Raw genomic sequence first — 72,089 nt, forward strand, 5'->3', positions numbered from 1 at the left:
GGATTGATGTGTGGAATGATGTGTGGAATGTTGTGGAATGAGGTGTGGAATGAGGTGTGGAATGATGTGTGGAATGATGTGTGGAATGAAGTGTGGAATGATGTGTGGATTGATGTGTGGAATGATGTGTGAATGAGTTGTGCAATGAGGTGTGGAATGACGTGTGGAATGAGGTGTGGAATGATGTTTGGAATGATGTATGTAATGATGTTTGGAATTATGTGTGGAATGAGGTGCGGAATGTGGTATGGAATGATGTGTGGAATGAGGTGTGGAATGAAGTGTAGAATGATGTGTGCAATGATGTGTGGAATGATGTATGTAATGATGTTTGGAATTATGTGTGGAATGAGGTGTGGAATGTGGTGTGGAATGAGGTGTGGAATGATGTGTGGAATGAGTTGTGCAATGATGTGTGGAGTGAGTTTTGGAATGACTTGTGGAATGATGTATGAAATGATGTGTGGAATGATGTGTGAAATGATGTTTGTAACGATGTGTGGAATGATGTGTGGAATGAGGTGTGGAATGACATGTGGAATAAAGTGTAGAATGATGTGTGGAATGATGTGTTGAATGATGTGTGGAATGATGTGTGGGATGAGTTGTGGAATGAGGTTTGAAATGATGTGTGGAATGAGTTGTTGAATGATGTGTGGAATGATGTTTGGAATGATGTGTGGAATGATGTATGCAATGATGTTTGGAATTATGTGTGGAATGAGGTGTGGAATGATGTGTGGAATGACGTACGGAATGAGGTGTGGAATGGTGTGTGGAATGAGTTGTGGAATGATGTGTGGAATGAGGTTTGGAATGACTTGTGGAATGATGTATCAAATGATGTGTGGAATGATGTGTGGAATGATATGTGGAATGATGTGTTGAATGATATGTGGAATGATGTGTGAAATGATGTGGGGAATGATGCGTGGAATGATATGTGGAATGAGGTGTGGAATGATGTTTTAAATGATGTGTAGAATTGTGTGTGGAATGATGCGTGCAATGATATGTGGAATGAGGTGTGGAATCGTGTGTGGAATGATGTGTGGAATGATGTTTGGAATTATGTGTGGAATGATGTGTGGAGTGATGTGTGGAATATGATGTGGAATGTTGTGTGGAATGATGTTTGGAATGATGTGTCGAATGATTTATGGAATGAGTTGTGGAATGATGTGTGAAATGCGGTTTGTAATGATGTGTGGAATGATGTGTGGAATGAGGTGTGGAATGACATGTGGAATGGAGTGTAGAATGATGTGTGGAATGATGTGTTGAATAATGTGTGGAATTATGTGTGGGATGAGTTATGGAATGAGGTTTAGAATGATGTGTGGAATGAGTTGTGGAATGATGTGTGGAATGATGTTTGGAATGATGTGTGGAATGATGTATGCAATGATGTTTGGAATTATGTGTGGAATGAGTTGTGGAATGTGGTGTGGAATGATCTGTGGAATGATGTGTGGAATGAGTAGTGGAATGAGGTGTGGAATGATGTGTGGAATGATGTATGGAATGAGGTGTGGAATGATGTTTAGAATGAGTTGTGGAATGATTTGTGGAATGAGGTTTGGAATGATTTGTGGAATGATGTATGAAATGATGTGTGGAATGGTATGTGGAATGATGTGTGGAATGATGTGTGGAATAATATGTTGAATAATGTGTGAAATGATGTGGGGAATGATGCGTGGAATGATATGTGGAATGTGATGTGAAATGATGTTTGGAATGATGTGTAGAATTATGTGTGGGATGATACGTGGAATGATATGTGGAATCAGGTTTGGAATGATATGTGGAATGAGTTGTGGAATGATGTGTGGAATGATGTGTCAAAAGCTTTTTTAGAATGTTGTGTGGAATGATGGGTGGAGTGATGTGTTGAATGATGTTTGGAATGATGTGTAGAATTAAGTGTGGAATGATGTGTTAATGATGTGTGGAATGATATTTGGAATGATTTGTGGAAATCGGTGTGGAATGATGTGTGGAATGAGGTGTGGAATGATGTGTGGAATGATGTGTGGAATTAAATGTCGAATGAAGTGTGGAATGATGTTTGGAATGATGTGTAGAATTAAGTGTGGAATGATGTGTTATTGATGTGTGGAATGATATTTGGAATGAGTTGTGGAATGCGGTGTGGAATGATGTGTGGAATGAGGTGTGGAATGATGTGTGGAATGATGTGTGGAATTAAATGTGGAATGAGGTGTGGAATTAGGTATGGACTGATGTGTGGAATGATGTGTGGAATGATGTGTGGAAAGTTGTGGAATGATGTGTGGAATGATGCATGTAATGATGTGTGGAATGTTATGCGGAATGAGATGCAAAATGTTGTTTGGAATGATGAGTGGAATCATGTGTGGAATGATGTGTGGAATGATTTGTGCAATGACGTGTGGAATGCGGAATGGACTGATGTGTGGAATGATGTGTGGAATAATGTGTGGAATGATGTGCGGAATGATGTGTGCAATGATGTGTGGAATGATGTGTGGAATGATGTGTTGAATAATGTGTGGAATGAGTTGTGGAATGAGGTGCGGAATGTTGTGTGGAATGAGATGTGGAATGATGTGTGGAATAATGTGTGGAATGATGTCTGGAATGATGTATGTGATGATGTTTGGAATTATGTGTGAAATGAGCTGTGGAATATGGTGTGGAATTATGTGTGGAATGATGTGTGGAATGATGTGTGGAATGATGTGTTGAATGAGTTGTGGAATAATGTGTGGAATGATGTGCATAATGACGTGTGGAATGATGTGTGGAATGAGTTGTGGAATGATGTGTGGAATGAGGTTTGGAATGATGTGTGGAATGATGTATGGAATGAGGTGTGGAATGACATGTGGAATGAAGTGTAGAATGATGTGTGGAAAGATGTGTTGAATGATGTGTGGAATGATATCTGGAATGAGTTGTGGAAAGAGGAATGGAATGATGTGTGGAATGAGGTGTGGAAGGATGTGTGGAATGCTGTGTGGGATGATATGTGGAATGATTTATGCAATGATGTTTGGAATTAATTGTGGAATGAGGTTTGGAATGTGGTGTGGAATGATGTGTGGAATGATGTGTGGAATGATGTGTGGAATGACGTGTGGAATGATGTCTGGAATGATGTGTGGAATGTTGTGTGGAATGATGTGTGGAATGCTGTGTGGAATGATATGTGGAATGATGTGTGGAATGATGCCTGGAATGATGCGTGGAATGATACGTGGAATGAGGTTTGGAATGATGTTTGGAATGATGTGTGGAATGATGTGTGGAATGATGCGTGGAATGATATGCGGAATGAGGTGTGGAATGAGGTGTGGAATGAGGTGTGGAATGGAGTGTGGAATTAAGTGTGAAATGCTGTGTGGAATGATGTGTTGAATGAGGTGTGGAATGATATGTCAGATGATGTGCAGAATGATGTGTGGAATGAGGAGTGGATGATATTTGGAATGTTGTGTGGAATGATGTGTGGAATGATGAGTGGAATGATGTGAAGAATGAGGTGTGGAATGAGGTGTGGAATGATGTGTGCAATGAAGTGTGGATTGTTGAGTGGAATGATGTGTGGAATGATGTGTGGCATCATGTTTTGAATGATGTGTGGAATGATGCGTGGAATGTTATGTGGTATGTGGTGTGAATTGATGTTTGGAATGATGTGTGGAATGATGTGTGGAATCTTGTGGAATTATGTTTGGAATGATGCGTAGAATGATGTGTGGAATGTTCTGAGGAATGAGGTGTGGAATGATGTTTGGAATGATGTGGTGAATCATGTGTGGAATGATGTGTGGAATGATGTGTGGTATGCGGTATGGACTGTTGTGTGGAATGAAGTGTGGAATGATGTGTGGAATGATGTGTGGAATGAGATGTGGAATGAGATGTGGTATGACATGTGGAATGAAGTGTAGAATGATGTGTGGAAAGATGTTTTGAATGATGTGTGGAATGATATGTGGAATGAGTTGTGGAATGAGTTGCGGAATGATGTGTGGAATGAGGTGTGGAATGATGTGTGGAATGATGTGTGGAATGATGTCTGGAATGATGTATGTAATGATGTTTGGAATTATGTGTAGAATGTGGTGTGGAATATGGTGTGGAATGATGTGTGGAATGATGTGTGGAATGATGTGTGGAATGATGTGTTGAATGAGTTGTGGAATAATGTGTGGAATGATGTGCATAATGAGTTGTGGAATGATGTGTGGAATGAGGTTTGGAATGATGTGTGGAATGTTGTGTGGAATGATGTGTGGAATGACATGTGGAATGAAGTGTAGAATGATGTGCGGAAAGATGTGTTGAATGATGTGTGGAATGATATGTGGAATGAGTTGTGGAATGAGGTTTGGAATGATGTGTGGAATGAGGTGTGGAATGATGTGTGGAATGATGTGTGGGATGATGTGTGGAATGATGTATGCAATGATGTTTGGAATTATGTGTGGACTGAGGTTTGGAATGTGTTGTGGAATGAAGAGTGGAATGATGTGTGGAGTGATGCGTGGAATGATGCCTGGAATAATGCGCGGAATGATACGTGGAATGAGGTGTGGAATGATGTTTGGAATGATGTGTGGAATGATGGTGGAATGATGCGTGGAATGATATGAGGAATGAGGTGTGGAATGAGGAGTGGATGATATTTGGAATGTTGTGTGGAATGATGTGTGGAATGATGTGTGGAATGATGTGTAGAATGAGGTGTGGAATGAGGTGTGGAATGATGTGTGCAATGATGTGTGGAATCATGTTTGGAATGATTTGTGGTATGATGCGTGGAATGTTATGTGGTATGTGGTGTGAATTGATGTTTGGAATGATGTGTGGAATGATGTGTGGAATGTTGTGGAATTATGTTTGGAATGCTGAGTGCAATGATATGTGGAATGATGTGTGGAATGATGCCTGGAATGATGCGTTAAATGATACGTGGAATGAGGTGTGGAATGATGTTTGGAATGATGTGTGGAATGATGGTGGAATGATGCGTGGAATGATATGAGGAATGAGGTGTGGAATCAGGTGTGGAATGAGATGTGGAATGGTGTGTGGAATGATGTGTGAAATGCTGTATGGAATGATGTGTGGAATGAGGAGTGGAATGATATGTCAGAAGATGTGTAGAATGTTGTGTGGAATGAGGAGTGGATGATATTTGGAATGTTGTGTGGAATGATGTGTGGAGTGATGTGTGGAATGATGTGTAGAATGAGGTGTGGAATGAGGTGTGGAATGATGTGTGCAATGATGTGTGGAATCATGTTTGGAATGATGTGTGGTATGATGCGTGGAATGTTACGTGGTATGTGGTGTGAATTGATGTTTGGAATGATGTGTGGAATGATGTGTGGAATGTTGTGGAATTATGTTTGGAATGATGCGTAGAATGATGTGTGGAATGTTCTGTGGAATGGTGTGTGGAATGATGTGTGGAATGAGGTGTGGAATGCGGTATGGACTGTTTTGTGGAATGATGTGTGGAATGATGTGTGGAATGATGTGTAGAATGAAATGTGGAATGAGGTGTGGAATGACATGTGGAATGAAGTGTAGAATGATGTGTGGAAAGATGTGTTGAATGATGTGTGGAATGATGTGTGGAATGAGTTGTGGAATGAGGTTTGGAATGATGTGGGGAATCAGGTGTGGAATGATGTGTGGAATAATGTGTAGGATGATGTGTGGAATGATGTATGCAATGATGTTTTGAATTATGTGTGGAATGAGGTTTGGAATGTGGTGTGGAATGATGAGTGGAATAATGTGTGGAATGATGTGTGGAATGATGTGTGGAATGACGTGTGGAATGATGTATGGAATGATGTGTGGAATGTTGTGTGGAATGATGTGTGGAATGCTGTGTGGAATGATATGTGGAATGATGTGTGGAATGATGCCTGGAATGATGCGTGGAATGATACGTGGAATGAGGTGTGGAATGGTGTTTGGAATGATGTGTGGAATGATGTGTGGAATGATGCGTGGAATGATATGCGGAATGAGGTGTGGAAAGAGGTGTGGAATGCGGTGTGGAATGGTGTGTGGATTGATGTTTGAAATGCTGTGTGGAATGATGTGTGGAATGAGGTGTGGAATGATATGTCAGATGATGTGTAGAATGATGTGTGGAATGAGGAGTGGATGATATTTGGAATGTTGTGTGGAATGATGTGTGGAATGATGTGTGGAATGATGTGTAGAATGAGGTTTGGAATGAGGTGTGGAATGACGTGTGCAATGATGTAAGGATTGTTGAGTGGAATGATGTGTGGAATGATGTGCAGAAAGATGTTTGGAATGATGTGTGTTCTGATGCGTGGAATGATATGTGGTATGAAGTGTGAATTGATGTTTGGAATGATGTGTGGAATGATGTGTGGAATGTGGTGGAATTATCTTTGGAATGATGCGTAGAATGATGTGTGGAATGTTCTGTGGAATGAGGTGTGGAATGATGTTTGGAATGATGTGGTGATTCATGTGTGGAATGATGTGTGGAATGATGTGTGGAATCAGGTGTGGAATGCGGTATGGACTGATGTGTGGAATGATGTGTGGAATGATGTGTGGAATGATGTGTGGAATGATTTTTTGAATTATGTGTGGAAAGATGTGTGGAATGAGCTGTGGAATGTGGTGTGGAATGATGTGTGGAATGAGGTATGGAATGATGTGTGGAATGATATGTGGAATGATGTTTGGAATGATGTGTGGAATGATGTATGTAATGTTGTTTGGAAGGATGTGTGGAATGAAGTGTGGAATGTTGTGTGGAATGATGTGTGGAATGATGTGTGGAATGATGTGAGCAATGATATGTGGAATGAGGTGTGGAATGAGGTATGGAATGATGAGTGGAATGATGTGTGGAATGATGCGTGGAATGTTGTGGAATGATGTGTGGAATGATGCGTGGAATGATGTGTGGAATGTTATGTGGAATGAGGTGTGGAATGATGTTTGGAATGATGTGTGGAATCATGTGTGGAATGATGTGTGCAATGATGTGTGCAATGAGGTGTGGAATGCGGTATGGACTGATGAGTGGAATGATGTGTGGAATGACGTGCGGAATGAAGTGTAGAATGATGTGTGGAATTTATGTGTGGAATGAGGTATGGAATGATGTGTGGAATGATGTGTGGAATGATGTTTGGAATGATGTGTGGAATGATGTATGTAATGATGTGTCGAAAGATGTGTGGAATGAGGTGTGGAATATGGTGTGGAATGATGTGTGGAATGATGTGTGGAATGATGTGTGGAATGATGTGTGGAATGAGTTGTGGAATCATGTTTGGAATGATGTGTGGAATGATTTGTGGAATGATATGTCGAATGATATCTGGGTTTATGTTTGGAATGAAATGTGGAATGATGTGTGGAATGAGGTGTGGAATGCGGTATGGAATGATGTGTGGAATTGCTGTGTGGAGTGATGTGTGGAATGATGTGGAATGATGTTTGGAATAATGTGTAGAATGATGTGTGGAATTAAGTATGTAATGATGTGTGGAATGATGTGTTGAATAATGTGTGGAATGAGTTGTGGAATGAGGTACGGAATAATGTGTGGAATGAGGTGTGGAATGATGTGTGGAATGATGTGTGGAATGATGTGTGGAATGATGTATGTAATGATGTTTGGAATTATGTATGGAATGAGGTGTGGAATATGGTGTGGAATGATGTGTGGAATGATGTGCGGAATGATGTGTGGAATGATGTGTGGATTGAGTTGTGGAATAATGTGTGGAATGATGTGCAGAATGACGTGTAGAATGATTTTTGGATTGATGTGTTGAATGATGTGTGGAATCATGTGTGGATTGAGTTGTGGAATGAGGTTTGAAATGATGTGTGGAATGAGGCGTGGAATGATGTGTGGAATGATGTGTGGGATGATTTGTGGAATGATTTATGCAATGATGTTTAGAATTATGTGTGGAATGAGGTTTGGAATGTGGTGTGGAATAATGTGTGGAATGATGTGTGGAATGACGTGTGGAATGATGTATGGAATGATACGTGGAATGAGGTGTGGAATAATGTTTGGAATGATGTGTGGAATGACGTGTGGAATGATGCGTGTAATGATACGTGGAATGACGTGTGGAATGAGGTGTGGAATGAGGTGTGGAATGGTGAGTGGAATGACGTGTGAAATGCTGTGTGGAATGATGTGTGGAATGAGGTGTGGAATGAAATGTCAGATGATGTGTCGAATGATGTGTGGAATGAGGAGTGGATGATATTTGGAATGATGTGTGGAATGATGTGTCGAATGACGTGTGGAATGAGGTATGGACATTTGTGTGGAATAATGCGTGGAATGATGTGTGGAATTGTTGTGTGAAATATTGTGTGAATTGATGTGTGGAATTATGTGTGGAATGATGTGTGGAATGATGTGTAGAATGAGGTGTGGAATGATGTGTGGAATGATGTGTGGAATGACGTGTGCAATGATGTGTGGATTGATGTGTGGAATGATGTGTGTAATGAGATGTGGAATGAGGTGTGGAATGATGTGGGCAATGATGTGTGGAATGCTGTGTGGAATGATATGTGGAATGATGTATTGAATACTGTGTGGAATGATGAGTGGAATGAGGTGAGGAATGATGTGTGGAATGAAGTTTGGAATGATGTGTGGAATGATGTGTGGAATGATATGTGGAATTATGTGTGGAATGATGTGTGGAATGAGATATGGACTGATGTGTGGAATGATGTGTGGAATGATGTGTGGAATGATATCTGGAGTGATGATTGGAATGTGTGTGGAATGTTACGTGGAATGATGTGTGGAATGATGTGGGCAATGATGTGTGGAATGCTGTGTGGAATGATATGTGGAATGATGTATTGAATACTGTGTGGAATGATGAGTGGAATGAGGTGAGGAATGATGTGTGGAATGAAGTTTGGAATGATGTGTGGAATGATGTGTGGAATGATATGTGGAATTATGTGTGGAATGATGTGTGGAATGAGATATGGACTGATGTGTGGAATGATGTGAGGAATTATGTGTGAAGTATTGTGGAATGATGTGTGGAATGATGTGTGGAATGATGTGTGGAATGATGTGTTGAATGATATCTGGAATGATGTGTGGAATGATGTGTGGAATGATGTGTGGAATGATGTGTCGAATGATATCTGGAGTGATGTGTGGAATGTGTGAGGAATGTTACGTGGAATGGGGTGTGGAATGAAATGCAGAGTGATGTGGGGAAAGATGTGTTGAATGATGTGTGGAATGATATGTGGAATGGGTTGTGGAATGAGGTATGGAATGATGTGTGGAATAAGGTGTGGAATGCTGTGTGGAATGATGCGTGGAATGATGTGTGGAATGATGTATGTAATGATGTTTGGAATTATGTGTGGAATGAGGTATGCAATCTGGTGTGGAATAATGTGTGGAATGAGGTATGCAATCTGGTGTGGAATAATGTGTGGAATGATGTGTGCAAAGATGTGTGGAATGATGTGTGGAATGATGTGTGGAATGAGTTGTCGAATGATATGTGGAATGAGGTGTGGAATGAGGTGTGGAATGAGGTGTGGTATCTTGTGTGGAATGATGTGTGCAATGATGTGTGGAATGACATGTGGAATGAGGTGTGGAATGATGTGTGGGATGATGTGTGAAATGATGCGTGGAATGAGGTGTGCAATGAGGTGTGGAATGAGGTGTGGAATGATGTGTGCAATAATGTGTGGAATGCTGTGTGGAATTATGTGTGGAATGATGAGTGGAATGATGTGTGTAATGATATGTGGAATGATGTAAGGAATGATGTGTGGAATGATGTGTTGAATGATGTGTCGAATGATATGTGGAATGAGTTGTGGAATGATGTGTCAAATGATGTGTAGAATAATGTGTGGAATGATGTGTGTAATGCTGTGTGGAATTATGTGTGGAATGTTGTTAGGAATGATGTGGGAATGAGTTGTGGAAAGAGGAGTGGAATGATGTGTGGAATGATGTGTGGAATGAGGTGTGGAATGATGTGTGGAATGAGGTGTGGTATCTTGTGTGGAATGATGTCTGGAATGATGTATGGAATGATGCGTGGAATGATATGTGGAATGAGGTGTGGAATGATGTGTGGAATGTTGTGTGGAATGATGTGTGGAATGATGTGTGGGATGATGTGTGAAATGATGCGTGGAATGAGGTGTGGAATGAGTTGTAGAATGAGGTGTGGAATAATGTGTGCAATAATGTGTGGAATGCTGTGTGGAATTATGTGTGGAAAGATGAGTGGAATGTTGTGTGTAATGATATGTGGAATGATGTATTGAATGATGTGTGGAATGATGAGTGGAATGAGGTGAGGAATGATATGTGGAATGATGTGTGGAATGAGGTATTGCCTGATGTGTGGAATTATGTGTGGAATGAGTTCATAAATGATGTGTGGAATGAAGTGTGGAATGATGTGTGGAATGTTTGTGGAATGTTACGTGGAATAAGGTGTGGAATGAAATGCAGAATGATGAGTGGAATGATGTGTTGAATGATGTGTGGAATGATATGTGGAATTGGTTGTGGAATGAGGTGTGGACTGATGTGTGGAATGATATGTGGAATGAGGTGTGGAATGATGTGTGGAATGATGTGTGGAATGATATGTGGAATGATGTGTGGAATGATGTGTGGAATGATATGTGGAATGATGTGTGGAATGAGGTATTGCCTGATGTGTGGAATTATGTGTGGAATGAGTTCATAAATGATGTGTGGAATGAAGTGTGGAATGATGTGTGGAATGTTTGTGGAATGTTACGTGGAATAAGGTGTGGAATGAAATGCAGAATGATGAGTGGAATGATGTGTTGAATGATGTGTGGAATGATATGTGGAATGGGTTGTGGAATGAGGTGTGGACTGATGTGTGAAATAAGAAGTGTGGAATGCTGTGTGGAATGATGGGTGGAATGATGTGTGGAATGATGTATGTAATGATGTTTGGAATTATGTGTGGAATGCGGTATGGAATATGGTGTGGAATAATGTGTGGAATGATGTGTGTAAAGATGTGTGGAATGATGTGTGGAATGAGTTGTGGAATGATGTGTCAAATGATGAGTAGAATAATGTGTGGAATGATGTGTGTAATGTGTGTGGAATGATGTGTGGAATGAGGAGTGGATGATATTTGGAAATTTGTGTGGAATGATGTGTGGAATGTTGTGTGAAATTATGTGTGGAATGAGGTGTGGAATGAGGTGTGGAATGAAGTGTGCAATGATGTGTGGAATGCTGTGTAGAATTATGAGCGGAATGATGAGTGGAATGATGTGTGGAATGATGTGTGGAATGATGTGTGGAATGAAGTGTGGAATGTGGTGTGAAATGAGGTATTGACAGATGTGTGAAATTATGTGTGGAATGCGGTGATAAATGATGTGTGGAATGAAGTGTGGAATGATGTGTGGAATGAGGTATGGGATGATGTGTGGAATGATGTGTGGAATATGGTGTGGAATAATGTGTGGAATGATGTGTGTAAAGATGTGTGGAATGATGTGTGAAATGATGTGTGGAATGAGTTGTGGAATGATGTGTCAAATGATGTGTAGAATAATGTGTGGAATGATTTGTGGAATGAGTTGTGGAATGATGTATGGAATGAGGTTTGGATTGATGTGTCGAATGATGTGTGAAATGAGGTGTGGAATGATGTGTGGAATAATGTGTAGAATGATGTGTCGAATCATGTGTTGAATGTTGTGTGGAATGACGTGTGGAATGTTGTGAGGAATGATGTGGGAATGAGGTTTGGAATGATGTGGGCAATGATGTGTGGAATGCTGTGTGGAATGAGGTGTGGAACGATGTATTGAATGCTGTGTGGAATGATATGAGGAATGATGTCTGGAATGATGTGTGGAATGATGCGTGGAATAATATGTGGAATGAGGTGTGGAATGATGTGTGGAATGTTGTGTGGAATGATGTGTGGAATGATGTGTGGAATTATATGTGGAATGATGTTTGGAATGATATTTGAATAATGTGTGGAATGATGTGTGGAATGATATGTGGAATGATGTGCTGAATGATGTGTGGAATGATGTGTGGAATGAGTTGTGGAATGAGGTGAGGAAAGAGGTGTTTAAATGAGGTGTGGAATGTTTTGTGGAATGATGTGTGGAATGATGTTTGGAATGATGTGTGCAATGATGTGTGGAATGATGTGTGGAATGAGGTGTGGAATGATTTTTGGAATGAGGTGTGAATTGATGTGTGAAATATTGTGTGAATTGATGTGTGGAATTATGTGTGGAATGATGTGTGGAATGATGTGTAGAATGAGGTGTGGAAAGATGTGTTGAATGATGTTTGGAATGATATGTGGAATGGGTTGTGGAATGAGGTGTGGAATGATGTGTGTAATGATGTGTGGAATGATGTGAGGAATGATGTGTGGAATGAGATGTGGAATGATGCGTGGATGATATCTGGATTGAGTAGTGGATGATATTTGGAATGTGTGGAATGATGTGTGGAATGTTGTGTGAAATGATGTGTGGAATGAGGTTTGGACTGATGTGTGGAATTATGTGTTGAGTGAGGTGAGAAATGAAGTGTGGAATGAAGTGTGGAATGATGTGTGGAATGATGTGTGGAATGATGTGTGGAATGATGCGTGGAATGATATGTGGAATGAGGTGTGGAATGATGTTTGGAATAATGTGTGGAATGATGTGTGGAATGCTGTGTGAAATGATGTGTGGAATGAGGTGTGGAATGAGCTGTGGAATGATGTGTGCAATGATATGTGGAATGCTGTGTGGAATTATGTGTGGAATGATGTGTGGAATAATGTGTGGAAAGATATGTGGAATGATGTATTGATTGATGTGTGTAATGATGAGTGGAATGAGGTGAGGAATGATGTGTGGAATGAAGAGAGAATGATGTGTGGAATGATGTTCGGAATGATATGTGGAATTATGTATTGAATCATGTGTGGAATGATGAGTGAAATGAGGTGAGGAATGTTGTGTGGAATGACGTGTGGAATGGTGAGTGAAATGAGGTGAGGAATGTTGTGTGGAATGGAGTGTGGAATGATGTGAGGAATGATGTGTCGAATAATGTGTGGAATGATATGTGGAATTATGTGTGGAATGATGTGTGGAATGATGCGTGGAATGATATGTGGAATGAGGTGTGGAATGATGTTTGGAATAATGTGTGGAATGATGTATGGAATGATGTGTGGAATGATGTGTGGAATGATGTGTGGAATGATGTGTGGAATGAGTTGTGGAATGCGGTGTGGAAGGATGCGTGGAATGATGTATGGAATTAGGTGTTTAAATGAGGTGTGGATTGCTTTGTGGAATGATGTGTGGTATGATGTTTGGAATGATGTGTGCAATGCTCTGTGGAATGATGTGTTGAATGAGATGAGGAATGAGGTTTGGAATGAGATGTGAATTGATGTGTGGAATGATGTGTGTAATGCTGTGTGGAATGACATGTGGAATGATATGTGGAATGATATGTGGAATGATGTATGGAAGGACGTTTGAAATTACGTGTGGAATGATGTGTGGAATGAGGTGTGGAATAACGTGTGGAATGATGTGTGGAATGAAGTGTGGAATGAAGTGTGGAATGGTGTGTGGAATGAGGTTTGGAATGAGGTGTGGAATGATGTGTGGAATGATGTGTGGAATGAGATGTGGAATGATGCGTGGATGATATCTGGATTGAGTAGTGGATGATATTTGGAATGTGTGGAATGATGTGTGGAATGCTGTGTGAAATGATGTGTGGAATGAGGTTTGGACTGATGTGTGGAATTATGTGTTGAGTGAGGTGAGAAATGAAGTGTGGAATGAAGTGTGGAATGATGTGTGGAATTATGTGTGGAATGACGTGTGGAATGATGTGTGGAATGATATGTTGAATGATGTATTGAATGATGTTTGGAATGATGAGTGAATGAGGTGAGGAAAGATGTGTGGTATGAAGTTTGCAATGATGTGTGGAATGATGTGTGGAATGAGGTTTGGACTGATGTGTGGAATGATGTGTGCAATGATATGTGGAATGCTGTGTGGAATTATGTGTGGAATGATGTGTGGAATAATGTGTGGAAAGATATGTGGAACGATGTATTGATTGATGTGTGTAATGATGAGTGGAATGAGGTGAGGAATGATGTGTGGAATGAAGAGAGAATGATGTGTGGAATGATGTTTGGAATGATATGTGGAATTATGTATTGAATGATGTGTGGAATGATGAGTGAAATGAGGTGAGGAATGTTGTGTGGAATGAAGTGTGGAATAATGAGTGAAATGAGGTGAGGAATGTTGTGTGGAATGAGTGTGGAATGATGTGAGGAAAGATGTGTCGAATAATGTGTGGAATGATATGTGGAATTATGTGTGGAATGATGTGTGGAATGATGCGTGGAATGATATGTGGAATGAGGTGTGGAATGATGTTTGGAATAATGTGTGGAATGATGTATGGAATGATGTGTGGAATGATGTGTATAATGATGTGTGGAATGATGTGTGGAATGAGTTGTGGAATGCGGTGTGGAAGGATGCGTGGAATGATGTATGGAATTAGGTGTTTAAATGAGGTGTGGATTGCTTTGTGGAATGATGTGTGGTATGATGTTTGGAATGATGTGTGCAATGCTCTGTGGAATGATGTGTTGAATGAGATGAGGAATGAGGTGTGGAATGAGATGTGAATTGATGTGTGGAATGATGTGTGTAATGCTGTGTGGAATGACGTGTTGAATGATGTGTGGAATGATATGTGGAATGATGTATGGAAGGACGTGTGAAATTACGTGTGGATTGATGTGTGGAATGAGGTGTGGAATAATGTGTGGAATGATGTGTGGAATGAAGTGTGGAATGAAGTGTGGAATGGTGTATGGAATGAGGTTTGGAATGAGGTGAGGAATGATGTGTGGAATGATGTGTGGAATGAGATGTGGAATGATGCGTGGATGATATCTGGATTGAGTAGTGGATGATATTTGGAATGTGTGGAATGATGTGTGGAATGCTGTGTGAAATGATGTGTGGAATGAGGTTTGGACTGATGTGTGGAATTATGTGTTGAGTGAGGTGAGAAATGAAGTGTGGAATGAAGTGTGGAATGATGTGTGGAATTATGTGTGGAATGACGTGTGGAATGTTGTGTGGAATGATATGTTGAATGATGTATTGAATGATGTTTGGAATGATGAGTGAATGAGGTGAGGAATAATGTGTGGAATGAAGTGTGGAATGAAGTGTGGAATGGTGTGTGGAATGAGGTTTGGAATGAGGTGTGGAATGATGTGTGGAATGATGTGTGGAATGAGATGTGGAATGATGCGTGGATGATATCTGGATTGAGTAGTGGATGATATTTGGAATGTGTGGAATGATGTGTGGAATGTTGTGTGAAATGATGTGTGGAATGAGGTTTGGACTGATGTGTGGAATTATGTGTTGAGTGAGGTGAGAAATGAAGTGTGGAATGAAGTGTGGAATGATGTGTGGAATGATGTGTGGAATGTTATGTGGAATGAGATGTGGAATGCTGTGTGTAATGAGGTGTGGAATGAGGTATGGACTGATGTGTTGAATGATGTGTGGAATGATGTGTGAAATGTTGTGGACTGATGTGTGGAATGATGTGTCGAATGATATCTGAAATGATGTGTGCAATGATGTGTGGTATGATGTGTCGAATGATATCTGGAATGATGTGTGTAATGTTGTGTGGAATGTTGTGTGGAATGATGTGTGCAATGAGGTATGGACTGAAGTGTGGAATGATGTGTGGAATGATGTGTGGAATGAAGGGTAGAATAATGTGTGGAATGAAGGTTAGAATGATGTGTGGAATGATGTGTTGAATGATGTGTGGAATGATATGTGGAATGGGTTGTGGAATGAGGTGTGGAATGATGTGTGTAATGAGGTGTGTAATGCTGTGTGGAATGATGTGTGCAATGACGTTTGGAATGATGTGTGGAATGATGTGTGGAATGATGTATGGAAGGACGTGTGGAAATACGTGTGGAATAATGTGTGAAATGAGGTGTGCAATGATGTGTGGAATAATGTGTGGAATGATGCGTGGAATGATATGTGAATGAGGTGTTGAATGATGTTTGGAATAATGTGTGGAATGATGTATGGAATGATGTGTGGAATGACGTGTGGAATGATTTGTGGAATGCGATGTGGAAGGATGCGTGGAATGATGTGTGGAATGTAGTGTTTAACTGAGGTGTGGAATGATTTGTGGAATAACGTGTGGAATGTTGTTTGGAATGATGTGGGTCATGCTGTGTGGAATGATGTGCGGAATGATGTGTGGAATGATGTGTGGAATGATGTTTGGAATGATGTATGGAAGGACGTGTGGAATTATGTGTGGAATGATGTGTGGAATGAGATGAGGAATGATGCGTGGATGATATGTGGAATGAGGAGTGGATGATATTTGGAATGTGTGGAATGCTGTAGGAATGCTGTGTGAAATGAGGTGTGGAATGAGGTGTGGAATGAGCTGCGGAATGATGTGTGCAATGATGTGTGGAATGCTGTGTGGAATTATGTGTGGAATGATGTGTGGAATGATGTGTGGAAAGATATGTGGAATGATGTATTGAATGATGTGTATAATGATGAGTGGAATGAGGTGAGGAATGATGTGTGGAATGAAGTGTGGAATGATGTGTGGAATGATGTGTGGAATGATATGTGGAATTATGTATTGAATGATGGGTTGAATGATGATTGAAATGAGATGAGGAATGTTGTGTGCAATGAAGTGTGGAATGACTTGAGGAATGATGTGTCGAATAATGTGTGGTATGATCTGTGGAATTATGTGTGGAATGATGTGTGGAATGATGCGTGGAATGATATGTGGAATGAGGTGTGGAATGATGTTTGGAATAATGTGTGGAATGATGTATGGAATGATGTGTGGAATGATGTGTGGAATGATGTGTGGAATGATGTGAGGAATGAGGTGTGGAATGCGGTGTGGAAGGATGCGTGTTTAAATCAGTTGTGGATTGATTTGTGGAAGGATGTGTAGAATGATGTTAGGAATGATGTGTGCAATGCTCTGTGGAATGATGTGTTGAATGAGATGAGCTATGAGGTGTGGAATGAGTTGTGAATTGAATTGTGGAATGATGTGTATAATGGTGTGTGGAATGATGTGTGGAATGATGTGTGGAATGATGTGTGGAATGATATGTGGAATGATGTATGGAAGTACGTGTGAAATTACGTGTGGAATAATGTGTGGAATGAGGTGTGGAATAATGTGTGGAATGATGTGTGGAATGAAGTGTGGAATGAAGTGTGGAAAGATGTGTGGAATGAGGTTTGGAATGAGGTGTGGAATGATGCGTGAAATGATGTGTGGAATGAGGTGTGGAATGGTGTGGGGATAGATGTGTGGAATGATGTGTGGAATGAGGTGTCGAATGATTTTTGGAATCATGTGTGGAATGATGTGTGGAATGATACGTGGAATGATTTGTGGAATGAGGTTTGGAAAGAGGTGTGGAATAATGTGTGGAAATATGTTTGAAATGCTGTGTGGAATGAGTGTGGAATGAGGTGTGGAATGATGTGTGGAATCATGTGTCGAATGATGTGAGAAAGGGATGTGGAATGATGCTTGGAATGATATGTGGAATGAGGAGTGGACGATATTTGGAATGAAGTGTGGAAAGATGTGCGGAATGGTGTGTGGAATGATATGTGGAATTATGTGTGGAATGATGTGTGGAATGATGCGTGGAATGTTATGTGGAATGAGGTGTGGAATTGTGTTTGGAATAGTGAGTGGAATGATATGTGGAATGATGTGTGGAATGATGTGTGGAATGATGTGTGGAATTATGATTGGAATGATGTGTGCAATGGCTGTGTGGAATGAAGTGTGGAGTGAGATGTGGAATGAGGTATGGAATGAGGTGTGAATTGATGTGTGGAATGATGAGTGGAATGACGTGTAGAATGATTTGTGGAATGATGTATTGAATGATGTGTGGAATGATGAGTGGAATGAGGTGAGGAATGATGAGTGGAATGAGGTGAGGAATGATGTGTGGAATGACGTGTGGAATGATGTGTGAAATGACGTGTGGAATGTGGTGTGAAATGAGGTATTGACTGATGTGTGGAATTATGTGTGGAATGAGGTGATAAATGACGTGTGGAATGAAGTTTGGAATGATGTGTGGAATGATATGTGGAATGAGGTGTGGAATGATGTGTGGAATGATGTGTGGAATGAGGTGTGGAATGGTGTGTGGAATGAGGTGGGAATGAGATATGGACTGATGTGTGGAATGATGTGTGGAATGATGTGTGAAATGTTATGGAATGATGTGTGGAATGATGTGTGGAATTATGTGTGTAATGATGTGTCTAATGATATCTGGAATGATGGGTGGAATGACGTGTGGAATGATGTGTCGAATTATATATGGAGTGATGTGTGGAATGTTATGTGGAATGAGGTGTGGAATGAAGGGTAGAATGATGTGTGGATTGATGTATGGAATGATGTGTGGAACGATATGTGGAATGGGTTGTGGAATGAGGTGTGGAATGATATGTTGTATGAGGTGTGGAATGCTGTGTGGAATTATGTGTGGAATGAGGTATGGAATATTGTGTGGAATAATGTGTGGAATGATGTGTGTAAAGATGTATGGAATGATGTGTGGAATGACTTGTAGAATGAGTTGTGGAATGATGTGTCAAATGATGTGTAGAATAATGTTTGGAATGGTGTGTGGAATGAGTTGTGGAATGATGTGTGGAATGAGGTTTGGATTGATGTGTGGAATGATGTGTGAAATGAGGTGTGGAATGATGTGTGGAATGATGTGTAGCTTGATGTGTGGAATCATGTGTTGAATGTTGTTTGGAATGATGTGTGGAATGATGTGTGGAATGATATGTGGAATGAGGTGTGGAAGAATGTGTGGAATGATGTGTGGAATGATGTGTGGAATGAGGTGTGTAATGTTGTGTCGAATGATGTGTGGGATGATGTGTGGAATCATATGACGAATGACGTGTGGAATGTTGTTAGGAATGATGTGGGAATGAGTTGTGGAATTAGGTGTGGAATGATGTGTGGAATGAGGTGTGGTATCTTGTGTGGAATGATGTGTGGAATGATGTGTGGAATGATATGTGGAATGATGTCTGGAATGATGTGTGGAATGATGCGTGGAATGATATGTGGAATGAGGTGTGGAAGAATGTGTGGAATGTTGTGTGGTATGATTTGTGGAATGATGTGTGGGATGATGTGTGAAATGATGCGTGGAATGAGGTGTGGAATGAGGTGTGGAATCAGCTGTGGAATGATGTGTGTAATGATATGTGGAATGATGTATTGAACGATGTGAGGAATGAGGAGCAGATTGAGGTGAGGAATGATGTTTGGAATGATGTGTGGAATGATGTGTGGAATGATGTGGGGAATGATGTGTGGAATGATGTGTCGAATGGTATGTGGAATGATGTATTGAACGATGTGAGGAATGAGGAGCAGAATGAGGTGAGGAATGATGTTTGGAATGATGTGTGGAATGATGTGTGGAATGATGTGGGGAATGATGTGTGGAATGATGTGTGGAATGGTATGTGGAATGAGGTGTGGAATGATGTGTGGAATGATGTGTGGAATGATATGTGGAATTCGGTGTGGAATGATGTGTGGAATGATGTGTGGAATGAGGTATTGACTGATGTGTGGAATTATGTGTGGAATGCGGTATGGAATATGGTGTGGAATAATGTGTGGAATGATGTGTGTAAAGATGTGTGGAATGATGTGTGGAATGATGTGTGGAATGAGTTGTGGAATGATGTGTCAAATGATGTGTAGAATAATGTGTGGAATGATGTGTGTAATGCTGTGTGGAATGATGTGTGGAATGACGGTTGGAATGATGTGTGGAATGATGTGTGGGATGATGTATGGAAGGACGCCTGAAATAATGATTGGAATGATGTGTGCAATGGCTGTGTGGAAAGAAGTGTGGAGTGAGATGTGGAATGAGGTTGGAATGAGGTGTGAATTGATGTGGGGTATGATGTGTCTAATGCTGTGTGGAATGATGTGTGGAATGAAGTGTGGAATGATGTGTGGAATGATTGTGGAATAAGGTGTGGAATAAGGTGTGAAATCATGTGTGGAATGATGTGTGGAATGAGATGTGGAATGATGCGTGAATGACATGTGGAATGAGGAGTGGATGATATTTGGAAAGTTGTGTGGAATGATGTGTGGAATGAGGTGTGGAATGAGGTGTGGAATGAAGTGTGCAATGATGTGTGGAATGCTGTGTGGAATTATGTGTGGAATGATGAGTGGAATGATGTGTGCAATGATTTGTGGAATGATGTATTGAATGACGTGTGGAATGATGATTGGAATGAGGTGTGGCATGATGTGTGGAATGATGTGTGGAATGAAGTCTGGAATGTGGTGTGAAATGAGGTATTGACTGATGTGTGAATTTATGTGTGGAATGCGGTGATAAATGATGTGTGGAATGCAGTGTGGAATGATGTATGGAATGATGTGTGGAATGATGTGTGGAATGAGGTGGGAATGAGATATGGACTGATGTGTGGAATGCTGTGTGGAATGATGTGTGAAATGTTGTGGAATGATGTAAGGAATGATGTGTGGAATGTTGTGTGGAATGATGTGTCGAATGATATCTGGAATGATGTGTGGAATGATGTGTGGAATGATATATGTAATGATGTATGGAATTATGTGTGGAATGAGGTATGGAATATGGTGTGGAATAATGTGTGGAATGATGTGTGTAAAGATGTGTGGAATGATGTGTGTAATGATGTGTGGAATGAGTTGTGGAATGATGTGTCAAATGATGTGTAGAATAATGTGTGGAATGATGTGTGGAATGACTTGTGGAATGATGTTTGGAATGAGGTTTGGATTGATGAGTGGAATGATGTGTGAAATGAGGTGTGGAATGATGTGTGGAATAATGTGTAGAATGATGTGTGGAATCATGTGTTGAATATTGTGTGGCATGACGTGTGGAATGTTGTTAGGAATGATGTGGGAATGAGGTGTGGAATGATGTGGGCAATGATGTCTGGAATGCTGTGTGGAATGAGGTGTGGAATGATGTATTGAATGCTGTGTGGAATGATATGTGGAATGATGTGTTTGATTATGTGTCGAATGAGGTATGGAATTATGTGTGGAATGAAATGTGGAATGATGTCTGGAATGATGTGGGGAATGATGCGTGGAATAATATGTGGAAGGAGGTGCGGAATGATGTGTGGAATGTTGAGTGGTATGATGTGTGGAATGATGTGTAGAATGATGTGTGGTATCTTGTGTGGAATGATGTGTGGAATGATGTGTGGATGATCTGTGGAATGACGTGTTTAATGATGTGTGGAATGATGCGTGGAATTATATGTGGAATGAGGTTTGGAATGATGTTTGGTATAATGTGTAGAATGATGTGTGGAATGATGTGTGGAATGATGTGCGGAATGATGTGTGGAATGATGTGTGGAATGACTTGTGGAATGAGGTGAGGAAAGAGGTGCTTAAATGAGGTGTGGAATGTTTTGTGGAATGATGTGTGGAATGATGTTTGTAATGATGTGTGAAATGATGTGTGGAATGATGTGTGGAATGAGGTGTGGTATGGTTTTTGGAATGAGGTGTGAATTGATGTGTGAAATATTGTGTGAATTGATGTGTGGAATTATGTGTGGAATGATGTGTGGAATGATGTGTAGAATGAGGTGTGGAATGAAGTGTGGAATGATGTGTGGAATGACGTGTGCAATGATGTGTGGATTGATGTGTGGAATGATGTGTGGAATGAGATGTGGAATGATGCGTGGAATGATATGTGGAATGAGGAGTGGAATGAGGTGTGGAATGATGTGGGCAATGGTGTGTGGAATGCTGTGTGGAATGATATGTGGAATGAGGTATTGAATGCTGTGTGGAATGATGAGTGGAATGAGGTGAGGAATGATGTGTGGAATGAAGTGTGGAATGGTGTGTGGAATGCTGTGTGGAATGATATGTGGAATGATGTATTGAATACTGTGTGGAATGATGAGTGAAATGAGGTGAGGAATGTTGTGTGGAATGACGTATCGAATGATGAGTGAAATGAGGTGAGGAATTTTGTGCGGAATGATGTTTGGAATGATGTGTGGAAGGATGTGTGGAATGATATGTGGAATTATATGTGGAATGATGTGTGGAATGATGCGTGGAATGATATGTGGAATGAGGTATGGAATGATGTTTGGAATAATGTGTGGAATGATGTGTGGAATGATGTGTGGAATGATGTGTGGAATGCGGTGTGTAAGGATGCGTGGAATGATGTGTGCAATAAGGTGTTTAAATGATGTGTGGAATGATGTGTGGAATGCGGTGTGTAAGAATGCGTGGAATGATGTGTGGAATAAGGTGTTTAAATGAGTTGTGGAATGATTTGCGGAATGATGTGTGGAATGATGTTTGGAATGATGCCTGGAATGAGATGTGGAATGAGGGGTGGAATGTGTGTTGAACTGATGTGTGGAATGATGTGTGTAATGATGTGTGGAATGATGTGCGGAATGATGTGTGGAATGATGTGTGGAATGTTGAATGGAAGGACGTGTGTAATTACGTGTGGAATGATGTGTGGAATGATGTGTGGAATGATGTGTGGAATGAAGTGCGGAATGATGTGTGGAATGATGTGTGGAATGATGTGTGGAATAAGATGTGGAATGATGCGTGGATGATATGTGGAATGAGGAGTGGATAAAATTGGAATGTGTGGAATGCTGTGTGTAATGCTGTGTTGAATGATGTGCGTAATGATGTGTGGAATGGTGTGTGGAATGATGTGTGGAATGTTGAATGGAAGGACGTGTGGAATTACCTGTGGAATGATGTGTGGAATGATGTGTGGAATGATGTGTGGAATGAGCTGTGGAATGATGTGTGCAATGATGTGTGGAATGCTGTGTGGAATTATGCGTGGAATGATGTGTGGAATGATGTGTGGAAAGATATGTGGAATGATGTATTGAATGATGTGTGTAATGATGAGTGGAATGAGGTGAGGAATGATGTGTGGAATGAAGAGTGGAATGATGTGTGGAATGATGTTTGGAATGATATGTGGAATTATGTATTGAATGATGTGTGGAATGACGAGTGAAATGAGGTGAGGAATGTTGTGTGGAATGATGAGTTGAAATGAGTGAGGAATGTTGTGTGGAATGAAGTGTGGACTGATGTGAGGAATGATGTTTCGAATAATGTGTGGAATGATATGTGGAATTATGTGTGGAATGATGTGTGGAATGATGCGTGGAATGATATGTGGAATGAGGTGTGGAATGATGTTTGGAATAGTTTGTGGAATGATGTATGGAATGATGTGTGGAATGACGTGTGGAATGATTTGTGGAGTGATGTGTGGAATGAGTTGTGGAATGCGGTGTGGAAGGATGCGTGGAATGATGTATGGAATTAGGTGTTTAAATGAGGTGTGGATTGATTTGTGGAATGATGTGTGGAATGATGTTTGGAATGATGTGTGCAATGCTCTGTGGAATGATGTGTAGAATGAGGTGTGGAATGTTGTGTCGAATGATGTGTGGGATGATGTGTGGAAACATATGAGGAATGACGTGTGGAATGTTGTTAGGAATGATGTGGGAATGTGTTGTGGAATGAGGTGTGGAATGATGTGTGGAATGATGTGTGGAATGAGTTGTGGAATGATGTGTGGAATGAGGTGTGGTGTCTTGCGTGGAATGATGTGTGGAATTATGTGTGGAATGATATGTGGAATGATGACTGGAATGATGTGTGGAATGATGCGTGGAATGATATGTGGAATGAGGTGTGGAATGATGTGTGGAATGTTGTGTCGTATGATGTGTGGAATGATGTGTGGGATGATGTGTGAAATGATGCGTGGAATGAGGTGTGGAATGAGGTGTGGAATGAGGTGTGGAATGATGTGTGCAATAATGTGTGGAATGCTTTCTGGAATTATGTGTGGAAAGATAAGTGGAATGATGTGTGTAATGATATGTGGAATGATGTATTGAATGATGTGTGGAATGATGAGTAGAATGAGGTGAGGAATGATGTTTGGAATGATGTGTGGAATGATGTGTGGAATGATGTGGGGAATGATGTGTGGAATGTTGTATGGAATGATATGTGGAATGAGGTGTGGAATGACGTGTGGAATGATGTGTGGAATGATATTTGGAATGAGGTGTGGAATGATGTGTGGAATGATGTGTGGAATGATCAGTGGAATGATGTATGGAAGGACGTGTGGAATTATGCGTGGAATGATGTGTGGAATGAGATGAGGAATGATGCGTGGATGATATGTGGAATGAGGAGTGGATGATATTTGGAATGTGTGGAATGCTGTAGGAATGCTGTGTGAAATGATGTGTGGAATGAGGTGTGGAATGAGCTGCGGAATGATGTGTGTAATGTTGTGTGGAATTATGTGTGGAATTATGTGTGGAATGATGTGTGGAATTATGTGTGGAAAGATATGTGGAATGATGTATTGAATGATGTGTGGAATGATGAGTGGAATGAGGTGAGGAATGATGTGCGGAATGAAGTGTGGAATGATGTGTGGAATGATGTGTGGAATGATATGTGGAATTATGTATTGAATGATGTGTGGAATGTTGAGTGAAATGAGGTGAGAAATGTTGTGTGGATTGAAGTGAGGAATGATGAGTGAAATGAGATGAGGAATGTTGTGTGGAATGAAGTGTGGAATGACGTGAGGAATGATGTGTCGAATAATGTGTGGAATGATATGTGGAATTATGTGTGGAATGATGTGTGGAATGATGCGTGGAATGATATGTGGAATGAGGTGTGGAATGATGTTTGGAATAATGTGTGGAATCATGTATGGAATGATGTGTGGAATGATGTGTGGAATGATGAGTGGAATGATGTGTGGAATGAGGTGTGGAATGCGGTGTGGAAGGATGCGTGGAATGATGTGTGGAATGAGGTGTTTAAATGAGGTGTGGATTGATTTGTGGAATGATGTGTGGGATGATGTTTGGAATGATGTGTGCAATGCTCTGTGGAATGATGTGTTGAATGAGATGAGCTATGAGGTATGGAATGAGTTGTGAATTGAATTGTAGAATGATGTGTATAATGCTGTGTGGAATGATGTGTGGAATGATGTGTGGAATGACATGTGGAATGATGCGTGGAATGATATGTGGAATGAGGTTTGGAATGATGTGTGGAATGATGTGTGGAATGATGCGTGGAAAGATGTGTGGAATGAGATTTGGAATGAGGTGTGGAATGATGCGTGAAATGATGTGTGGAATGAGGTGTGGAATGGTGTGTGGATAGATGTGTGGAATGATATGTGGAATGAGGTGTGGAATGATGTGTGGAATGATGTGTGGAATGATGCGTGGAATGATATGTGGAATGAGGTGTGGAATGGTGTGTGGATAGATGTGTGGAATGATGTTTGGAATGACGTGTGGAATGTGGTGTTAAATGAGTTGATAAATGACGTGTGGAATGAAGTGTAGAATGATGTGTGGAATGATGTGTGGAATGATATGTGGAATGAGGTGTGGAATGATGTGTGGAATGATGTGTGGAATGAGGTGTGGAATGGTGTGTGGAATGAGTTGGGAATGAGATATGGACTGTTGTGTGGAATGATGTGTGGAATGATGTGAGAAATGTTGTGGAATGATGTGTGGAATGATGTGTGGAATTATGTGTGGAATGATGTGTGGAATGATATCTGGAATGATGTGTGGAATGATGCGTGGAATGATGTGTGGAATGATGTGTGGAATGATATATGGAGTGAAGTGTGGAATGTTATGTGGAATGAGGTGTAGAATGAAGGGTAGAATGATGTGTGGAATGATGAATGGAATGATGTGTGGAATGATATGTGGAATGGGTTGTGGAATGACGTGTGGAATGATATGTGGTATGAGGTTTGAAATGCTGTGTGGAATTATGTGTGGAATGAGGTATGGAATATGGTGTGGAATAATATGTGGAATGATGTGTGTAAAGATGTATGGAATGATGTGTGGAATGACGTGTGGAATGAGTTGTGGAATGATGTGTCAAATGATGTGTAGAATAATGTGTGGAATGATGTGTGAAATGAGTTGTGGAATGATGTGTGGAATGAGATGTGGAATGATGTGTGGAATGATGTGTAGAATGATGTGTGGAATCATGTGTTGAATGTTGTTTGGAATGATGAGTGGAAAGATGTGTAGAATGATTTGTGGAATGATGTATTGAATGGTGTGTGGAATGATGAGTGGAATGAGGTGAGGAATGATGAGTGGAATGAGGTGAGGAATGATGTGCGGAATGACGTGTGGAATGATGTGTGGAATGACGTGTGGAATGTCGTGTGAAATGAGGTATTGACTGATGTGTGGAATTATGTGTGGAATGAGGTGATAAATGACGTGTGGAATGAAGTGTGGAATGATGTGTCGATTGATATCTGGAATGATGTGTGGAATGATGTGTAGAATGATGTGTCGAATGATATGTGGAGTGATGTTTGGAATGTTATGTGGAATGAGGTGTGGAATGAAGGGTAGAATGATGTGTGGAATGATGTATGGAATGATGTGTGGAATGATATGAGGAATGGGTTGTGGAATGAGGTGTGGAATGATATGTGGTATGAGGTGTGGAATGCTGTGTGGAATTATGTGTGGAATGAGGTATGGAATATGGTGTGGAATAATGTGTGGAATGATGTTTGTAAAGATGTATGGAATGATGTGTGGAATGACGTGTGGAATGAGTTGTGGAATGATGTGTTAAATGATATGTAGAATAATGTGTGGAATGATGTGTGGAATGAGTTGTGGAATGATGTGTGGAATGAGGTTTGGATTGATGTGTGGAATGATGTGTGAAATGAGGTGTGGAATGATGTGTGGAATGATGTGTAGAATGATGTGTGGAATCATGTATTGAATGTTGTTAGGAATGATGTGTGGAATAATGTGTGGAATGAGGTGTGGAATGTTGTGTTGAATGATGTGTGTGATGATGTGTGGAATCATATGAGGAATGACGTGTGGAATGTTGTTGGGAATGATGTGGGAATGTGTTGTGGAATGAGGTGTGGAATGATGTGTGGAATGAGGTGTGGTATCATATGTGGAATGATGTGTGGAATGATGTGTGGAATGATATGTGGAATGATGTATTGAATGATGTTTGGATTGATGCGTGGAATGATATGTGGAATGAGGTGTGGAATAATGTGTGCAATGTTGCGTGGAATGATGTGTGGAATGATGTGTGGGATGATGTGTGAAATGATGCGTGGAATGATGTGTTGAATGAGGTGTGGAATGAGGGGTGGAATGATGTGTGCAATAATGTGTGGAATGCTGTGTGGAATTATGCGTGGAATGATGAGTGGAATGATGCGTGTAATGATATGTGGAATGATGTATTGAATGATGTGTGGAATGATGAGTAGAATGAGGTGAGGAATGATGTTTGGAATGATGTGTGGAATGATGTGTGGAATGATGTGGGGAATGATGTGTGGAATGATGTGTGGAATGATATGTGGAATGAGGTGTGGAATGATGTGTGGAATGATGTGCGGAATGATATGTGGAATGAGGTGTGGAATGATGTGTGGATTGATGTGTGGAATGAGGTATTGACTGATGTGTGGAATTATGTATGGAATGAGTTCATAAATGATGTGTGGAATGAAGTGTGCAATGATGTGTGGAATGATGTGTGGAATGATATGTGGAATGAGGTGTGGAATGAGGTGGGAATGAGATCTGGATTGATGTGTGGAATGATGTGTGGAATGATGTGTGGAATGATGTGTCGAATGCTATCTGGAGTGATGTGTGGAATGTGTGTGGAATGTTACGTGGAATGAGGTGTGGAATGAAATGCAGAATGATGTGTGGAATGATGTGTTGAATGATGTGTGGAATGCTATGTGGAATGGGTTGTGGAATGAGGTGTGGAATGATGTGTGGAATAAGGTGTGGAATGCTGTGTGGAATGATGGGTGGAATGATGTGTGGAATGATGTATGTAATGATGTTTGGAATTATGTGTGGAATGAGGTATGGAATATGGTGTGGAATAATGTGTGGAATGATGTGTGTAAAGATGTGTGGAATGATGTCAGGAATGATGTGTGGAATGAGTTGGGGAATGATGTGTCAAATGATGTGTAGAATAATGTGTGGAATGATGTGTGGAATGATATCAGGAATGATGTGTGGAATGTGTTGGGGAATGATGTGTCAAATAATGTGTAGAATAATGTGTGGAATGATGTGTGTAATGCTGTGTGGAATGATGTGTGGAATGACGTTTGGAATGATGTGTGGAATGATGTGTGGAATGATGTGTGGAAGGACGCGTGGAATTATGTTTGGAATGACGTGTGCAATGGCTGTGTGGAATGAAGTGTGGAGTGAGATTTGGAATGAGGTCTGGAATGAGGTGTGAATTGATGTGGGGTATGATGTGTCTAATGCTGTGTGGAATGATGTGTGGAATGAAGTGTGGAATGATGCGTGAATGTTATGTGGAATGATGTGTGGAATGCTGTGTGAAATGATGTGTGGAATGAGGTGTGGAATGAGGTGTGGAATGAGGTGGGGAATGATGTCTGGATTGAGGTTTAGATTGATGTGTGGAATGATGTGTGAAATGTTGTGTGGAATGATGTGTGGAATGACGTGTGGAATGTTGTGAGGAATGATGTGGGAATGATGTGTGGAATGACGTGTGCAATGATGTGTGGAATGCTGTGTGGAATGAGGTGTGGAATGATGTATTGAATGCTGTGTGGAATGATATGTGGAATGATGTGTTGGAATATGTGTCGAATGAGGTCTGGAATTATGTGTGCAATGTTGTGTGGAATGATGTGTGGAATGATGTGTGGAATGAGGTGTGGAATGATGTGTGGAATGATGTGTGGAATGATGTATGGAATGATATGTGGTATCTTGTGTGGAATGATGTGTGGCATGATGTGTGGAATGATCTGTGGAATGACGTGTGGAATGATGTGTGGAATGTTGTGTGGAATGATGTGTGGAATGAAGTGTGGAATGATATGTGGTGTCTTGTGTGGAATGATGTGTGGAATGAACAGTGGAATGAACAGTGGAATGACGTGTGGAAAGATGTGTGGAATGATGCGTGGAATTATATGTGGAATGAGGTTTGGAATGATGTTTGGAATAATGTGTGGAATGATGTGTGGAATGATGTGTGGAATGATGTGTGGAATGATGTGTGGAATGATGTGTGGAATGAGTTGTGGAATGAGGTGAGGAAAGAGGTGTTTCAATGAGGTGTGGAATGTTTTGTGGAATGGTGTGTGGAATGATGTTTGAAATGATGTGAGCAATGATGTGTGGAATGATGTGTGGAATGAGGTGTTAAGATTTTTGGAATGAGGTGTGAATTGACGTGTGGAATGATGTGTGTAATGCTGTGTGGAATGATGTGTGGAATGATGTCTAGAATGATGTATTGGATGACGCGTGGAATGCTGCGTGGAATGACGTGTGGAATGATGTGTGGAATGATGTTTGGAATGATGTGTGCAATGATGTGTGGAATAATGTGTGGAATGAGGTGTGGAATGATGTTTGCAATGAGGTGTGAATTGATGTGTGAAATGTTGTGTGAATTGATGTGTGGAATTACGTGTGGAATGATGTGTACAATGAGGTGTTGAATGATGTGTGGAATGATGTGTGGAATTACGTGTGGAATGATGTGTGGAATGATGTGTAGAATGAGGTGTGGAATTAGGAGTGGATGATATTGGGAATGTTGTGTGGAATGATGCGTGGAATGAGGTTTGGAATGAGGTTTGGAATGATGTTGGCAATGATGTGTGGAATGCTGTGTGGAATGATATGTGGAATGATGTATTGAATGCTGTGTGGAATGATGAGTGGAATGAGGTGAGGAATGATGTGTGGAATGAAGTGTAGAATGATGTGTGGAATGATGTGTGGAATGATATGTGGAATTATGTATTGAATGATGTGTGGAATGATGAGTGAAATGAGGTGAGGAATGTTGTGTGGAATGAAGTATCGAATGATGAGTGAAATGAGGTGAGGAATTTTGAGCGGATTGATGTTTGGAATGATGTGTCGAATGATATGTGGAATGAGGTATGGAATGATGTTTGGAATAATATGTGGAATGATGTATGGAATGATGTGTGGAATGATGTGTGGAATGCGGTGTGTAAGGATGCGTGGAATGATGTGTGGAATGATGTGTGCAATGATGTGTCGAATGATGCGTGGAATGTTATGTGGAATGGGTTGTGGAATGAGGTGTGGAATGATATGTGGTATGAGGTGTGGAATAATGTGTGGAATTATGTGTGGAATGAGGTATGGAATATGAAATGGAATAATGTGTGGAATGATGTGTGCAAAGATATATGGAATGATGTGTGGAATGACGTGTGGAATGAGTTGTGGAATGATGTGTCAAATGATGTGTAGAATAATGTGTGGAATGATGTGTGGAATGAGTTGTGGAATGATGTGTGGAATGGGGTTTGGATTGATGTGTGGAATGATGTGTGAAATGAGGTGTGGAATGATGTGTGGAATGATGTGTAGAATGATGTGTGGAATCATGTGTTGAAATTTGTTGGGAATGATGTGGGAATGAGTTGTGGAATTAGGTGTGGAATGATGTGTGGAATGATGTGTGGAATGAGGTGTGGAATGATGTGTGGAATGAGGTGTGGTATCTTGTGTGGAATGATGTGTGGAATGATGTGTGGAATGATATGTGGAATGATGTCTGGAATGATGCGTGAAACGATATGTGGAATGAGGTGTGGAATGATGTGTGGAATGTTGTGTGGAATATGGTGTGGAATAATGTATGGAATAATGTGTGTAAAGATGTGTGGATTGATGAATGGAATGATGTGTGGAATGAGTTGTGGAATGATGTGTCAAATGATGTGTAGAATAATGTGTGGAATGATGTGTGTAATGCTGTGTGGAATGATGTGTGGAATGACGTTTGGAATGATGTGTGGAATGATGTGTGGAATGATGTATGGAAGGACGCGTGGAATTATGTTTGGAATGACGTGTGCAATGGCTGTGTGGAATGAAGTGTGGAGTGAGATGTGGAATGAGATCTGGAATGAGGTGTGAATTGATGTGGGGTATGATGTGTCTAATGCTGTGTGGAATGATGTGTGGAGTGAAGTGTGGAATGATGTGTGGAATGATTGTGGAATAAGGTGTGGAATGAGGTGTGAAATCATGTGTGGAATGATGTGTGGAATGAGATGTGGAATGATGCGTGAATGATATGTGGAATGAGGAGTGGATGATATTTGGACAGTTGTGTGGAATGATGTGTGGAATGCTGTGTGAAATGATGTGTGGAATGAGGTGTGGGATGATCTGTGGAATGAAGTTTACAATGATGTGTGGAATGCTGTGTGGAATTATGTGTGGTATGATGAGTGGAATGATGTGTGGAATGATTTGTGGAATTCTGTATTGAATGACGTGTGGAATGATGAGTGGAATGAGGTGAGGAATGATGTGTGGAATGAAGTGTGGAATGTGGTGTGAAATGAGGTATTGACTGATGTGTGAAATTATGTGTGGAATGCGGTGATAAATGATGTGTGGATTGAAGTGTGGAATGATGTGTGGAATGATGTGTGGAATGATATGTGGAATGTGGTGTGGAATGATGTGTGGAATGATGTGTGGAATGATTTGTAGAATGATGTGTGGAATCATGTGTTGAATGTTGTGTGGAATGACGTGTGGAATGTTGTGAGGAATGATGTGGGAATGAGGTGTGGAATGATGTGGGCAATGACGTGTGGAATGCTGTGTGGAATGAGTTGTCGAATGATGTATTGAATGCTGTGTGGAATGATATGTGGAATGATGTGTTGGAATATGTGTCGATTGAGGTCTGGAATTATGTGTGGAATGTTGTGTGGAATGATGTGTGGAATGATATGTGGAATGAGGTGTGGAGTGATGTGTGGAATGATGTGTGGAATGATGTATGGAATGATGTGTGGAATGAGGTGGGAATGAGATATGGACTCATGTGTGGAATGATGTGTGGAATTATGTGTGAAATATTGTGGAATGATGTTTGGAATGATGTGTGGAATGATATGTGGAATGATGTGTCGAATGATGTCTGGAATCATGTGTGGAATAATGTGTGGAATGATGTGTGGAATGATGTGTCGAATGATATCTGGAGTGATGTGTGGAATGTGAGTGGAATGTTACGTGGAATGAGGTTTGGAATGAAATGCAGAATGATGTGTTGAATAATGTGTTGAATGATGTGTGGAATGATATGTGGAATGGTTTGTGGAATGAGGTGTGGAATGATGTGTGGAATATGGTGTGGAATGATGTGTGGAATGATGTATGTAATGATGTTTTGAATTATGTGTGGAATGAGGTATGGAATATGGTGTGGAATAATGTGTGGAATGATGTGTGTAAAGGTGTGTGGAATGATGAATGGAATGATGTGTGGAATGAGTTGTGGAATGATGTGTCAAATGATGTGTAGAATAATGTGTGGAATGATGTGTGTAATGCTGTGTGGAATGATGTGTGGAATGACGTTTGGAATGATGTGTGGAATGATGTGTGGAATGATGTATGGAAGGACGCGTCGAATTATGTTTGGAATGACGTGTGCAATGGCTGTGTGGAATGAAGTGTGGAGTGAGATGTGGACTGAGGTCTGGAATGAGGTGTGAATTGAAGTGGTGTATGATGTGTCTAATGCTGTGTGGAATGATGTGTGGAATGAAGTGTGGAATGATGTGTGGAATGATTGTGGAATAAGGTGTGGAATGAGGTGTGAAATCATGTGTGGAATGATGTGTGGAATGAGGTGTGGAATGATGCGTGAATGATATGTGGAATGAGGTGTGGATGATATTTGGAAAGTTGTGTGGAATGATGTGTGGAATGAGGTGTGGAATGAGCTGTGGAGTGAAGTGTGCAATGATGTGTGGAATGCTGTGTGGAATTATGTGTGGTATGATGAGTGGAATGATGTGTGGAATGATTTGTGGAATTCTGTATTGAATGACGTGTGGAATGACGAGTGGAATGAGGTGAGGAATGATGTGTGGAATGATGTGTGGAATGATGTGTGGAATGATGTGTGGAATGATGTGTGGAATGAAGTGTGGAATGTGGTGTGAAATGAGGTATTGACTGATGTGTGAAATTATGTGTGGAATGCGGTGATAAATGACGTGTGGAATGATGTGTGGAATGATATGTGGAATGTGGTGTGGAATGATGTGTGGAATGATGGGTGGAATGATGTGTGGAATGATGTGTAGAATGATGTGTGGAATCATGTGTGGAATGAGGTGTGGAATGATGTATTGAATGCTGTGTGGAATGATATGTGGAATGATGTGTTGAAATATGTGTCGAATGAGGTGTGGAATTATGTGTGGAATGTTGTGTGGAATGATGGGTGGAATGATGTGTGGAATGATGTGTGGAAGGAAGTGTGGAATGATTTTGTGGAATGAAGTGTGGAATGTGGTGTGAAATGAGGTATTGACTGATGTGTGAAATTATGTGTGGAATGCGGTGATAAATGACGTGTGGAATGAAGTGTGGAATGACGTGTGGAATTATGTGTGGAATGATATGTGGAATGTGGTGAGGAATGATGTGTGGAATGATGGGTGGAATGATGTGTGGAATGATGTGTGGAATGATGGGTGGAATGATGTGTGGAATTATGTGTGGAATGTTGTGTGGAATGATGTGTGGAATGTTGTGTGGAATGATGTGTGGAATGATGTGTGGAATGATATGAGGTATCTTGTGTGGAATGATGTGTGGAATGATGTGTGGAATGATAAGTGGTGTCTTGTGTGGAATGATGTGTGGAATGATGTGTGGAATGAACTGTGGAATGACGTGTGGAATGATGTGTCGAATGATACGTGGAGTTACATGTGGAATGAGGTTTGGAATGATGTTTGGAATAATGTGTGGAATGATGTGTTGAATGATGTGTGGAATGATGTGTGGAATGATGTGTGGAATGATGTGTGGAATGAGTTGTGGAATGAGGTGAGGAAAGTGGCGTTTAAATGAGGTGTGGAAAGTTTTGTGGAATGATGCGTGGAATGATGTTTGGAATGATGTGTGCAATGATGTGTGGAATGATGTGTGGAATGAGGTGTGGTATGATTTTTGGAATGAGGTGTGAATTGATGTGTGGAATGATGTGTGTAATGCTGTGTGGAATGATGTGTGGAATGATGTCTAGAATGATGTGTTGAATGTTGTGTGGAATAATGTGTGGAATAATGTATGGAATGACGCGTGGAATGCTGCGTGAATGACGTGTGGATTGAAGTGTGGAATGATGTTGGGAATGATGTGTGGAATGACGTGTGGAATGATGTGTGGATTGATGTGTGGAATGATGTGTGGAATGAGATGTGGAATGATGCGTGGAATGATATGTGGAATGAGGAGTGGATGATATTTGGAATGTTGTGTGGAATGATGTGTGGAATGAGGTGTGGAATGAGGTGTGGAATGATGTGGGCAATGATGTGTGGAATGATGTGTGCAATGATGTGTGGAATGATGTGTGGAATGCTGTGTGGAATTATGTGTGGAATGATGTGTGGAATGATGTGTGGAAAGATATGTGGAATGATGTATTTAATGATGTGTCGAATGATGAGTGGAATTTTGTGAGGAATGATGTGGGAATGAGGTGTGGAATGATGTGTGGAATCATGTTTGAATGTTGTGTGGAATGACGTGTGGAATGTTGTGAGGAATGATGTGGGAATGAGGTGTGGAATGATGTGGGCAATGATGTGTGGAATGCTGTGTGGAATGAGGTGTGGAATGATGTATTGAATGCTGTGTATAATGATATGTGGAATGAAGTGTTGGAATATGTGTCGAATGAGGTCTGGAATTATGTGTGGAATGTTGTGTGGAATGATGTGTGGAATGATGTGTGGAATGAGGTGTGGAATGATGTGTGGAATGCTGTGTGGAATGATGTGTGGAATGATGTGTGGAATGATATGAGGTATCTTGTGTGGAATGATGTGTTAAATGATGTGTGGAATGATCTGTGGAATGACGTGTGGAATGATGTGTGGAATGTTGTGTGGAATGATGTGTGGAATGATGTGTGGAATAATATGTGGTACCTTGTGTGGAATGATGTGTGGAATGATGTGTGGAATGAACTGTGGAATGACGTTTGGAATGATGTGTGGAATGATACGTGGAATTATATGTGGAATGAGGTTTGGAATGATGTTTGGAATAATGTGTGGAATGATGTGTTGAATGATGTGTGGAATGATGTGTGGAATGAGTTGTGGAATGAGGTGAGGAAAGAGGTGTTTAAATGAGGTGTGGAATGTTTTGTGGAATGATGTGTGGAATGATGTTTGGAATGATGTGTGCAATGATGTGTGGAATGATGTGTGGAATGAGGTGTGGTATGAATTTTGGAATGAGGTGTGAATTGATGTGTGGAATGATGTGTGTAATGCTGCGTGGAATGATGTGTGGAATGATGTCTAGAATGATGTGTTGAATGTTGTGTGGAATAACGTGTGGAATGATGTATGGAATGACGCGTGGAATGCTGCGTGGAATGACGTGTGGATTGAAGTGTGGAATGATGTTTGGAATGATGTGTGCAATGATGTGTGGAATAATGTGTGGAATGAGGTGTGGAATGATGTTTGGAATGAGGTGTGAATTGATGTGTGAAATGTTGTGTGAATTGATGTGTGGAATTACGTGTGGAATGATCTGTGGAATGATGTGTGGATGATATTTGGAATGTTGTGTTGAATGATGTGTGGAATGAGGTGTGGAATGATGTGTGGAATGATGTATGGAATGCTGTGTGGAATTATGTGTGGAATGATGTGTGGAATGATGTGTGGAAAGATATGTGGAATGATGTATTGAATGATGTGTGGAATGATGAGTGGAATGAGGTGAGGAATGATGTATGGAATGAAGTGTGGAATGATGTGTAGAATGATGTTTAGAATGATATCTGGAATTATGTATTGAATGATGTGTGGAATGATGTGTGGAATGATGTGTGGAATGTTATGTGTAATGAGGTGTGGAATGATGTGTGGAATGATGTGTGGAATGATGTGTGGAATGATGTGTGGAATGATATGTGGAATGGGTTGTGGAATGAGGTGTGGAATGATGTGTGCAATGAAGTGTGTTATGCTGTGTGGCATGATGTGTGGAATGACGTTTGGAATGATGTGTGGAATGATGTGTGGAATGATGTATGGAAGGACGGGTGGAAATACGTGTGGAATGATGTGTGAAATGGTGAGTGCAATGATGTGTGGAATGATGTGTGGAATGATGTGTGGAATGAAGTGTTTAAATGAGGTATGGAATGATTTGTGGAATGAAGTGTTTAAATGAGGTGTGGAATGATTTGTGGAATGATGTGAGGAATGATGTTTGGAATGATGTGTGTAATACTGTGTGGAATGATGTGCGGAATGATATATGGAAGGACGTGTGGAACGTTGTGTGGAATGATGTATGGAAGGACGTGTGGAATTACGTCTGGAATGATGTGTGGCATGAGGTGTGGAATGATATGTGGAATTATGTGTGGAATGATGTGTGGAATGATGTGTGGAATGAGGTGTGGTATGATTTTTGGAATGAGGTGTGAATTGATGTGTGGAATGATGTGTGTAATGCTGTGTGGAATGATGTGTGGAATGATGTCTAGAATGATGTGTTGAATGTTGTGTGGAATAATGTGTGGAATGATGTATGGAATGACGCGTGGAATGCTGCGTGGAATGACGTGTGGATTGAAGTGTGGAATGATGTTTGGAATGATGTGTGCAATGATGTGTGGAATAATGTGTGGAATGAGGTGTGGAATGTTGTTTGGAATGAGGTGTGAATTGATGTGTGAAATGTTGTGTGAATTGATGTGTGGAATTACGTGTGGAATGATGTGTGGAATGATGTGTGGAATGACGTGTGGAATGATGTGTGGATTGATGTGTGGAATGATGTGTGGAATGAGATGTGGAATGATGCGTGGAATGATATGTGGAATGAGGAGTGGATGATATTTGGAATGTTGTCTTGAATGATGTGTGGAATGAGGTGTGGAACGAGGTGTGGAATGATGTGGGCAATGATGTGTGGAATTATGTGTGGAATGATGTGTGGAATGATGTGTGGAATGCTGTGTGGAATTATGTGTGGAATGATGTGTGGAATGATGTGTGGAAAGATATGTGGAATGATGTATTGAATGATGTGAGGAATGATGAGTGGAATGAGGTGAGGAATGATGTATGGAATGAAGTGTGGAATGATGTGTAGAATGATGTTTGGAATGATATGTGGAATTATGTATTGAATGATGTGTGGAATGATGAGTGAATTGAGGTGAGGAATGTTGTGTGGAATGAAGTGTGGAATGATGAGTGAAATGAGGTTATGAATGTTGCGTGGAATGAAGTGTGGAATGATGTGAGGAATGATGTGTCGAATAATGTGTGGAATGACATGTGGAATTATGTGTGGAATGTGTGGAATGATGCTTGGAATGATATGTGGAATGAGGTGTTGAATGATGTTTGGAATAATGTGTGGAATGGTATATGGAATGATGTGTGGAATGATGTGCGGAATGGTGTCTGGAATGATGTGTGGAATGATGTGTGGAATAAGTTATGGAATGCGGTGTGGAAGAATGCTTGGAATGATGTGTGGAATGAGGTGTTTAAATGAGGTGTGGATTGATTTGTGGAATGATGTGTGGAATGATGTTTAGAATGATGTGTGCAATGCTCTGTGGAATGATGTGTTGAATGAGATGAGGAATGAGGTGTGGAATGATTTGTGAATTGATGTGTGGAATGATGTGTGTAATGCTGTGTGGAATGATGTGTGGAATGATGTGTGGAATGATATGTGGAATGATGTATGGAAGGACGTGTGAAATTATACGTGGAATGATGTGTGGAATGAGGTGTGGAATAATGTGTGGACTGATGTGTGGAATGAAGTGTGGAATGATGTGTGGAATTATGTGTGGAATGAGGTTTGGAATGAGGTGTGGAATGATGTGTAGAATGATGTGTGGAATGAGGTGTGGAATGATGCGTGGATGATATGTGGATGGATGAGTGGATGCTTTTTGGAATGTGTGGAATGATGTGTGGAATGCTGTGTGAAATGATGTGTGGAATGATGTTTTGAATAATGTGTGGAATGATGTGTGGAATGATGTGTGGAATGAGGTGTGGAATGTAATGTGGAATGAGGTTTGGACTGATGTGTGGAATTATGTGTTGAATGAGGTGAGGAATGAAGTGTGGAATGAAGTGTGGAATGATGTGTGGAATGATGTGTGGAAAGTTATGTGTAATGAGGTGTGGAATGATGTGTGGAATGAGATGTGGAATGCTGTGTGGAATGAGGTGTGGAATGAGGTATGGACTGATGTGTCGAATGATGTGTGGAATGATATGTGGAATGGGTTGTGGAATGAGGTGTGGAATGATGTGTGCAATGAGGTGTGTTATGCTGTGTGGCATGATGTGTGGAATGACGTTTGGAATGATGTGTGGAATGATGTGTGGAATGATGTATGGAAGGACGCGTGGAATTACGTGTGGAATGATGTGTGAAATGGGGAGTGCAATGATGTGTGGAATGATGTGTGGAATGATGTGTGGAATGAAGTGTTTAAATGAGGTGTGGAATGATTTGTGGAATTAAGTGTTTAAATGAGGTGTGGAATGATTTGTGGAATGATGTGAGGAATGATGTTTGGAATGATGTGTGTAATGCTGTGTGGAATGATGTGCGGAATGATGTATGGAAGGACGTGTGGAATGTTGTGTGGAATGATGTATGGAAGGACGTGTGGAATTACGTGTGGAATGATGTGTGGCATGAGGTGCGGAATGATATGTGGAATTATGTGTGGAATGATGTGTGGAATGAATTGTTTAAATGAGGTGTGGAATGATTTGTGGAATGAAGTGTTTAAATGAGGTGTGGAATGATTTGTGGAATGATGTGTGGAATGATGTTTGGAATGATGTGTGTAATGCTGTGTGGAATGATGTGCGGAATGATGTATGGAAGGACGTGTGGAATTACGTGTGGAATGAAGTGTTTAAATGAGGTGGTGAATGATTTGTGGAATGATGTGTAGAATGATGTTTGTAATGATGTGTGTAATGCTGTGTGGAATGATGTGCGGAATGATGTGTGGAATGATGTGTGGAATGTTGTGTGGAATGATGTATGGAAGGACGTGTGGAATCACGTGTGGAATGATGTGTGGAATGAGGTGTGGAATGATGTGTGGAATGATGTGTGGAATGAAGTGTGGAATGATGTGTGGAATGATGTGTGGAATGAGGTGTGGAATGAGGTGTGGAATTATGTGTGGAATGATGTGTGGAATGAGATGTGGAATGTTGCGTGGATGATATGTGGAATGATAAGTGGATGATATTTGGAAGGTGTGGAATGCTGTGTGGAATGCTGTGTGAAATGATGTGTGGAATGAGGTGTGGAATGAGCTGTGGAATGATGTGTGCAATGATGTGTGGAATGCTGTGTGGAATTATGTGTGGAATGATGTGTGGAATGATGTGTGGAAAGATATGTGGAATGATGTATTGAATGATGTGTGGAATGAGGAGTGGAATGAGGTGAGGAATGATGTGTGGAATGATGTGTGGAATGATGTGAGGAATGATGTGTGGAATGATATGTGGAATTATGTATTGAATGATGTGTGGAATGATGAGTGAAATGAGGTGAGGAATGTTGTGTGGAATGAAGTGTGGAATGATGAGTGAAATGAGATGAGGAATGTTGTGTGGAATGAAGTGTGGAATGATGTGAGGAATGATGTGTCGAATAATGTGTGGAATGATATATGGAATTATGTGTGGAATGATGTGTGGAATGATGCGTGGAATGATATGTGGAATGAGGTGTGGAATGATGTTTGGAATAATGTGTGGAATGATGTATGGAATGATGTATGGAATGATGTGTGGAATGATGTGTGGAATGATGTGTGGAATGATGTGTGGAATGATATGAGGTATCTTGTGTGAAATGATGTGTGGAATGATGTGTGGAATGATCTGTGGAATGACGTGTGGAATGATGTGTGGAATGTTGTGTGGAATGATGTGTGGAATGATGTGTGGAATGATATGTGGTACCTTGTGTGGAATGATGTGTGGAATGATGTGTGGAATGAACTGTCGAATGACTTGTGGAATGATGTGTGGAATGATGCGTGGAATTATATGTGGAATGAGGTTTGGAATGGTGTTTGGAATAATGTGTGGAATGATGTGTTGAATGATGTGTGGAATGATTTGTGGAATGATGTGTGGAATGATGTGTGGAATGAGTTGTGGAATGAGGTGAGGAAAGAGGTGTTTAAATGAGGTTTGGAATGTTTTGTGGAATGATGTGTGGAATGATGTTTGGAATGAGGTGTGGTATGATTTTTGGAATGATGTGTGAATTGATGTGTAGAATGATGTGTGTAATGCTGTGTGGAATGATGTGTGGAATGATGTCTAGAATGATGTGTTGAATGTTGTGTGGAATAATGTGTGGAATGATGTATGGAATGACGCGTGGAATGCTGCGTCGAATGACGTGTGGATTGAAGTGTGGAATGATGTTTGGAATGATGTGTGCAATGATGTGTGGAATAATGTGTGGAATGAGGTGTGGAATGATGTTTGGAATGAGGTGTGAATTGATGTGTGAAATGTTGTGTGAATTGATGTGTGGAATTACGTGTGGAATGATGTGTGGAATGATGTGTGGAATGACGTGTGGAATGATGTGTGGAATGAGGTGTGGAATGATGCGTGGAATGATATGTGGAATGAGGAGAGGATGATATTTGGAATGTTGTGTTGAATGATGTGTGGAATGAGGTGTGGAACGAGGTGTGGAATGATGTGGGCAATGATGTGTGGAATGATGTGTGGAATGATGTGTGGAATGTTGTGTGGAATGCTGTGTGGAATTATGTGTGGAATGATATGTGGAATGATGTGTTGAAAGATATTTGGAATGATGTATTGAATGATGTGTGGAATGATGAGTGGAATGAGGTGAGGAATGATGTGTGGAATGAAGTGTGGAATGATGTGTAGAATGATGTTTGGAATGATATGTGTAATTATGTATTGACTGATGTGTGGAATGATGAGTGAAATGAGGTGAGGAATGTTGTGTGGAATGAAGTGTGGAATGATGAGTGAAATGAGGTGAGGAATGTTGCGTGGAATGAAGTGTGGAATGATGTGAGGAATGATGTGTCGAATAATGTGTGGAATGACATGTGGAATTATGTGTGGAATGATGTGTGGAATGATGCTTGGAATGATATGTGGAATGAGGTGTGGAATGATGTTTGGAATATGTGTGGAATGATATATGGAATGATGTGTGGAATGATGTGTGGAATGATGTCTGGAATGATGTGTGGAATGATGTGTGGAATAAGTTGTGGAATGCGGTGTGTAAGAATGCGTGGAATGATGTGTGGAATGAGGTGTTTAAATGAGGTGTGGATTGATGTGTGGAATGAGGTGTGAATTGATGTGTGGAATGATGTGTGTAATGCTGTGTGGAATGATGTGTGGAATGATGTGTGGAATGATATGTGGAATGATGTATGGAAGGACGTGTGAAATTACACGTGGAATGATGTGTGGAATGAGGTGTGGAATAATGTGTGGACTGATGTGTGGAATGAAGTGTGGAATGAAGTGTGGAATTATGTGTGGAATGAGGTTTGGAATGAGGTGTGGAATGATGTGTAGAATGATGTGTGGAATGAGGTGTGGAATGATGCGTGGATGATATGTGGATGGAGGAGTGGATGATTTTTGGAATGTGTGGAATGATGTGTGGAATGATGTGTGGAATGAGGTGTGGAATGTAGTGTGGAATGAGGTTTGGACCGATGTGTGGAATTATGTGTTGAATGAGGTGAGGAATGAAGTGTGGAATGAAGTGTGGAATGATGTGTGGAATGATGTGTGGAATGTTATGTGTAATGAGGTGTGGAATGATGTGTGGAATGATGTGTGGAATGAGATGTGGAATGCTGTGTGGAATGAGGTGTGCAATGAGGTATGGACTGATGTGTGGAATGATGTGTGGAATGATGTGTGAAATGTTGTGGACTGATGTGTGTAATGATGTGTGGAATGATGTATCGAATGATGTGTCGAATGATATCTTAAATGATGTGTGGAATGATGTGTCGAATGATGTGTGGAATGAAGTGTTTAAATGAGGTGTGGAATGATTTGTGGAATGAAGTGTTTAAATGAGGTGTGGAATGATTTGTGGAATGATGTGTGGAATGATGTTTGGAATGTTGTGTGTAATGCTGTGTGGAATGATGTGCGGAATGATGTATGGAAGGACGTGTTGAATGTTGTGTGGAATGATGTATGGAAGGACGTGTGGAATTACGTGTGGAATGATGTGTGGCATGAGGTGTGGAATGATATGTGGAATTATGTGTGGAATGATGTGTGGAATGAATTGTTTAAATGAGGTGTGGAATGATTTGTGGAATGAAGTGTTTAAATGAGGTGTGGAATGATTTGTGGAATGATGTGTGGAATGATGTTTGGAATGATGTGTGTAATGCTGTGTGGAATGATGTGCGGAATGATGTATGGAAGGACGTGTGGAATTACGTGTGGAATGAAGTGTTTAAATGAGGTGTGGAATGATTTGTGGAATGATGTGTAGAATGATGTTTGGAATGATGTGTGTAATGCTGTGTGGAATGATGTGCGGAATGATGTGTGGAATGATGTGCGGAATGTTGTGTGGAATGATGTATGGAAGGACGTGTGGAATTACGTGTAGAATGATATGTGGATTGAGGTGTGGAATGATGTGTGGAATGATGTGTGGAATGAAGTGTGGAATGATGTGTGGAATGATGTGTGGAATGAGGTGTGGAATGAGGTGTGGAATTATGTGTGGAATGAGATGTGGAATGTTGCGTGGATGATATGTGGAATGAGGAGTGGATGATATTTGGAATGTGTGGAATGCTGTGTGGAATGCTGTGTGAAATGATGTGTGGAATGAGGTGTGGAATGAGCTGTGGAATGATGTGTGCAATGATGTGTGGAATGCTGTGTGGAATTATGTGTGGAATGATGTGTGGAATGATGTGTTGAATGATGTGTGGAATGATATGTGGAATTATGTATTGAATGATGTGTGGAATGATGAGTGAAATGAGGTGAGGAATGTTGTGTGGAATGAAGTGTGGAATGATGTGAGGAATGATGTGTCGAATAATGTGTGGAATGATATGTGGAATTACGTGTGGAATGATGTGTGGAATGATGCGTGGAATGATATGTGGAATGAGGTGTGGAATGATGTTTGGAATAATGTTTGGATTGATGTGTGGAATGATGTGCGGAATGATGTGTGGAATGATGTGTGGAATGATATGTGGAATGATGTGTGGAATGAAGGGTAGAATGATGTGTGGAATGAAGGGTAGAATGATGTGTGCAATTATGTGTTGAATGATGTGTGGAATGATATGTGGAATGGGTTGTGGAATGAGGTGTGGAATGATGTGTGTAATGAGGTGTGTAATGCTGTAAGGAATGATGTGTGGAATGACGTTTGGAATGATGTGTGGAATGATGTGTGGAATGATGTATGGAAGGACGCGTGGAATTACGTGTGGAATGATGTTTGAAATGAGGTGTGCAATGATGTGTGGAATGATGTGTGGAATGATATGTGGAATTATGTGTGGAATTATGTGCGGAATGATGCGTGGAATAATATGTGGAATGAGGTGTGTAATGATGTTTGGAATAATGTGTGGATTGATGTATGGAATGATGTGTGGAATGATGTGTGGAATGATGTGTGGAATGAGTTGTGGAATGATGTGTCGAATGATGTGTGGAATGATGAGTGGAATAATGTGTCGAATGATATCTGGAATGATGTGTGGACTGATGTGTGGAATGATGTGTGGAATGATGTTTGGAATGAAGTGTGGAATGAGGTGTTGAATGTGGTGTGGAATGTGGTTTGGACTGATGAGTGGAATTATGTGTGGAATGAGGTGAGGAATGAAGTGTGCAATGAAGTGTGGAATGATGTGTGGAATGATGTTTGGAATGTTATGTGGAATGAGGTGTGGAATGATGTGTGGAATGATATGTGTAATAATGTGTGGAATGCTATGTGGAATGAGGTGTGGAATGAGGTATGGACTGATGTGTGGAATGATGTGTGGAATGATGTATCGAATGATGTGTAGAATGATATCTGGAATGATGTGTGGAATGATGAGTGGAATAATGGGCCGAATGATATCTGGAGTGATTTGTAGAATGTTGTGTGGAATGTTATGTGGAATGAGGTGTGGAAAGATGTTTGGAATGATGTGTGGAATGAAGTGTGGAATGAGGTGTGCAATGAGGTATGGACTGATGTGTGCAATGATATGTGGAATAATGTGTGTAAAGTTGTTCAATGATGTGTGGAATGATATGTGGAAAGATGTTTGGAATGAAGGGTTGAATGATCTGTGGAATGAAGGGGAGAATGATGAGTGGAATGATGCGTTGAATGATGTGTGGAATGATATGTGGAATGGGTTGTGGAATGAGGTGTGGAATGGTGTGTGGAATGATGTGTGCAATGCTGTGTGGAATGATGTGTGGAATGACGTTTGGAATGATGTGTGGAATGATGTGTGGAATGATGTATGGAAGGACGCGTGGAATTACGTGTGGAATGTTGTGTGAAATGAGGTGTGAAATGATGTGTGGAATGATGTGTGGAATGATGTGTGGAATGATGTTTCAAATAATGTGTGGTATGTTGTATGCAATGATGTGTGGAATGATGTGTGGAATGTTATGTGGAATGAGATGAGGAATGAAGTGTGGAATGAGGATGTGGAATGATGTGTGGAATGATGTGTGGAATGTTATGAGGAATGAGGTATGGACTGATGTGTGGAATGATGTGTGGAATGATGTGTGAAATGTCGTGGAATGATGTGTGGAATGATGTGTGGAATGATGTATCGAATGATGTGTCGAATGATATCTGGAATGATGTGTGGAATGTTGTGTGGAATGTTATATGGAATTATGTGTGGAAAGATGTTTGGAATGATGTGTGGAATGACGTGTGGAATGAGGTGTGCAATGTGGTATGGACAGATGTGTGCAATGGTATTTGGAATGATGTGTGGAATGAGGTGTGGAATGTGGTGTGGAATGAGGATTGGACTGATATATGGAATTATGTGTGGAATGCTGCGTGTAATGAGGTGTGAAATGAGGTATGGACTGATGTGTGGAATGATGTGTGGAATGATGTGTGGAATGATATGTGGAATGGGTTGTGGAATGAGGTGTGGAATGATGTGTGTAATGAGGTGTGTAATGCTGTGTGGAATGATGTGTGGAATGACGTTTGGAATGATGTGTGGAATGACGTTTCGAATGATGTGTGGAATGATGTGTGGAATGATGTGTGGAATGATATGTGGAATGGGTTGTGGAATGAGGTGTGGAATGATGTGCGTAATGAGGTGTGTAATGCTGTGTGGAATGATGTGTGGAATGATGTTTGGAATGATGTGTGGAATGATGTGTGGAATGATGTATCGAATGATGTGTCGAATGATATCTGGAATGATGTGTAGAATGATGTGTGGAATGATGTGTCGAATGATATCTGGAGTGATGTGTGGAATGTTGTGTGCAATGAGGTGTGCAATATGCTATGGACTGATGTGTGCAATGGTATGTGGAATGATGTGTGGAATGAGGTGTGGAATGAGGTGTGGAATGATGCGTGGATGATATGTGGATGGAGGAGTGGATGATTTTTGGAATGTGTGGAATGATGTGTGGAATGATGTGTGGAATGAGGTGTGGAATGTAGTGTGGAATGAGGTTTGGACCGATGTGTGGAATTATGTGTTGAATGAGGTGAGGAATGAAGTGTGGAATGAAGTGTGGAATGATGTGTGGAATGATGTGTGGAATGTTATGTGTAATGAGGTGTGGAATGATGTGTGGAATGATGTGTGGAATGAGATGTGGAATGCTGTGTGGAATGAGGTGTGCAATGAGGTATGGACTGATGTGTGGAATGATGTGTGGAATGATGTGTGAAATGTTGTGGACTGATGTGTGTAATGATGTGTGGAATGATGTATCGAATGATGTGTCGAATGATATCTTAAATGATGTGTGGAATGATGTGTCGAATGATGTGTGGAATGAAGTGTTTAAATGAGGTGTGGAATGATTTGTGGAATGAAGTGTTTAAATGAGGTGTGGAATGATTTGTGGAATGATGTGTGGAATGATGTTTGGAATGTTGTGTGTAATGCTGTGTGGAATGATGTGCGGAATGATGTATGGAAGGACGTGTTGAATGTTGTGTGGAATGATGTATGGAAGGACGTGTGGAATTACGTGTGGAATGATGTGTGGCATGAGGTGTGGAATGATATGTGGAATTATGTGTGGAATGATGTGTGGAATGAATTGTTTAAATGAGGTGTGGAATGATTTGTGGAATGAAGTGTTTAAATGAGGTGTGGAATGATTTGTGGAATGATGTGTGGAATGATGTTTGGAATGATGTGTGTAATGCTGTGTGGAATGATGTGCGGAATGATGTATGGAAGGACGTGTGGAATTACGTGTGGAATGAAGTGTTTAAATGAGGTGTGGAATGATTTGTGGAATGATGTGTAGAATGATGTTTGGAATGATGTGTGTAATGCTGTGTGGAATGATGTGCGGAATGATGTGTGGAATGATGTGCGGAATGTTGTGTGGAATGATGTATGGAAGGACGTGTGGAATTACGTGTAGAATGATATGTGGATTGAGGTGTGGAATGATGTGTGGAATGATGTGTGGAATGAAGTGTGGAATGATGTGTGGAATGATGTGTGGAATGAGGTGTGGAATGAGGTGTGGAATTATGTGTGGAATGAGATGTGGAATGTTGCGTGGATGATATGTGGAATGAGGAGTGGATGATATTTGGAATGTGTGGAATGCTGTGTGGAATGCTGTGTGAAATGATGTGTGGAATGAGGTGTGGAATGAGCTGTGGAATGATGTGTGCAATGATGTGTGGAATGCTGTGTGGAATTATGTGTGGAATGATGTGTGGAATGATGTGTTGAATGATGTGTGGAATGATATGTGGAATTATGTATTGAATGATGTGTGGAATGATGAGTGAAATGAGGTGAGGAATGTTGTGTGGAATGAAGTGTGGAATGATGTGAGGAATGATGTGTCGAATAATGTGTGGAATGATATGTGGAATTACGTGTGGAATGATGTGTGGAATGATGCGTGGAATGATATGTGGAATGAGGTGTGGAATGATGTTTGGAATAATGTTTGGATTGATGTGTGGAATGATGTGCGGAATGATGTGTGGAATGATGTGTGGAATGATATGTGGAATGATGTGTGGAATGAAGGGTAGAATGATGTGTGGAATGAAGGGTAGAATGATGTGTGCAATTATGTGTTGAATGATGTGTGGAATGATATGTGGAATGGGTTGTGGAATGAGGTGTGGAATGATGTGTGTAATGAGGTGTGTAATGCTGTAAGGAATGATGTGTGGAATGACGTTTGGAATGATGTGTGGAATGATGTGTGGAATGATGTATGGAAGGACGCGTGGAATTACGTGTGGAATGATGTTTGAAATGAGGTGTGCAATGATGTGTGGAATGATGTGTGGAATGATATGTGGAATTATGTGTGGAATTATGTGCGGAATGATGCGTGGAATAATATGTGGAATGAGGTGTGTAATGATGTTTGGAATAATGTGTGGATTGATGTATGGAATGATGTGTGGAATGATGTGTGGAATGATGTGTGGAATGAGTTGTGGAATGATGTGTCGAATGATGTGTGGAATGATGAGTGGAATAATGTGTCGAATGATATCTGGAATGATGTGTGGACTGATGTGTGGAATGATGTGTGGAATGATGTTTGGAATGAAGTGTGGAATGAGGTGTTGAATGTGGTGTGGAATGTGGTTTGGACTGATGAGTGGAATTATGTGTGGAATGAGGTGAGGAATGAAGTGTGCAATGAAGTGTGGAATGATGTGTGGAATGATGTTTGGAATGTTATGTGGAATGAGGTGTGGAATGATGTGTGGAATGATATGTGTAATAATGTGTGGAATGCTATGTGGAATGAGGTGTGGAATGAGGTATGGACTGATGTGTGGAATGATGTGTGGAATGATGTATCGAATGATGTGTAGAATGATATCTGGAATGATGTGTGGAATGATGAGTGGAATAATGGGCCGAATGATATCTGGAGTGATTTGTAGAATGTTGTGTGGAATGTTATGTGGAATGAGGTGTGGAAAGATGTTTGGAATGATGTGTGGAATGAAGTGTGGAATGAGGTGTGCAATGAGGTATGGACTGATGTGTGCAATGATATGTGGAATAATGTGTGTAAAGTTGTTCAATGATGTGTGGAATGATATGTGGAAAGATGTTTGGAATGAAGGGTTGAATGATCTGTGGAATGAAGGGGAGAATGATGAGTGGAATGATGCGTTGAATGATGTGTGGAATGATATGTGGAATGGGTTGTGGAATGAGGTGTGGAATGGTGTGTGGAATGATGTGTGCAATGCTGTGTGGAATGATGTGTGGAATGACGTTTGGAATGATGTGTGGAATGATGTGTGGAATGATGTATGGAAGGACGCGTGGAATTACGTGTGGAATGTTGTGTGAAATGAGGTGTGAAATGATGTGTGGAATGATGTGTGGAATGATGTGTGGAATGATGTTTCAAATAATGTGTGGTATGTTGTATGCAATGATGTGTGGAATGATGTGTGGAATGTTATGTGGAATGAGATGAGGAATGAAGTGTGGAATGAGGATGTGGAATGATGTGTGGAATGATGTGTGGAATGTTATGAGGAATGAGGTATGGACTGATGTGTGGAATGATGTGTGGAATGATGTGTGAAATGTCGTGGAATGATGTGTGGAATGATGTGTGGAATGATGTATCGAATGATGTGTCGAATGATATCTGGAATGATGTGTGGAATGTTGTGTGGAATGTTATATGGAATTATGTGTGGAAAGATGTTTGGAATGATGTGTGGAATGACGTGTGGAATGAGGTGTGCAATGTGGTATGGACAGATGTGTGCAATGGTATTTGGAATGATGTGTGGAATGAGGTGTGGAATGTGGTGTGGAATGAGGATTGGACTGATATATGGAATTATGTGTGGAATGCTGCGTGTAATGAGGTGTGAAATGAGGTATGGACTGATGTGTGGAATGATGTGTGGAATGATGTGTGGAATGATATGTGGAATGGGTTGTGGAATGAGGTGTGGAATGATGTGTGTAATGAGGTGTGTAATGCTGTGTGGAATGATGTGTGGAATGACGTTTGGAATGATGTGTGGAATGACGTTTCGAATGATGTGTGGAATGATGTGTGGAATGATGTGTGGAATGATATGTGGAATGGGTTGTGGAATGAGGTGTGGAATGATGTGCGTAATGAGGTGTGTAATGCTGTGTGGAATGATGTGTGGAATGATGTTTGGAATGATGTGTGGAATGATGTGTGGAATGATGTATCGAATGATGTGTCGAATGATATCTGGAATGATGTGTAGAATGATGTGTGGAATGATGTGTCGAATGATATCTGGAGTGATGTGTGGAATGTTGTGTGCAATGAGGTGTGCAATATGCTATGGACTGATGTGTGCAATGGTATGTGGAATGATGTGTGGAATGAGGTGTGGAATGTGGTGTGGAATGGGGTTTGGACTGATATATGGAATTATCTGTGGAATGCTGTGTGTAATGAGGTGTGAAATGAGGTATGGACTGATGTGTGGAATGATGTGTGGAATGATGTGTGGAATGATATTTGGAATGGGTTGTGGAATGAGGTGTGGAATGATGTGTGTAATGAGGTGTGTAATGCTGTGTGGAATGATGTGTGGAATGATGTTTGGAATGATGTGTGGAATGATGTGTGGAATGATGTATGGAAGGACGCGTGGAATTACGTGTGGACTGATGTGTGAAATGAGGTGTGCAATGATGTGTGGAATGATGTGTGGAATGATATGTAGAATTATGTGTGGAATGATGTGTGGAATGATGTTTGGAATAATGTGTGGATTGATGTATGGAATGATGTGTGGAATGATGTGTGGAATGATGTGTGGAATGAGTTGTGGAATGCGTTGTGGAAGGATGCGTGGCATGATGTGTGGAATGAGGTGTTTAAATGAGGTGTGGAATGATTTGTGGAATGATGTTTGGAATGAAGTTTGGAATGATGTGTGCAATGCTCTGTGGAATGATGTGAGAAATGATATCTGTAATAATGTGTGGAATGCTGTGTGGAATGAGGTGTGGTATAAGGTATGGACTGATGTGTGGAATGATGTGTGGAATGATGTGTGGAATGAGGTTTGGAATGAGGTGTGGATTGATGTGTGGAATGATGTGTGGAATGAGATGTGGAATGATGCGTGGATGATATGTGGATCGAGGAGTGAATGATATTTGGAATGTGTGGAATGATGTGTGGAATGCTGTGTGAAATGATGTGTGGAATGAGTTGTGGAATGAGGTGTGGAATGATGTGTGCAATGATGTTTGGAATGCTGAGTGGAATTATGTGTGGAATGATGTGTGGAATTATGTGTGGAATGATATGTTGAATGATGTATTGAATGATGTGTGGAATGATGAGTGAATGAGGTGAGGAAAGGTGTGTGGAATGAAGTTTGCAATGATGTGTGGAATGATGTATCGAATGATATCTTGAATGATGTGTGGAATGATGTGTGGAATGATGTGTGGAAGGTGTGGAATGTGGTGTGGAATGAGATTTGGACTGATGTGTGGAATTATGTGTGGAATGCGATGAGAATGAAGTGTGGAATGAAGTCTGGAATGATGTGTGGAATGATGTGTGGAATGTTATGTGGAATGATGTGTGGAATGAGGTGTGGAATGTGGTGTGGAATGAGGTTTGGACTGATGTGTGGAATTATGTGTGGAATGAGGTGAGGAATGAAGTGTGGAATGAAGTGTGGAATGATGTGTGGAATGATGTTTGGAATGTTATGTGGAATGAGGTGTGGAATGATGTGTGGAATGATATGTGTAATAATGTGTGGAATGATGTGTGGAATGCTGTATCGAATGATGTGTCGAATGATATCTGGAATGATGTGTGGAATGATGTGTGAAATGTTGTGGAATGATGTGTGGAATGATGTGTGGAATGCTGTATCGAGTGATGTGTCGAATGATATCTGGAATGATGTGTGGAATGATGAGTGGAATAACGTGTCGAATGATATCTGGAGTGATGTGTGGAATGTTGTGTGGAATGTTATATGGAAGGAGGTGTGGAAAGATGTTTGGAATGATGTGTGGAATGAATTGTGGAATGAGGTGTGCAATGAGGTATGGAAGGAAGCGTGGTATTACGTGTGGAATGATGTGTGAAATGAGGTGTGAAATGATGTGTGGAATGATGTGTGCAATGATATGTGGAATGATGTGTGGAAAGTTGTGGAATGATGTGTGGAATGATGTGTGGAATGATGTGTGGAATGAAGGGCAGAATTATCTGTGGAATGAAGGGGAGAATGATGAGTGGAATGATGTGTTGAATGATATGTGGAATGATATGTGGAATGGGTTGTCGAATGAGATGTGGAATGATGTGTGGAATGATGTGTGTAATGACGTTTGAAATGAAGTGTGGAATGATGTGTGGAATGATGTATGGAAGGAAGCGTGGAATTACGTGTGGAATGATGTGTGAAATGAGGTGTGAAATGATGTGTGGAATGATGTCTGTAATGAAGTGTGGAATGATGTGTGGAATGATTGTGGATTGATGTGTGGAATGAGTTGTGGAATGCGGTGTGGAAGGATGCGTGGCATGATGTGTGGAATGAGGTGTTTAAATGAGGTGTGGAATGATTTGTGGAATGATGTGTGGAATGAAGTTTGGAATGATGTGTGTAATGCTCTGTGGAATGATGTGTGGAATGATATGTGTAATAATGTGTGGAATGCTGTGTGGAATCAGGTGTGGAATAAGGTATGGACTGATGTGTGGAATGATGTGTGGAATGATGTGTGGAATGAGGTTTGGAATGAGGTGTGGAATGATGTGTGGAATGATGTGTGGAATGAGATGTGGAATGATGCGTGAATGATATGTGTATCGAGGAGTGAATGATATTTGGAATGTGTGGAATGATGGGTGGAATGCTGTGTGAAATGATGTGTGGAATGAGGTATGGAATGAGGTGTGGAATGATGTGTGCAATGATGTTTGGAATGCTGAGTGGAATTATGTGTGGAACGATGTGTGGAATTATGTGTGGAATGATATGTTGAATGATGTATTGAATGATGTGTGGAATGATGAGTGAATGAGGTGAGGAAAGATGTGTGGAATGAAGTTTGCAATGATGTGTGGAATGATGTATCGAATGATATCTGGAATGAGGTGTGCAATGATATGTGGAATGAGGTGTGGAATGATGTGTGGAATGATGTGCGGAATGATATGTGGAATGAGGTGTGGAATGATGTGTGGAATGATGTGTGGAATGATGTGTGGAATGATGTGTCGAATGCTATCTGGAGTGATGTGTGGAATGTGTGTGGAATGTTACGTGGAATGAGGTGTGGAATGAAATGCAGAATGATGTGTGGAATGATGTGTTGAATGATGTGTGGAATGCTATGTGGAATGGGTTGTGGAATGAGGTGTGGAATGATGTGTGGAATAAGGTGTGGAATGCTGTGTGGAATGATGGGTGGAATGATGTGTGGAATGATGTATGTAATGATGTTTGGAATTATGTGTGGAATGAGGTATGGAATATGGTGTGGAATAATGTGTGGAATGATGTGTGTAAAGATGTGTGGAATGATGTCAGGAATGATGTGTGGAATGAGTTGAGGAATGATGTGTCAAATGATGTGTAGAATAATGTGTGGAATGATGTGTGTAATGCTGTGTAGAATGATGTGTGGAATGACGTTTGGAATGATGTTTGGAATGATGTGTGGAATGATGTATGGAAGGACGCGTGGAATTATGTTTGGAATGACGTGTGCAATGGCTGTGTGGAATGAAGTGTGGAGTGAGATGTGGAATGAGGTCTGGAATGAGGTGTGAATTGATGTGGGGTATGAAGTGTCTAATGCTGTGTGGAATGATGTGTGGAATGAAGTGTGGAATGATGCGTGAATGTTATGTGGAATGAGGAGTGGATGATATTTGGAAAGTTGTGTGGAATGATGTGTGGAATGCTGTGTGAAATGATGTGTGGAATGAGGTGTGGAATGAGGTGTGGAATGAAGTGTGCAATGATGTGTGGCATGCTGTGTGGAATTATGTGTGGAATGAAGTGTGGAATGTTGTGTGAAATGAGGTATTGACTGATGTGTGAAATTATGTGTGGAATGCGGTGATAAATGATGTGTGGAATGAAGTGTGGAATGATGTGTGGAATGATATGTGGAATGATATGTGGAATGAGGTGTGGAATGATGTGTGGAATGATGGGTGGAATGATGTATGGAATGATGTGTGGAATGAGGTGGGAATGAGATATGTACTGATGTGTGGAATGTTGTGTGGAATGATGTGTGAAATGTTGTGGAATGATGTGAGGAATGATGTGTGGAAAATGTGTTGAATGATGGGTCGAATGATATCTGGAATGATGTGTGGAATGATGGGTGGAATGATGTACGTAATGATGTTTGGAATTATGTGTGGAATGAGGTATGGAATATGGTGTGGAATAATGTGTGGAATGATGTGTGTAAAGTTGTGTGGAATGATGTGTGGAGTGATGTGTGGAATGAGTTGTGGAATGATGTGTCAAATGATGTGTAGAATAATGTGTGGAATGATGTCTGGAATGAGTTGTGGAATGATGTTTGGATTGAGGTTTAGATTGATGTGTGGAATGATGTGTGAAATGATGTGTGGAATGATGTGGGAATGAGGTGTGGAATGACGTGTGCAATGATGTGTGGAATGCTGTGTGGAATGAGGTGTGGAATGATGTATTGAATGCTGTGTGGAATGATCTGTGGAATGATGTGTTGGAATATGTGTCGAATGAGGTCTGGAATTATGTGTGGAATGTTGTGTGGAATGATGTGTGGAATGAGGTGTGGAATGTGGTGTGGAATGAGATTTGGACTGTTGTGTGGAATTATGTGTGGAATGCGATGAGAATGAAGTGTAGAATGAAGTCTGGAATGATGTGTGGAATGATGTGTGGAATGTTACGTGGAATGATGTGTGGAATGAGGTGTGGAATGTGGTGTGGAATGAGGTTTGGACTGATGTGTGGAATTATGTGTGGAATGAGGTGAGGAATGAAGTGTGGAATGAAGTGTGGAATGATGTGTGCAATGATGTTTTGAATGTTATGTGGAATGAGGTGCGGAATGATGTGTGGAATGAAATGTGTAATAATGTGTGGAATACTGTGTGGAATGAGGTGTGGAATAAGGTATGGACTGATGTGTGGAATGATGTGTGGAATGATGTGTGAAATGTTGTGGAATGATGTGTGGAATGATGTGTGGAATGCTGTATCGAATGATGTGTCGAATGATATCTGGAATGATGTGTGGAATGATGAGTGGAATAACGTGTCGAATGATATCTGGAGTGATGTGTGGAATGTTGTGTGGAATGTTATATGGAAGGAGGTGTGGAAAGATGTTTGGAATGATGTGTGGAATGAAGTGTGGAATGAGGTGTGCAATGAGGTATGGACTGATGTGTGCAATGATATGTGGAATGATGTGTGGAAAGTTGTTGGAATGATGTGTGGAATGATGTGTGGAATGATGTGTGGAATGAAGGGTAGAATGATCTGTGGAATGAAGGGGAGAATGATGAGTGGAATGATGTGTTGAATGATATGTGGAATGGGTTGTGGAATGAGATGTGGAATCATGTGTGGAATGATGTGTGTAATGCTGTATGGAATGATGTGTGTAATGACGTTTGGAATGAAGTGTGGAATGATGTGTGGAATGATGTATGGAACGACGCGTGGAATTACGTGTGGAATGATGTGTGAAATGAGGTGTGAAATGATGTGTGGAATGATGTGTGTAATGAAGTGTGGAATGATGTGTGGAATGATTGTGGAATGAATTGTGGAATGAGGTTTGAAATCATGTGTCGAATGATATGTGGAATGAGATGTGGAATGATGCGTTGATGATATGTGGAATGAGGAGTGGATGATATTTGGAACGTTGTGTGGAATGATGTTTGGAATGCTGTGTGAAATGATATGTGGAATGAGGTAAGGAATGTTGTGTGGAATGAAGTGTGGAATGATGAGTGAAATGAGATGAGGAATGTTGTGTGGAATGAAGTGTGGAATGATGTGAGGAATGATGTGTCGAATATTGTGTGGAATGATGTTTGGAATGATGTGTGGAATGATGTGTGGAATGATGTTTGGAATGAAGTGTGGAAGGACGTGTGGAATGATGTGTGGAATGATTGTGGAATGATGTGTGGAATGAGTTGTGGAATGCGGTGTTGAAGGATGCGTGGCATGATGTGTGGAATGAGGTGTTTAAATGAGGTGTGGAATGATTTGTGGAATGATGTGTGGAATGAAGTTTGGAATGATGTGTGCAATGCTCTGTGGAATGATGTGTGGAATGATATGTGTAATAATGTGTGGAATGCTGTGTGGAATGAGGTGTGGAATAAGGTATGGACTGATGTGTGGAATGATGTGTGGAATGATGTGTGGAATGAGGTTTGGAATGAGGTGTGGAAATGATGTGTGGAATGATGTGTGGAATGAGATGTGGAATGATGCGTGGATGATATGTGGATCGAGGAGTGAATGATATTTGGAATGTGTGGAATGATGTGTGGAATGCTGTGTGAAATGATGTGTGGAATGAGGTGTGGAATGAGGTGTGGAATGATATGTTGAATGATGTATTGAATGATGTGTGGAATGATGAGTGAATGAGGTGAGGAAAGATGTGTGGAATGAAGTTTGCAATGATGTGTGGAATGATCTATCGAATGATATCTGGAATGATGTGTGGAATGATATGTGGAATGAGGTGTGGAATGATGTGTGGAATGATGTGCGGAACGATATGTGGAATGAGGTGTGGAATGATGTGTGGATTGATGTGTGGAATGAGGTATTGACTGAAATGTGGAATTATGTATGGAATGAGTTCATAAATGATGTCTGGAATGAAGTGTGCAATGATGTTTGGAATGATTTGTGGAATGTTATGTGGAATGAGGTGTGGAATGAGGTGGGAATGAGATATGGACTGATGTGTGGAATGATGTGTGGAATGATGTGTCGAATGATGTGTCGAATGCTATCTGGAGTGATGTGTGGAATGTGTGTGGAATGTTACGTGGAATGAGGTGTGGAATGAAATGCAGAATGATGTGTGGAATGAAGTGTGGAATGATGCGTGAATGTTATGTGGAATGAGGAGTGGATGATATTTGGAACGTTGTGTGGAATGATGTTTGGAATGCTTTGTGAAATGATGTGTGGGATGAGGTAAGGAATGTTGTGTGGAATGAAGTGTGGAATGATGAGTGAAATGAGGTGAGGAATGTTGTGTGAATGAAGTGTGGAATGATGTGAGGAATGATGTGTCGAATATTGTGTGGAATGATGTTTGGAATGATGTGTGGAATGATGTGTGGAATGATGTTTGGAATGAAGTGTGGAATGACGTGTGGAATGATTGTGGAATGAATTGTGGAATGAGGTGTAGAATGATGCGTTGATGATATGTGGAATGAGGAGTGGATGATATTTGGAACGTTGTGTGGAATGATGTGTGGAATGAGGTGTGCAATGAGGTATGGACTGATGTGTGCAATGAAATGTGGAATGATGTGTGGAATGAGGTGTCGAATGTGGTGTGGAATGAGGTTTGGACTGATGTGTGGAATTATGTGTGAAATGAGGTGAGGAATGAAGTGTGGAATGAAGTATGGAATGATGTGTGGAATGAAGTGTGGAATGTTATGTGGAATGAGGTGTGGAATGATGTGTGGAATGATATGTGTAATAATGTGTGGAATGCTGTGTGGAATGAGGTGTGGAATGAGATATGGACTGATGTGTGGAATGATGTGTTTAATGATGTGTGAAATATTGTGGAATGATGTGTGGAATGATGTGTGGAATGATGTATCGAATGATGTGTCGAATGATATCTGGAATGATGTGCGGAATGATGAGTGGAATAACGTGTCGAATGATATCTGGAGTGATGTGTGGAATGTTGTGTGGAATGTTATATGGAATGAGGAGTGAAAAGATGTGTGGAATGAAGTGTGGAATGAGGTGTGGAAGGAAGTGTAGAATGATCTGTGAAATGAAGGGGAGAATGATGTGTGGAATGATATGTGGAATGATCTGGGGAATAATGCGTGGAATGATCTATGTAATGCTGTTTGGAATGAGGTGCGGAAAGTGGTGTGGAACAATGTGTGGAATGAATTGTGGAATGAGGTGTGGAATGATGTGTGGAATGTTATGTGGAATGAGATGAGGAATGAAGTGTGGAAGGAAGTGTGGAATGATGTGTAGAATGATGTGTGGAATATTATGAGGAATGAGGTGTGGAATGATGTGTGGAATGATATGTGTAATAATGAGTGGAATGCTGTGTGGAATGAGGTGTGGAATGATGTATGGACTGATGTGTGGAATGATGTGTGGAATGATGTGTAAAATGTCGTGGAATGATGTGTGGAATGATGTGTGGAATCATGTGTGAAATGTTGTGGAATGATGTGTGTAATGATGCGTGGAATAATGTGTCGAATGATATCTGGAATGATGTGTGGAATGATGTGTGGAATGTTATGTGGAATGAGGTGTGGAAAGATGTTTGGAATGATGTGTGGAATGATGTGTGGAATGAGGTGTGCAATGAGGTATGGACTAATGTGTGCAACGACATGTGGAATGATGTGTGGAAAATTGTGGAATGATGTGTGGAATGCTGTGTGGAATGAAGAGTATAATGATGTGTGGAATGAAGGGTAGAATGATGTGTGAAATGATGTGTTGAATGATGTGTGGAATGATATGTGGAATGCGTTGTGGAATGAGGTGTGGAATGATGTGTGTAATGATGTATGGAAGGACGCGTGGAATTACGTGTGGAATGATGTGTGAAATGAGGTATGCAATGATGTGTGGAATGATGTGTGGAATGATATGTAGAATTATGTGTGGAATGATGTGTGGAATGATGCGTGGAATGATATGTGGAATGAGGTGTGTAATGAAGTTTGGAATAATGTGTGGATTGATGTGTGGAATGATGTGTGGAATGATGTGTGGAATGATGTGTGGAATGAGTTGTGGAATGCGGTGTGGAAGGATGCGTGGCATGATGTGTGGAATAAGGTGTTTAAATGAGGTGTGGAATGATTTGTGGAATGATGTGTGGAATGAAGTTTGGAATGATGTGTGCAATGCTCTGTGGAATGATGTGTGGAATAAGATGTGGAATGAGGTGTGGAATCAAGTGTGAATTGACGTGTGGAATGATGTGTGTAATGCTGTGTGGAATGATGTGTGGAATAATGTGTGGAATCATGTGTGGCATGAGGTATGAAAGGTCGTGTGGAATGAGGTGTGGAGTGATGGGTGGAATGAAGTTTGGAATGAGGTGTGGAATGATGTGTGCAATGATGTGTGGAATGCGATGAGAATGACGTGTGGAATGAAGTCTGGAATGATGTGTGGAATGATGTGTGGAATGTTATGTAGAATGATGTGTGGAATGATGTGTGGAATGTGCTGTGGAATGAGATTTGGACTAATGTGTGGAATTATGTGTGGAATGCGATGAGAATGAAATGTGGAATGATGTGTGGAATGATGTGTGAAATGTTGTGGAATGATGTGCGGAATGATGTGTGGAATGATGTCTCGAATGATGTGTCGAATGATATCTGGAAAGATGTGTGGAATGATGAGTGGAATAACGTGTCGAATGATATCTGGAGTGATGTGTGGAATGTTGTGTGTAATGTTATATGGAATGAGGTGTGGAAAGATGTTTGGAATGATGTGTGGAATGAAGTGTGGAATGATGTATCGAATGATATCTGGAATGATGTGTGGACTGATGAGTGGAATGATGTGTGGAATGATGTTTGGAATGATGTGTGGAATGAGGTGTGGAATGTGGTGTGGAATGAGGTTTGGACTGATGTGTGGAATTATGTGTGTAATAATGTGTGGAATGCTGTGTGGAATGAGGTGTGGAATGAGTTATGGACTGATGTGTGGAATGTTGTGTTTAATGATGTGTGAAATGTTGTGGAATGATGTGTGGAATGATATGTGGAATGATGTGTGGAATGAAGGGTAGAATGATCTGTGGAATGAAGGGGAGAATGATGAGTGGAATGATGTGTTGAATGATGTGTGGAATGATATGTGGAATGGGTTGTGGAATGCGATGTGGAATGATGTGTGGAATGATGTGTGTAATGCTGTATGGAATGATGTGTGGAATGACGTTTGGAATGATGTGTGGAATGATGTGTGGAATGATGTATCTAAGGACGTGTGGAATTACGTGTGGAATGATGTGTGAAATGACGTGTGAAATGTTGTGTGGAATGATGTGTGGAATGAAGTGTGGAATGATGTGTGGAATGATTGTGGAATGAATTGTGGAATGAGGTGTGAAATCATGTGTGGAATGATATGTGGAATGAGATGTGGAATGATGCGTTGATGATATGTGGAATGAGGAGTGGTTGATATTTGGAACGTTGTGTGGAATGATGTGTGGAATGCTGTGTGAAATGATGTCTGGAATGAGGTAAGGAATGTTGTGTGGAATGAAGTGTGGAATGATGAGTGAAATGAGGTGAGGAATGTTGTGTGGAATGAAGTGTGGAATGATGTGAGGAATGATGTGTCGAATAACCTGTGGAATGATGTTTGGAATGATGTGTGGAATGATGTGTGGAATGATGTGTGGAATGATGTGTGGAATGACGTGTGGAATGTGGTGTGGAATGAGGTTTGGAATTATGTGTGGAATTATGTGTGGAATGAGATGAGGAATGAAGTGTGGAATGAAGTGTGGAATGACGTGTGGAATGATGTGTGGAATGTTCTGTGGAATGAGGTGTGGAATGATATGTGGAATGATATGTGTATTAATGTGTGGAATGCTGTGTGGAATGAGGTGTGGAATGAGATATGGACTGATGTGTGGAATGATGTGCGGAATGATGTGTGAAATGTTGTGGAATGATCTGTGGAATGATGTGTGGAATGATGTATCGAATGATGTGTCGACTGATATCTGGAATGATGTGGAGAATGATGAGTGGAATGATGTGTCGAATGATATCTGTAGTGATGTGTGGAATGTTGTGTGGAATGTTAAATGGAATGAGGTGTGGAAAGATGTTTGGAATGATGTGTGGAATGATGTGTGGAATCAGGTGTGCAATGAGGTATGGACTGATGTGTGCAATGATATGTGGAATAATGTGTGGAATGAGGTGTCGAATGTCGTGTGGAATGAGGTTTGGACTGATGTGTGGAATTATGTGTGGAATGAGGTGAGGAATGAAGTATGGAATGAAGTGTGGAATGATGTGTGGAATTAAGTGTGGAATATTATGTGGAATGATGTGTGGAATGATTGTGGAATGAATTGTGGAATGAGGTGTGAAATCACGTGTGGAATGATATGTGGAATGAGATGTGGAATGATGCGTTGATGATATGTGGATTGAGGAGTGGATGATATTTGGAACTTTGTGTGGAATGATGTGTGGAATGCTGTGTGAAATGATGTGTGGAATGTGGTAAGGAATGTTGTGTGGAATGAAGTGTGGAATGATGAGTGAAATGAGGTGAGGAATGTTGTGTGGAATGAAGTTTGCAATGAGGTGTGGAATGATGTCTCGAATGATATCTGGAATGAAGTGTGGAATGAAGTGTGGAATGATGTTTGGAATGATGTGTGGAATGTTATGTGGAATGAGGTGTGGAATGATATGTGGAATGATATGTGTATTATTGTGTGGAATGCTGTGTGGAATGAGGTGTGGAATGAGATATGGACTGATGTGTGGAATGATGTGTGGAATGATGTGTGAAATGTTGTGTAATGATGTGTGGAATGATGTGTGGAATGATGTATCGAATGATGTGTCGACTGATATCTGGAATGATGTGGAGAATGATGAGTGGAATGATGTGTCGAATGATATCTGGAGTGATGTGTGGAATGTTGTGTGGAATGTTACATGGAATGAGGTGTGGAAAGATGTTTGGAATGATGTGTGGAATGATGTGTGGAATGAGGTGTGCAATGAGGTATGGACTGATGTGTGCAATGATATGAGGAATAATGTGTGGAATGAGGTGTCGAATGTGGTGTCGAATGAGGTTTGGACTGATGTGTGGAATTATGTGTGGAATGAGGTGAGGCATGAAGTGTGGAATGAAGTGTGGAATGATGTGTGGAATGAAGTGTGGAATATTATGTGGAATGAGGTGTGGGATGATGTGTGGAATGATAATTGTAATAACGTGTGGAATGCTGTGTGGAATGAGGTGTGGAATGAGGTATGGTCTGATGTGTGGAATGATGTGTGGAATGATGTGTGAAATGTTGTGGAATGATGTGTGGAATGATGTGTGGAATGATGTATCGAATGATGTGTCGAATGATATCTGGAATGATGTGCGGAATGATGAGTGGAATAAAGTGTCGAATGATATCTGGAGTGATGTGTGTAATGTTGTGTGGAATGTTAAATGGAATGAGGTGTGAAAAGATGTTTGGAATGATGTGTGGAATGAAGTGAGGAATGAGGTGTGGAATGAAGTGTGGAATGATCTGTGGAATGAAGGGGAGAATGATGTGTGGAATGATATGTGGAATGATCTGTGGAATGATGCGTGGGATGATCTATGTAATGATGCTTGGAATGAGGTGCGGAATGTGGTGTGGAACGATGTGTGAAATGAGTTGTGGAATGAGGTGTGGAATGTTATGTGGAATGAGGAGTGGAATGATCATTGTAAAGAGGTTTGGAATGTTGTGTGGAATGATGTGTGGAATGATGCGTGGAATGATATTTGGAATGAGGTGTGGAATGAGATGTGGAATGAGGTGTGCAATGATGTGTGGGATGAAGTGTTGAATGCAGTGTGGAATGATGTGTGGAATGATGTGTGGAATGATGTGTGGAATGAGGTATGGAATGACGTGTGGAAAGATGTGTGGAATGATGTGTGGAATGATGTGTGGAATAATGTGTGGAATGTTGTGTGGAAAGATGTGTGGAATGATGTGTGGAACGAGGTGTGAAATGAGGTGCGGAATGATGTGTGGAATGATGTGTGAAATTAGATGTGGAATGATGCGTGGAATGATGTGTGGAATGATATGTGGAATGATGTACTGAATGATGTGTGGAATGATTTTTGGAATAAGGTTAGGAATGATGTGTGGAATGAAGTGTGGAAAGATGTGTGGAATGATGTGTGGAACGAGGTGTGGACTGAGATGTGGAATGATGCGTGGAATGATATGTGGAATGATATGTGGAATGATGTATTGAATGATGTATTGAATGATGTGTGGAATGATTTGAGGAATAAGGTGATGAATGAAGTGTGGAAAGATGTGTGGAATAGTGTGTGGAACGGGGTGTGGACTGAGATGTGGAATGATGCGTGGAATGATATGTGGAATGAGGAGTGGATGATATTTGGAATGTTGCTTGGAATGATGTGTGGATTGATGTGTGCAATGATGTGTGGAATGTTGTGGAATGATGTTTGCAATGAGGTTTGGAATGATGCTTGGAATGATGTGTGGAAAGATTTGTGGAATGTTGTGTGAAATGATGTGTGCAATAATGTGTGGAATGATGTGTGGAATGTTGTTTGGAATGATGTGTGGAATGATGTGTGGAATGATGTGTGGATTGATGTGTGTAATGATGTGTGGAATGTTATGGAATGATGTGTGGAATGAACTGTGGAATGATGTGTCAATGATGTTGGAATGATGCGTGGAATGATGTGTCAATGATGTGTGGTAAGATGTGTGGAGTGATGTGTTGATTGATGTGTGGAATGATGTATGGAATGAGTTATGGAATGAGGTGTGGAATGATGTGTGGAATGATGTGTAGAATGATCTGTGGAATGATGTGTTGAATGATTTGTGGAAAGATGTGTGGAATGTTGTGTGGAGTGAGATGTGGAATGATGTGTGCAATGAGGTGTGGAATGCTGAGTGGAATTATGTGTGGAATGCTGTATGGAATGATGTGTGGAATAAGTTGTGGATTGATGTGTGGAATGATGTGTGGAATGAGATGTGGAATGATGCGTGGAATGATATGTGGAATGAGTTGTGGAATGATATTTTGAATGCTGTGTGGAATGATGTGTGGAATGATGTGTGGAATGAGGTGTGGATAGATGTGTGGAATAATAGCGCAACGATGTGTGGAATGAGGTGTGGAATGAAGTGTGGAATGATGTGTGGAATGAGATGTGGAATGAGGTGTGGAATGATATTTGGAAAGCTATTGGAATGATGTGTTGAATGATGTGTGAATGCGGTGTGGATTGATGTATGGAATGAAGTGTGCAATGATGTATGGCATGCTGTATAGAATGAGGTGTGGAATGTTGAGTGGATTGATGTGTGGAATGTTATGTGGAATGATGTATTGAATGATGTGTTGAATGATGTGAGGAATGATGCGTGGAATGATATGTGGAATGAGGAGTGGATAATATTTGGATTTTTGCTTGGAATGATGTGTGGATTGATGTGTGTAATGATGTGTGGAATGATATGTCAATGATGTGTAGTAAGATGTGTGGAGTGATGTATTGATTGATTTGTTGAATGATGTGTGGAATGAGTTGTGGAATGAGGTTTGAAATGATGTGTGGAATGATGTGTAGAATGATCTGTGGAATGATGTGTTGAATGATTTGTGGAAAGATGTGTGGAATGATGTGTGGAATGAGATGTGGAATGATGTGTGCAATGAGGTGTCGAATGCTGTGTGGAATTATGTTTGTAATGCTGTATGGAATGATGTGTGGAATGATGTCTGGAATGACGTGCGGAATGTTGTGTGGAAGAAGGTGTGGATTGATTTGTGGAATGATGTGTGGAATGAGATGTGGAATGATGCGTGGAATGATATGTGGAATGAGGTGTGGAATGATATTTCGAATGCTGTGTGGAATGATGTGTGCAATGATGTGTGGAATGATGTGTGGAATGAGGTTTGTATAGATGTGTGGAATGATGTGTGCAACGATGTGTGGAATGAGGTGTGGAATGATGTGTGGAATGATGTGTGGAATGAGATGTGGAATGAGGTGTGGAATGATATTTGGAATGCTATTGGAATGATGTTTTGAATGATGTGTGGAATGAGGTGTGGATTGAGGTTTGGAATGAAGTGTGCATGGATGTATGGCATGCTGTATTGAATGAGGTGTGGAATGTTGAGTGGATTGATGTGTGGAATGATATGTGGAATGATGTGGTGAATGATGTGTGGAATAATGTGTGGATGATGTTTGGAATGATGTGTGGAATGATGCGTGGAATGCTATGTGGAATGTGGTGTGGAATGAAGTTTGGAATGATGTGTGGAATGATGTGTGGATTTAGTTGTGGAATGAGGTGTGGAATGATGTGTGGAATGATGTGTGGAATGAGGTGTGGAATGATGTTTGGAATGATGTATAGAATGAAGCGTGGAATAATGTGTTGAATGATGTGTGGAATGATGTGTGGAATGAGTTGTGGAATGAGGTGTGGAATGATGCGTGGAATGAGGTGTGGAATGATATGTGGAATAATATGTGGAATGATGTGTGGAATGATGTATGGAATGATCTATGTAATGATGTTTGGAATGAGGTGCGGAATGTGGTGTGGAACGATGTGTGGAATGAGATGTGGAATGAGGTGTGGAATGTTATGTGGAATGAGGAGTGGAATGATCATTGGAAAGAGGTTTGGAATGTTGTATGGAAAGATGTGTGGAATGATGTGTGGAACGTGGTGTGGACTGAGATGTGGAATGATTCGTGGAATGATATTTGGAATGATATGTGGAATGATGTATTGAATGATGTGTGGAATGATTTGTGGAATAAGGTGAGGAATGAAGTGTGGAAAGATGTGTGGAATGATGTGTGGAACGAGGTGTGGACTGAGATGTGGAATGATGCGTGGAATGGTACGTGGAATGAGGAGTGGATGATATTTGGAATGTTGCTTGGAATGATGTGTGGATTGATGTGTGTAATGATGTGTGGAATGTTATGGAATTATGTGTGCAAAGAGGTTTGGAATGATGTTTGGAATGTTGTTTGGAATGATGTGTGGAATGATGTGTGGAATGATGTGTGGATTGATGTGTGTAATGATGTGTGGAATGTTATGGAATGATGTGTGGAATGAACTGTGGAATGATGTGTCAATGATGTGTGGAATGATGTGTGGAATGATGTGTCAATGACGTGTGGTAAGATGTGTGGAGTGATGTGTTGATTGATGTGTGGAATGATGTGTGGAATGATTTGTGGAAAGATGTGTGGAATGATGTGTGGAATGAGATGTGGAATGATGTGTGCAATGAGGTGTGGAATGCTGTGTGGAATTATGTGTGTAATGCTGTATGGAATGATGTTTGGAATAAGTTGTGGATTGATGTGTGGAATGATGTGTGGAATGAGATGTGGAATGATGCGTGGAATGATATGTGGAATGAGGTGTGGAATGATATTTCGAATGCTGTGTGGAATGATGTGTGCAATGATGTGTGGAATGATGTGTGGAATGAGGTTTGTATAGATGTGTGGAATGATGTGTGCAACGATGTGTGGAATGAGGTGTGGAATGATGTGTGGAATGATGTGTGGAATGAGATGTGGAATGAGGTGTGGAATGATATTTGGAATGCTATTGGAATGATGTTTTGAATGATGTGTGGAATGAGGTGTGGATTGAGGTTTGGAATGAAGTGTGCATGGATGTATGGCATGCTGTATTGAATGAGGTGTGGAATGTTGAGTGGATTGATGTGTGGAATGATATGTGGAATGATGTGGTGAATGATGTGTGGAATAATGTGTGGATGATGTTTGGAATGATGTGTGGAATGATGCGTGGAATGCTATGTGGAATGTGGTGTGGAATGAAGTTTGGAATGATGTGTGGAATGATGTGTGGATTTAGTTGTGGAATGAGGTGTGGAATGATGTGTGGAATGATGTGTGGAATGAGGTGTGGAATGATGTTTGGAATGATGTATAGAATGAAGCGTGGAATAATGTGTTGAATGATGTGTGGAATGATGTGTGGAATGAGTTGTGGAATGAGGTGTGGAATGATGCGTGGAATGAGGTGTGGAATGATATGTGGAATAATATGTGGAATGATGTGTGGAATGATGTATGGAATGATCTATGTAATGATGTTTGGAATGAGGTGCGGAATGTGGTGTGGAACGATGTGTGGAATGAGATGTGGAATGAGGTGTGGAATGTTATGTGGAATGAGGAGTGGAATGATCATTGGAAAGAGGTTTGGAATGTTGTATGGAAAGATGTGTGGAATGATGTGTGGAACGTGGTGTGGACTGAGATGTGGAATGATTCGTGGAATGATATTTGGAATGATATGTGGAATGATGTATTGAATGATGTGTGGAATGATTTGTGGAATAAGGTGAGGAATGAAGTGTGGAAAGATGTGTGGAATGATGTGTGGAACGAGGTGTGGACTGAGATGTGGAATGATGCGTGGAATGGTACGTGGAATGAGGAGTGGATGATATTTGGAATGTTGCTTGGAATGATGTGTGGATTGATGTGTGTAATGATGTGTGGAATGTTATGGAATTATGTGTGCAAAGAGGTTTGGAATGATGTTTGGAATGTTGTTTGGAATGATGTGTGGAATGATGTGTGGAATGATGTGTGGATTGATGTGTGTAATGATGTGTGGAATGTTATGGAATGATGTGTGGAATGAACTGTGGAATGATGTGTCAATGATGTGTGGAATGATGTGTGGAATGATGTGTCAGTGACGTGTGGTAAGATGTGTGGAGTGATGTGTTGATTGATGTGTGGAATGATGTGTGGAATGATTTGTGGAAAGATGTGTGGAATGATGTGTGGAATGAGATGTGGAATGATGTGTGCAATGAGGTGTGGAATGCTGTGTGGAATTATGTGTGTAATGCTGTATGGAATGATGTTTGGAATAAGTTGTGGATTGATGTGTGGAATGATGTGTGGAATGAGATGTGGAATGATGCGTGGAATGATATGTGGAATGTCGTGTGGAATGATATTTTGAATGTTGTGTGGAATGATGTGTGCAATGATGTGTGGAATGACGTTTGGAATGAGGTTTGGATAGATGTGTGGAATGATGTGTGCAACGATGTGTGGAATGAGGTGTGGAATGATGTGTAGAATGATGTGTGGAATGAGATGTGGAATTAGGTTTGGAATGATATTTGGAATGCTATTGGAATGATGTGTTGAATGATGTGTGGAATGAGGTGTGGATTGATGTATGGAATGAAGTGTGCAATGATGCATGGCATGCTGTATGGAATGAGGTGTGGAATGTTGAGTGGATTGATGTGTGGAATGATATGTGGAAAGATGTATTGAATGATGTGTGGAATGAGGTGAGGAATGATGTGTGGAATGAAGTGTCGAATAATGTGTGCAATGATGTGTCGAATGATATACTGAATGATGTGTGGAATAATGTGTGGAATGATGTTTGGAATGATGTGTGGAATGATGCGTGGAATGATATATGGAATGAGGTGTGGAATGATGTTTGAAATGCTGTGTGGAATGATGTGTGGAATGAGTTGTGGAATAATGTGTTGAATGATGTGTGGAATGATGTGTGGAATGAGTTGTGGAATGAGGTGTGGAATGATGCGTGGAATGAGGTGCGGAATGATATTTGGAATGCTATGTGGAATGATGTGTGAAATGATGTGTGGAATGTTCTATGTAATGATGTTTGGAATGAGGTGTGGAATGTGGTGTGGAACGATGTGTGGAATGAGTTGTGGAATGAGGAGTGGAATGTCATGTGGAATGATGTTTGGAATGATGCGTGGAATGATATGTGGAATGAGATCTGGAATGAGATGTGGAATGAGGTGTGGAATGATGTGTGGAATGATGTGTGGAATGATGTGTGGAATGATGTACGGAATGATGCGGTAAATGAAATGTGGAATGGTGTATGGAATGCTGTGTGGAATGATGTATGGAATGAAGTGTGGAATGAGGTGTGGAATGATGTGTGGAATGATGCGTGGAATTATGTGTGGAATGATATGTGGAATGATGTATTGAATGATGTGTGGAATGATGTGTGGAATGATGTGTGGAATGATGTGTGGAATGATGTGTGGATTGATGTATGTAATGATGTGTGGAATGATGTGTCAATGATGTGTGGTAAGATGTGTGGAGTGATGTGTTGATTGATATGTGGAATGATATGTGGAATGATGTGTGGAATGATCTATGTAATGATGTTTGGAATGAGGTGTGGAATGTGGTGTGGAACGATGTGTGGAATGAGTTGTGGAATGAGAAGTGGAATGTTATGTGGAATGATGTGTGGAATGATGCATGGAATGATATTTGGAATAAGGTGTGGAATGAGATGTGGAATGAGGTGTGGAATGATGTGTGGAATGATGTGTGGAATGATGTGTGGAATGATGTATGGAATGAGGCGGTAAATGAAATGTGGAATGATGTATGGAATGAAGTGTGGAATGAACTGTGGAAAGATGTGTGGCATGATGTGTGGAATGATGTCTGGAATAATGTATGGGATGTTGTGTGGAAAGATGTGTGGAATGATGTGTGGAACGGGGTTCTAAAATGAGGTGTGGAATGATGTGTGGAATGATGTGTGGAATGAGATGTGGAATGATGCGTGGAATTATGTGTGGAATGATATGTGGAATGATGTATTGAATGATGTGTGGAATGATTTGTGGAATAAGGTGAGGAATGAAGTATGGAAAGATGTGTGGAATCATGTGCGGAACGAGGTGTGGACTGAGATGTGGAATGATGCGTGGAATGATAGGTGGAATGAGGAGTGGATGATAATTGGATTGTTGCTTGGAATGATGTGTGGATTGATGTGGGTAATGATGTGTGGAATGATGTGTCAATGATGTGTGGTAAGTTGTGTGGAGTGATGTGTTGATTGATGTGTGGAATGATGTGTGGAATGAGTTGTGGAATGAGGTTTGGAATGATGTGCGCAATGAGGTGTGGAATGATGTGTTGAATGATTTGTGGAAAGATGTGTGGAATGATGTGTGGAATGAGATGTGGAATGATTTGTGTAATGAGGTGTGGAATGCTGTGTGGAATTATGTGTGTAATGCTGTATGGAATGATGTGTGGAATGATGTCTGGAATGACTAGCGGAATGTTGTGTGGAAGAAGTTGTGGGTTGATGTGTGGAATGATGTGTGGAATGAGATGTGGAATGTTGAGTGGATTGATGTGTGGAATGATATGTGGAATGATGTATTGAATGATGTGTGGAATGAGGTGAGGAATGATGTGTGGAATGAAGTGTGGAATGATGTGTGCAATGATGTGTCGAATGATATACTGAATGATGTGTGGAATAATGTGTGGAATGATGTTTGGAATGATGTGTGGAATGATGCGTTTGGAATGCTATGTGGAATGAGGTGTGGAATGATGTTTGAAATGATGTGTGGAATGTTGTGTGGAATGAGTTGTGGAATAATGTGTTGAATGATCTGTGCAATGATGTGTGGAATGAGTTGTGGAATGATGTGTGGAATGATGCGTGGAATGAGTTGCGGAATGATATGTGGAATTATGTGTGGAATTATGTGTGGAATGATGTGTGGAATGATCTATGTAATGATGTTTGGAATGAGGTGTGGAATGTGTTGTGGAACGATGTGTGGAATGAGTTGTGGAATGAGAAGTGGAATGTTATGTGGAATGATGTGTGGAATGATGCGTGGAATGATACGTGGAATGAGGTGTGGAATCAGATGTGGAATGAGGTGTGGAATGATGTGTGGAATGATGTATGGAATGACGCGGTAAATGAAATGTGGAATGGTGTATGGAATGCTGTGTGGAATGATGTATGGAATGAAGTGTGGAATGAAGTGTGGAAAGATGCGTGGCATGATCTGTGGAACGAGGTGTGAAATGAGGTGTGGAATGATGTGTGGAATGATACGTGGAATGAGGTGTGGAATGAGATGTGGAGTGAGGTGTGGAATGATGTGTGGAATGATGTATGGAATGAAGTGTGGAATGAAGTGTGGAAAGATGTGTGGCATGATGTGTGGATTGATGTGTGTAATGATGTGTGGAATGATGTGTCAATGATGTGTGGTAAGATGAGTGGAGTGATGTGTTGATTGATGTGTGGAATGATGTGTGGAATGAGTTGTGGAATGAGGTTTGGAATGATGTGTAGAATGATGTGTAGAATGATCTGTGGAATGATGTGTTGAATGATTTGTGGAAAGATGTGTGGAATGACGTGTGGAATGAGATGTGGAATGATGTGTGCAATGAGGTGTGGAATGCTGTGTGGAATTATGTGTGTAATGCTGTATGGAATGATGTGTGGAATGAAGTCTGGAATGACGTGCGGAATGAGGTGTGGATAGATGTGCGGAATGATGTGTGCAACGATGTGTGGAATGAGGTTTGGATTGATGTATGGAATGAAGTATGCATTGATGTATGGCATGCTGTATGGAATGAGGTGTGGAATGTTAAGTGGATTGATGTGTGGAATGATATGTGGAATGATCTATGTAATGATGTTTGGAATGAGGTGCGGATTGTGGTGTGACAGGATGTGTGGAATGAGATGTGGAATGATGTGTGGAATAATGTGTGGAATGATGTTTGGAATGATGTGTGGAATGATGCGTGGAATGCTATGTGGAATGAGGTGTGTAATGATGTTTGGAATTATGTGTGGAATGATGTGTGGATTTAGTTGTGGAATGAGGTGTGGAATGATATGTGGAATGATATGTGGAATGATGTGTGGAATGATGTATGGAATGATCTATGTAATGATGTTTGGAATGAGGTGCGGATTGTGGTGTGACACGATGTGTGGAATGAGATGTGGAATGAGGTGTGGAAAGTTATGTGGAATGAGGAGTGGAATGATCATTGGAAAGAGATTTGGTATGTTGTGTGGAATGATGTGTGGAATGATGCGTAGAATGATATGTGGAATGAGGTGTGGAATGAGATGTGGAATGAGGTGTGCAATGATGTGTGGAATGATGTGTGGAATGTGGTGTGGAATGACTTGCGGAATGTTGTGTGGAAGAAGCTTTGGATTGATGTGTGGAATGATGTTTGGAATGAGATGTGGAATGATGCGTGGAATGATATGTGGAATGAGGTGTGGAATGATATTTAGAATGCTGTGTGGAATGATGTGTGCAATGATGTGTGGAATGATG

Source organism: Pristiophorus japonicus, unplaced genomic scaffold, assembly GCF_044704955.1.
Source record: "Pristiophorus japonicus isolate sPriJap1 unplaced genomic scaffold, sPriJap1.hap1 HAP1_SCAFFOLD_33, whole genome shotgun sequence".
NCBI lineage: Eukaryota > Metazoa > Chordata > Chondrichthyes > Pristiophoridae > Pristiophorus > Pristiophorus japonicus.